The sequence below is a fragment of the Ambystoma mexicanum genome, chromosome 4p (assembly GCF_040938575.1).
Source record: "Ambystoma mexicanum isolate Mex_15411 chromosome 4p, UKY_AmexF1_1, whole genome shotgun sequence".
Taxonomy (NCBI): Eukaryota; Metazoa; Chordata; class Amphibia; order Caudata; family Ambystomatidae; genus Ambystoma; species Ambystoma mexicanum.
In genome coordinates this window covers 149,725,361-149,797,449 of record NC_090927.1, presented here as the reverse complement: position 1 = coordinate 149,797,449, position 72,089 = coordinate 149,725,361, and positions in this window count along the sequence as shown.

Below are 72,089 nucleotides of genomic sequence, written 5' to 3'. Positions count from 1 at the left end.
AGTTAAAAAGTAGTGCAGTGCAATCCAGTTTTGAAATATAAACACCTTGTATGTATCTGCACTAATGAGAAAAAGTGCACCAAAAAGTGTAAAACACCAAATGTGCGCACTCACGTGTCTGGGGCTCAAGCTCAGATTCGTTCCTTCACATTTACAAATTGACGTTACTGTTTCAAAGGTGAAATCAACATATGGAATTAGTGTAGGTGAACCGGCATTAGCATAGTAATCCAGAGGTTGTAAACAAAATACATATTGGCAACAACCAGTCGCTAACTCTACCTTTAAATGGGAGAAGCTGTGCAGTGGTCGCTTGGCGTCTCTCTATAGATGCAGGGCACTAGGATGTTATTTAGGAAGCCTTGCACAATTCAAAAATGTGCCCGGCATGGACTGGAGCCTGAAGGTGCCTGGCCTCTTTTGCACGCCGTAGTCGAACTCAGCAGTGCAGTGTTTTTCTACAGAGACCAGCGTGTATTCACAGCCGTAGTCTCTCTTTGCTGTCTATAGGCAGCATCACAGGGACAGCTCTCGTCTATACCATGTGTATACCTAATCAGACTCAGACTAGGAAGCACAGCGGACAAGCACAGTGGTGGTGTACTGGCCGCGCTGGACGAGCACAGCGGGAGCGTAGTTGCTGCACCAAAGTTAAACCCGTCTGTGCGCACTTCAGGCTGTGGGCCACTTCCCCTGTCCTGCCAATATTTTAAATAAGAAATGGTCCCAGGAGGACTTGTATTTAGCACTACAGCACACTCCGATGCCCCCTCGGACACGTTTCTCCCCAGTAGTAGTGAAGGGAGAAGGCATGTATAAAGTACTACTTGCTAATGCACGGTCACTGGTGTCTCGTGCAGCTTCATGTGATCTTATTGCTGAGCCTGGACCTAGTTTATATCACCGAGACCTGGCTAAGGGATTCATCTGGGCTTTTGCCGCTAGTTCATTATATGAAGCTGGAGGCTCTTCGGGCTCATATTGTCGTATCTCCTACAGTTACCATCCATATTTTAATGGTGCACCACCCGCCTGGAACGGACCCCTTCTTTCTGTAACCAATTTGTTGAGCTTGCTGCTAATTTATGTTTGGAATTTCCAAATCTCTTGATCAGGAAGATTTTAATTTGAAAAATTAAACCCTCTGCTCTCACTAGTAGCAATACACGTTTTTTAATCTATGATTGATTTGGCTTTGAGCAGTTGGTTTGTGGCCCAACTCACTCATTGGGAATACCCTGGATCTGGTGTTCGCGGCCAGACCTTTGGTTATTGTCTTTCCCTCTTTTCCCATTTTATGGTCAGACTACACAGTGGTTCCTTTTTAAGTTCAGACCCATGCCCCTCGCATGGCGTCTGTCGTCCAACAGGTTTTGAAACACAGTTAGCACAGGGTAGCCAAGTAAGATACATCAAATATTCAAAATGAGTGTAACGCTGCCCAATTGGCGGACTTCTCCACTATAACATCACTACAGTCGCAGACTCACTGGCCCATTTAAGTGGCGGAGGGTGACCTTGAAATCATGCCTCAATTGCCCCCTGAGTTTCTCATGCGGTTAATCTGTCCTGTTCTTCTGGTTCTATTCCTCCTGTGAGAAAGCAGTCATGCATTATCCTTCTTTTAAAGGAACCTTCCCTTGCTTTTACTAACTTCCGCCCTATTTCTTTGCACCTTTTCACTATGAAACTTTTGGAATCTTTCGGTTCCCCTCTTCTTGAGCATTCTACATTGCTGGATACTTTCCAATCGCACGGAAAGTGTACTCGTCTCTGTTCTGGATGACCTGACCCGATTGGTAGATCAAGGGTCTGCGGGTGCACTCGTTCTTTTAGATCTTTCAGCCATGTTTGACACAATGCACCATCTTTTGCTGCTGCACTGCCTCTCCCTGGCCGGCCTCTGTGGACAGGTCTTATCCTGGTTTTCATCCTTCCTGATGGACAGTACCCAGATTCTCTCTCAAACTAGCACACTTTCATGTGGTGTTCCCCAGGGCATGCCTTGTCCCCAGCTTTATTTAACATCCCTCACTCTCCCAAAAACCAGAGGCGAGCTGCAGCATCGGGGGCTTGAGAAGTAGATTTCCTAAATGGCACGAGGCCCCAGGGAAATCAGGAGCCTGTCTTGACACCAACTGGCACCAGGCAAGCCCCACTGGGCTTGGGGATTATGCAACGGATGCCAGGATTGCCATGAGGGATACCGTAAATATTTTAATTTGTGCTCTAACGCTGTGCACTGTCCGTGGCACAAATTTCACTGGGCCTACTGCATATTATTGGCCTTTGTAAAAATAGCCACCGTATTCGAAAGCACAGGGCCACCTTCTGCTTTCCTGATTCCGCAGACGTGATTGGTGCAACAATACTGTTAGCCGGCAAGCAAATGCTGTCTCCCGACTCTAAGGGCCATTCAAAGGCCCTGTGTGTGCCTGTCCGGGCCTCGGGGGCTCTGAAGCGCCCCCCAGCCTATGCTCCATCCCCCATTTGCCTTATTGCACTGACAAACACCACATGCCGCCAACCACCCTATGATCTTACGCCTCAGGAGTGTTGCTCTCAAACCCAGAATACGGTGTGTCATGTCCTGCACATTGCTATGCTATTTCACTAACTCCCAACATGGGTGATCATAGGTGTGCCTATGCTATTCTTCCCTTCTATGCCTTATTGTATCCCTTCTCTCTAAAGCATTCCTGTGCTGTTTTGACGATTTCTGTGCTTAGAGTGCCTTGTTAAAAGAAAATAAATATTCAATTTAGATGAGTTTACAGCTCTGGAGCCTTATTCGTTTTTTGAGCTTAGAGTGCCTTCAGAGTATCCTCTATGTGGGTAAGACCATCTATATGCTCACTGCTTATTATTCACTTACCTACAGAGTCCTTACTGTGTGGCAGCCTGATTGATATTGCCCCAAACTCCATGAGGTGTGGCTCTGCCAGTCAGTAATCATACCTATTTGACTCATATTCTGCCTGATGTAGCCCACTGTAACATGAGGTTGAGGCTTTGTCTGTGTACACAGACCATTTTATATCCTGTTGGGTGTTCTGACCCACGTTTGGACTATTATGCTACAACATTTGGTGCTGTGGGCTTAGGAAATCCAAGATGGCCGAAAAAGCCCACATGTGCGCCAGAATCTATGAAAACCGCGCAGTTTGTGTGCACACCAAAATGGTCGCCTGACTTGCCACCCCCCGGTACGGGTGTGCTGGGTCAGAAGAGCCATGAGTGAAATGGGGTGCCACAGAGAAAAACAGCACTGCCTGTTCGCTAGAAAGCACTTTAAAAATCACCCTTTGTTTCTCTGAAGGCAAGCTCAGAATGCCCATTTCAAACATTGCAGAATATCCAACAATCTCACTGAACACAAGCAGACATTTGACAGAATAAAGTCTTGTGGGCATACAAAATCTGGAAAGAGGATGAGCCTAAAATAATGTTCATAGCAAAACTGGCTGAGCTGTGGATTTCAGCAGTTTAAGTAAATTTGGACTGAAAGACACTAAAAATCTAAATGTTTAAAAGAAATGAGTGACCTACTTTTGAGTGTCACATAGGTTTCAATTGTTTAAATGTCATAGTTTTAAACTTAGAATCAGCATTCTAGCTGCATGTGTAAAAATTGTTAGTTTATTTGAATGCAGAAAACTGGGTAACTAGAAGTGACATTAGCTGGGGCCTGGCTTAAGGAACTGAATTCTGCCTGACATCTACCCCCACAGGAGTTAAAACCTGCTCAGCCACTCTTCCCCTTGCCAAAAGGAGTTGTCACCTCTCTGATTAGATTAGGGGTGGAGCAGCTACAGAGAGTTGAACAAAGGCCTGTCCTGGGCCCAGGCAGATGGTTTATTAGGGTAGTCGTAAATGGCTTCCTTTTGAACACTGGGCCTTCCAGGGCCCAGGCAGATGGTTTATTAGGGGGACCATAAAATAGGTTCCTCTTGGCAGAAGCTGGGAGGGGCAGGGTCTCTGAGCTTGGCAGAAACTGGATAAACTGGTTTCTACACCATGTGACCTGGGAAACCACACCCCTTTGGGGCCAGAACATAAATCTAAAAAGATGGATCATTCATAGAGCGGACTTGTGAAAATTTTATAAGTGATATCATTATTCTTGTGATTTTTCTGTGCATATTTGAAGACGTGTTAGGACCCGGTGGTATGTTCAGGGGTTTTTTTAGCGGAAAAGAGGATATTACTCTAAATGTATGTATGTTAAAAATCTGACACTCCACCACCTAATGCCCACATGCTTTGCGAACATTTGTGTAAATGCGGGGACAAATCCAATATTGGTAACCCGACCAAAAAGTGAAATATGTTGCCATTTTTGAACCCAAGCCCCCAGGAAGAGCAGAGTTTGAACAGGGTATACCTCATGTGATATGTGATGGGTGCATGTAATTTCAAATGTCTTTAGGTCAAATATAGACCGCTGTATCCGGACCCACTGACCTGATCAGAACCAGAGACCCAGACCAGCATAGTAGAGCTGACCCAGACTCTGTGCGCAGAAACCGTCCGTGGCGAGTGAAGAAACCTGTTGACCAGATCCGTGGCGAGGCCCATTCCTTTTAAAATTATATTGTGAGTACCTAGCAGAACTGTGCAGAACCAATCTCTTAGTTAAAATAATATAATTCAATCTATTTTAATCTAACCAGAACTGCCTCCTAACTGTCACCTGTCATTTGCAAAGCTGTCACTTGTCAATTTCTAGCTGCAAGCTGTAACCTGTCGCTTTGAACTTTTAAAATTTCAAATCCGAAAAACTACCTTTATTTAATCGTCTGTATCTCTGGAACCGTTTGGGCTGGGAACTTGGTTGAACTTTCCTCTGAAAGCTTAGAATCCCAGCTTTCCAACAAGCTTAGACTTGCTACTCCGTATACTTTTGCCGTAATCACGATTCTGGCACTCGCGAATTTTACCGCGATTTGGTTAAAAATCCAGCCACGTGTAACCATCAGCAGTCATCTCTTTCCTTGCTAAAAATTCGCTTGCCTCTTAAGAACCATCCCTGAATCATTGCTAGATAGAGCCTGGACTAATATTAACTAGATACCACTCACACTGAACCTCCTGAAGGGAATTAAATCAGCATATTTCTCACTACATTGTCACCATATTCAAAGCACTTGGGTCTGTGTTTCAAAACTCCTATTGTTGTATAAGCTGCTGAGGGGGAATTGAACTGAATTCTATTTGATTGCATTCCTAAGAACTGTGTCCCACTCTATTCATCTCCTTACATTGCATTAAGTGGGGGGGGGGGTGAATTGTCCAAGAAAGTGATTACGGTGTCTTTTGCTGAAATCCTATCAAGTTATTTTCTGTACTGCATTTCATTCCACATTGCATCCATTTGAAACCATAAAAGTATTGTTGCTATCGTATCCATCCTATAACCACTCATCATTGATTATAAAGAAGTGTGCTAGTGCCAGACTATCCATTATTGATTACTGCTCAGATTAAGTGTGATATTCAATTATTAATTTATTATAAATTGGGATATATATATATATATATATATATATATATATATATATATATTGTTTAAATTCTCAAATAAACCTTTTAACTTGCAAAACAGAACTACTTCTTGTCTCAGTGGGGTCAGGGGGATTCCAAGAGAGGGGTGCTATATAGGGGTAGTCATCCAGAACTCATGAACTGGACATCAAGATATATCAATAAGGGTTTCCATTCAGTATCCCAGACTAGGCATTGACTTAGCTGTAGTATTGAATTGAATCCTCTTACAGTCCGTAACCATTTGCTTATTCACACACTTCACTAATGTACCATGCACTTTCTGTAACTAGCGCCTAGATGCCTCAGGACTTTGTGCGCTGAAATAAATGCTAATATAAATAAATATATCTGTATTCAGTCTCTTTTGCTGCTCATCCACTCCCACGGCTTCCGCTGCTACTCCTATGCAGATGACACTCAAATCATCGTCTCAGTTTAGGAGTGCCGAGCGGCTGTGGGTAGTTGGATGGGCAGCAACTGGCTTAAGCTGAATGGGGACAGGATGGAGGTTTTGGTGGTGGGCTCCTCTTCTTGCCTTAGCTCTGGTCCTTTACTTGCCTCTTCACTGTGGTCAGCTACTTGGTGGCCTTGGAGCTTGGCCCATGCCCCTCACCCGTGTCTCAGGTGAGGAACTTAGGGTTCATGTTCTTCAAGTCACTGTCGGCTGTATCCCAGGCCAGCTCTATCTGTAAAGCTGGCCATTTTCAGTTAAGGGTTCTCCGGAAGGTTCTTACTTTTCTTCTTGATCGGTTTGCCCTCTTGTGGGTTCTTCTCTTATCTTGAGCCACTTGGATTACTGCAACTTGCTGTTTTTAGCTCACCCTCTATCTTCTTCATCGCCTTCAGCTATTGCAGAATCTTGCGGCTCGTATTGCTACTAACACTCCCTATGGTGTCCAGATCTCGCCTGTTCTGCGCGCCCTTCATTGCCTGCCTGTACAAACGCGGGTAATCCCTTTGCATTGTTCACCGAGCCTATTAGCTTGGGAGCAGTCTTTACAGGAGATGTTGCAGCCCTATGTGCCGGTCCGCTCTCTTCACTCGAGTGACGCTTGTCTTCTTGCAATTCCCAGATTCCGACTTGTTCATATCGGTGGCTGTTCTGTTTCCATTAGAGCAGCCAAAATGTGGAATGCCCTCCCTTAGAAATCTTAGCACTCAGCGATTTTTAAAAACACATTTATTTTCGGCTTGATCCTGTTGTGTCCTTAGCGCCATGATGCCTCTGGCGACCATGCGCTTTATAAAAATCTATAACAACATTTCTATTTACGCAATCTTTTTTTCAGAAAAGTAACAACATTTCGTTTTATTGAACAGAGACTCCAATGGACTGTTCTCAAACATCATTGGCAATAGACACGCTGCAGGAAGCAACCCACAAGTTAAAAGGTTACAACTAAAAGGCCCATTTGGTAACTAAGGCTAGTTTGCTGTTGTATCAAAAATAATACCAGCTAGTTAGGTTGCAACGTATGCTTATAACGTCAGCGCAAGACTTTCTAATACTGCAGAATGGACGACAGTCATCCTCCAGTAAGCCAAATCCCAGAAACCGATAAGGTAGGAATATACCAACCATATAGCTAAGATAGTTCCAGAACCAGGAAAAAGACTCCCAGCAGGGCAAGTTATTTTATTCTGTAATCTCTGCACTATTTTGGATTGCACTTCTGTTTCTGTTCCATTTTGGTTTTGTTTTGCATTGCACGAGTTGATATTGTGTGAAACAGAAAACCCAAGGTTGTAAAGAAATGTAAGAGATATATGTATGTCCACTCACTAGAGTGTGTGTACACACACACACACATCATTTATGTTGTCCCAGGTATTCTATTTGAGCTGTATGGCTGCATTAATCTTCATTGCCACCCTAGGCCTTGTGCCGCCCCTTTGTATACAGCTAGCATTGTGCTACTTCTGACCTTGAGCTAGTTGATCATGTTTAATTGCTACCATAGGCCTAGCACTGCTCTTCCACATCGGTTTGGCATCATAATATTGACATTTTCAGGCCGCGATGATGTCATCACGCAATGGGCACGTAAATAGAAGCCATTTTGTTTGCGGAAATGCTCCTGCAAATTACCTCACAAACATACCCAACATTACATACAGTACTTCTTCCTCATCTCTCACATGACACTTTACCTACCTATCCTGCACCACATTGGCACACCAGCCAAAACAAAACATAGATACATAAGTATATGTCTTGCACCACTCATATCAACGAAGGATTTAGTTCACACAAGGATAACAAATATTACTTTCTCCACTGCGGCACTTCGCAGTATCAATTAACACCCTTTTCCTCACCTTCTCCATGATATCCCACTAACCTATTTAGCACCACACCAGTACGCTAGCCCAAAAAAAATATAGATAAGCATATCATACTTATACATTATAGATATACACACATATGTCCAACATCATTAACAATGATGAAGGATACAGTTTGCACAAGATAAGCACACCATACCGCAGCGTGACTCACAATATTCACCAACAGTATCTCTCCTTTGCTGTCAAGCTACTATCATTGTTGCGCATTACGGCACCACATTCCATTAAGCATTTCCAAGAGAGCTAGACATTGTGTAATACACTTTGGGCATATGAATTCAGTTCTGTGCAGTATCATAATGAAAGCCATCTTCATGAATTTCTTGTTCCAAGTTGGATTTGTAGCAAGTAAACACTGAGATACGGACCATTTGAAGATGGCGGTCAGAAATTGGGTGGATGACGTCATCGCGCCTATGCCATTTTCGTGCACTTTTCTCACTATTTAAAGACAGCCCTTATACACATCTAATATGGCAGACAGACCATCCCTATGGACGAGACGGATTGAGAATAAGGGCCTCATTACACGTTATGCGGTAAACAATGGTGCTATGAGCACCATGGTTGCCGCCGATACCATACTGTACCACCATGGAGAAAAGGGGAATTACCACCCCATTCCAAGGTTGGCGGGGCGGTAATTCCCCCTTTCTCCATAGCCCTTCCCCATTCCCATTTTTGTCCCATAGGGCTCAATGGGAATGGGGAAGGAGCTAATTATGGTACTGCAAATTGCGGTACCGTAATTAGCACCAATGTCCCTTTGCGGGTCCCAACTTTAACGGCTGGTCTACACCAGCCGTTAAGGTCAGGTCCCGCAAAGGGACCTCGTAGTAAGGCGGTAAGGGTTTACCGGTACCGGTGCCGTTACCGGTACCGGTACACCCTTACCGCCTACCGTGTAATGAGGCCCTAAGCATAGACCATCCATTGGTAAGCCCATATTCAACTCCATACTAGCTCTTTTTTTTTTAAAATTGCTCTTTCCTTAGCTCTCATTTAAACCAGCCAACACCAGGCGGTTGTCTCACGTTTACCGTGGTTCATTTAATATACATCCTCTCCTATATCTTGACCAACCTCAAAATGTTCCTTAAAATCATACCAAGATGACACAGTTGACCACAAACTTGTTCTCAAATTTTAAATTTTTTTTTCCAATTGTTATTTTTAGGCAAGAATTGAAGACAATATATTAGATAAATAATTGATGTTTTACCAACATTGTCATTATCTTATACCTTTGGATTACAAAGAGACACAAGACACAATAGTCCTGTAAGTACATCAAGGGCCTCATTACACGGTAGGCGGTAAACCAAAGTGCTATTAGCACCATGGCTGCCGCCGGTCCCATTCCGGTACCACCATGGAGGAAATGGGAATTACCACCCCATTCCAAGGTTGGCAGGGCGGTAATTCCCCCTTCCTCCATGGCCCTTCCCCATTCCCATTTTTGCCCCATAGGGCTCAATGGGAATGGGGAAGGAGCTAATTACGGAAACTATCGAATGGGTGTTATTCATAAGCTATCTGGGTTACCAGTTATCCAACACTGGGTCTAACAAAACATGGACATGAGCACTAAAGGGGATGTTAGCTTTGCTATCATCTCATAAGACGTGCATTTTCTGGAAATTATGCAGGTTCTCTCTCATGCCTGTTCTTAAATACTACTTGGGCAAGATAGAGCCGGTACTGCGCTATGGGCTAGACATGGCATCCGTAGAGCTTGGCGCCTGTGTGAAAGTTATGCAAGGGACCATTTGGGAAAAGGTGTTTGGGCTAGCCCCATCAGTGCCGAATGGTATCATCCGGCATGAACTCAGCCTAATCTCATTGCGGGCTAGATTCCAATGGAGGCAGTTATTGTCCTAGCTCTCAAATTTCTGTGCCCTCCGAGTAACTCACTGTATATTGACTTGACTCAGATCATGCTGCAAGGTTCTGTTCAGTCTGTGAAAGCCTATCGGGGCAATATAGACAAAGTACTGGAAAAAATAGGCCTGAATGTGCTGGAGCTCAAATGCAATCCTGATGCAGTTAAGGTCAAGCTATTCAGAGATTATTGTAGAATTACGATGTAATCAATGAATAAGTACTCCACGTACTGGGAATGTGCTAGGTTCCCACTACCGGAGACACTGGGTTCTAGACTGTTCGATCAGAACAAAGTGCTTTGAGAAGGAACTGTAGTGCTTTGCCACAGAATTTCCAAAGAATGACTGTTGTCACGCCATATGTGGGGTAATAACGTATCCCTTATTAATTTACTTGTTCGATTCCTAAATGAAATTGAATTGATGTGTCAAGAAACGAAGGTTTCAGGCATATAATGATTCAAATGAATGAATGAATCCAATGAAAGTGTTTGTACTATAATGTTAATGTATTGTGAGTTATATTTTTAACTCTAAATTAGGTTTCTTCTTTTGTACTTTGTGTAAGGTTTTCTTTAGGTAAACCAAATCACAAATACAAAAATAAAAAATGCAGCAGCTGTTCAAGAAGCCAGGGGATCAATGATTTCTCATCTCCGAAATGGAAGAATCTATAAGTATGAAACACTTGGAGGGCTGTTTGATGATGAAAACTGAAGGAAGGTTATTCCTTTGCTAGAAATGCATGGACCTTAACGTAATGTAAGTTTAATGAACCTTTATTAACTATTTGATCATTAAATGTGCCTGGTAATTAGACTTCTTGGGGTGACCAAACTGTATTTACAGTCTATTTCAATTTCACATGCACCATTTATTCCATCTATTGTTCCATGTGTCATTTTTCTTTTACTTTATATGCCATTAGTAGTGGCTTGAAGCAAAGTGGATACATCCAATCTGGACTGTGAACACAATGTCCTTAGACGTTCCATGATCATTCCTCAATTAATGCTTTAATTATTGTATGTCTCCATTTCAGACCAGTGCAACATTCTGGCACAATAATGCACACAGGAAATCTTGAATATGAAGACAGCAAGGACCTTGACAATTTGTATGTACAGTAAGTTATCACATGTGGTAGGCATCCACGTTTTCTTACTTTCTGTCCGATTCATGCATACTAACCAAATAGTGTGTCATTATTAAATTCAACAGACCAAGTAGGCAGAAATGGCGGAGAACCATTCAGAAAAGGGTTGCAGAAGCTGGGATTTATAACACATCCATTGGACTGTGATCTTATTGGATTCCGGATATACTTCAAAGAGGATCTGGGTGTCAACAATTGTAAGCAAGAGGTAATGCAACATTTTATTATACATTTTATTGAACTTTCACAATTAGAATAAAATCCCCACAGAAGCAGAACAATGTATAAATCAATTTTAAAAGAAAATACGAATACACATGGCAAAACATTTTGTAAATTCTTACAGTTAGGTGATATCACCTCTCAAAGACCTGCCAGTCAAATGATATACGGAAGGGCAGACTAATCACAAAAGAATAGGTGGAAGTGTTATTTGTCCAGCTTTGTCACAGCATAGTGTAAGACATCTTATGGAGGGGTTAGTTATAAACATTCATGAACCCTCCCCAGATAATCCAAATAACTATCTTTTGCTAAGCATTTCCTATCAATCTGAATACCTCCATAAACGTAGCACAGGCTTTCCAGAAAATCTAATCATGATACTAACAACAATCAAATACAAATGATATTACTAGTAACACTTGTTTCCTTTCTAATGGTGGAAAATGTTTCCAGATTCTTATTTTTTATGATCCTTCTGAAGCAACATTTAATATTGTGATGAACACTCCTCGTGCCTTTGCAACCTGCTCAGAGATACAGAGCCCCAAACGACATGATAAATATCAATCTGTTTGTGCATTACCACATCGTGGCTACAGATTTGAAGGAAAGAGACGTGCATGGTTTCAATTCAGCGCAATAGGAAGTCAGTAAAGGCGTTTCAAATGAAGTCACTCAAAGGAGGTAAGAAGGCAGAAATAATGTGAAAGCAGCATATCAGAAAAAGAGTTTCAAAATATAAAAGTTTATTCCTGAAAAGATGACCTGTTGTAACCTTGAAATCCTTAAATATTCACATGTTTGTTAGCAAAGTTGATGCTTATTCTATGTTCAGATTAATGTTTCTTTGAACAAATTGACTGTTTCATAACATTTTTAAATATTTGTTAGGTATAACGAATTTAAAGAGGAGAAGATGACATCCCCGGTGATTTCATCGCTATTTAGGATAAAATAAAGGACGACTTACTGGGTCTGATGGAAAAGATCTCCAACAACGTGGGCTGGACTTATCAGGAAAGGTTCTTGGTATTGTAGAGACCAGCTGTTGTAAAGAACCGCTCGGTAAATGTGTATGTTGTATATGTTTAAAAGAAGTGATGCAAGAGGATCAAAAAGTCAGTAAGTTTGAAAATGTAATGTCTTACTCTCATCTGGACTCGCAAGTAGAGAACATACATGTGTCTCAAAGAACAAGGTGCACACAGTAATGAAACAATGCATGTACACTTTATACATATCTGACTTTTACAGGCAAAAGAATCGATGGAACGAAGAGCTCATCACGATGAAGATGGCACATAGTTTGCAATTGTTGCTGTGAAGGAGCACAAAACGGCAACACAACAGATGGCATAATTTTGTTTAAGTTCAGAAAAAGAGCATGTATGTATAAACTAACGTGTGTTTGCACATCCACCATAAACACAGCATAAGCTCTTACAGCTTTAAAGAGCTGGTCACCAGGCAGTTCAAGGGCCTCTGAACATTGTTAGAAATTGTTGATGGCAATTGAAAAGGAAATAAAAAGCTTTCATCATTTCCTCTTTTTTCAGTGGTTTCAGGAATATTTCCTAAAAGTAAGACCAAGCATGATGAAGAGAAAAAAAGCAGCATTAGATTGTGTCTCAAGAGAGACGTTTTTCATTTCGTCAACGGGTGAAGCAGTCTACAATCCATCAAATGATCTCTGCGGGTTTCATGAGTGGTAATTACCAATATCAGGATCTCTTATATCTGAATACCACCAGTTCAGGCATGTGAGCTCTGTCTATGTAAAATGTATATATGTATGTATGTATGTATGTATGTAAGTGGTCAATATGTGGCAGATAGACAAGCATCGTCCAATATATATCAGAATGTTTGTATCTGACATTTTGCTTGGAGTGACAAGCAAACATAAGTTCTTGGTTGACTTCTGAAAACGGTTGCATGAGGAAGGAGTCGAACCCATATATTGTGGTCGCCACCAAGCCTCCACATGTCACCTTGATCTCTGGTTAAAATGGGGTGTGCTCACATCCCGTTTCCATCAGGATCTCTAACACTTTATGTGTGCCCCTGTTTGGCTGTCTACTGTATCTTTAAGTTTGGCAATAAAGGAATGATTCAAATATGATATTACAGCATGATTTATTAGTCAAAGTATGAGAAAGTAATTTAAGTGTGATAACAATTCTTGTAAGCACAATTTACCATGTGTAAACAGCCAACATTACAGGAAAGTGTATGAAACGGCAACAAAAAATAGTGTTGTTGCCAACTACCTCACACACTCCACTTCAACTGCAGATAAACATTATTGAATGCTAAAAAAGGTGAATATATGTGCTGCAGCAAATATCTTGGCTAAGATATCAAGAGCTGAGCCAAGTTAAGAAACATTGTTGGTTTTTGCAACAATAATTGCTAAACAATAAGCAACAATTAACATTTATTTTATGTAAACACTAACGTTGTTATTTATTTGTAGCATTGACAATCAAGTCCTTCATAGTAAGGGAAAAAACATCTGATGCTGGACATAAATGGCATGTTATTTAGTTAATGCTGCATTATCAATGGTTTCAAATTCCCTTGTTCTAAGCAACATTTCTGACTCTAGAAAATGCAAAAACTCCAATGTATTACTAAACAGCTCATAATTAGCATTTGTATTTTTCATGACCTGCCAATCGGTCAATGATTACATGCCCTAAAACTGACTATTTGTTTTTTACAGGGCATCTGATCAGCAATCAACGCCCAGCGATTGCTTACTTGAACATTTTTAATAGGCATTCCCAGTGACCGCCAGAGGGAACCCGCCAAACAAGAAGCAGAGTGGCGCACTGGCTGGGCAGCATGACCGTCATTTTTTAGATTCATGGAGGGTCAAGCAGCAACTCTTGAGAAAGGAGATAACATTGAGTAAGCATAGGAACTGGAAGCCCACGACAACCCAAGCAATGGACCCAGTGGATGCCAACATGATATCACTGGTACAACGTCATCAATATCATGGTATTTTCCACACAGTTTTTTACACATGCTTTCAGTTAAATGGGTCTGGAATGTTGCACATTGACATGACATTTTGTTCTCGTCTTTTCTTTTTTCTCCTGCTCTACATCATGTTGTGACATTTGGTATGTATCTGCACAATTTACAATGTACTCCATGATTTCAAAACCATGCTTCTCAATTCATGTAATTCGGTGCAATTTACTGTATTTGTTCTATTTAATATTCTGTAGGGTTCTGCCCTGAAGGAGGAGTCCTTACTCCGAACTGCATTCGCATTAGAGCTCTACTCTAGATGAGCCAACAGCTGGCCTCCCTCACTGCTGGACATGACATTCCTAATGTATTTAACTAAAGAATTCTCAGGATCTTCTGTCTGGAACAACTTTAATTTAAGCACGTATTCTTGAGAATTATACAGAGAGGACATTAATGATCTTATAACCTATGAGTAACTCCGCTGGGAGTACATCTTGAGAGCGACTGGCTAGCTGTGTGGTAGCTTTTTCAGTTTGGATCTTCTTAACCAGTCTGCTCCTGGAAATCATTATTAACTTGCATTTGAGATACAAATATACCTATTACTTCAGTCAACTAGTAGTGCCCGCCTCACTTTTGCATGAGAACCAACTTAAAAACACATACAGAGTTTCTATAAAAGAATGGACTGGACCATAAATGTTCCCGATGTGTCCAATATTAGGAACTGGAAGCCCATGACAACCCAAGCAATAGACCCAGCTGATGCAAACATGATATCGCTGGTACAACTTCAAACATGGAAAGGGCTTGGTTTTGTTGATGACGAGAAGCGAGGGAGGAAAGTGTTTACGAAATGTACCTTCCAGAAAATTGAGGTGGCATCCGATTTCCACAGGGTGCTAATGTCCGTAAAAGAAAGACTAAGCAAGGTTGATCATCTTAAATCCAAAGAGTTGAATTGTTTGATTTTCCAGGATTCCTCTGGAACCCGGTGGTGCATCAATGCCCCACATTTGCCATGCACATGCCACGATGGAAACACCTGGTTGAACACTACAATGTACAACCAGTTGTACAGACGCTGAACACCTCCCAAGGCTCAGAGTCTTTACCATTGGATAGTACAGACAACCTGCATGAGTGGTCCTCTGGAGATCCATGCCATGAGGCCCAGCATCCTCCAGAGAGGCACCATCTCTCCAATGTCAATTGTTTGTGTATTTATTTGTGTGGCGCACCCAACCCGGAGATAACTGGTTACAGGTATACTTTCAGCTTAGTTACAGCTTAGTTACAAATATAGAACAGATACAGTGAATTATACAAGGTACACACATATACAATGGTTACAGTGAATAATACAAGATAAGGTGAGAGGATATATACAAATGTGACGGGTATCGTAAAGAATAGATGGGTGGTCAGGGAGAGATTGCTGGACAGAGTCGATAGGACGGAACTTCTGCTCTGTCTCGGACTAGAACTATCCAGATGTGTCATTAGTAACCAGCCATCTTATAGCAGTACGCCTGAACATGAAGAAGGGTTGGTTGGCTCTCAATAAGTGAGGTAAGGTGTTCCATGCGTGTGCTACCCTAACAGGGAAGCTACTTCCTCCTGCTTTTTTACGTCTACATCTAGGCACGACCAGACAAGATGAGTTGATTGTTCTTGTAGGTCATGATGAAGATTTTTTATTGAGTCTTTCAGCGAGGTAGATGGGGACTGCTAGAATAATACATTTATGTGTCAGTGATAACGTTTTAATTTGATCTGTCTCCTCAAATGTGAGATGTGTTCTGTCCTAGGTATGCCCTGAGCATCTCAGAGCGTTTTGCAAAATTTGGATTTTGTTAGTGATGTGTTTGCTCGCCCCCAAGTACAGAGCGTTGCAATAATCCATCCTGGAGAGGATAAGAGCTCTAGCGAGGATTGTGCAACTTTATTTGGACAAGAATGGTTTGCAGCCTCTGATCAACTTACAAGTGTAGGCTGTGGAGGACACCAAGGTGTTGACTTGTTTGTTAAAAGTAAAGGCAGAGTCGAGGTAAAAACCTGACGTTTTTACTTCTTTTACCACTTTGATGGTGTTACCATCGATATTGAAGGCAGAATAGTTTGAGCTCAGTTTGTAAGGTTTGTCTGTGGTTCCAAGTATTAAGAGCTCAGTCACATCCATCCATCCAGGCTAGGATGATAAGGTAGATTTTATTCACCAAAGCCAAGTCTGTGTCTTACTCTCCTGTGAGAGATATGAGGATCTGGGCGTCATCTATATAGTTAGTGTAGGTGACATCCAGATAGTCTCGGTTGTCGAACAATGGCTTAGTGAATATATTATACATTGTGGGAGATGCGCAAGAACCTTGTGGCACACCACACCACAGGTTATTGCTATCAGATCCGCATCTGCTAGTGGAGAGAAGACTCATAGTCCTGTTATCTAGAAAGTATCTTGTGAGAAATGCACCACTGTGGCAAGGTGTTTGCAAAGTACTTGGTGATCCGCGAGGTCGAAGGCAGCCGAGAGATCAAGAAGTTGTAGCAATACCGTTTTTCCCTTAGCCTTAAGTGTGTCAATCTGTGTTTTTAGATCTATGAGAGCTGTCTTGGTGCTGTGGCGTGGTCTAAAGCTGGATTGGCAGGCACCAAGGAGGTGGTTGTTCTCTAGGTACTCCTGTATTTGGATGTAGGCTACTTTGTCAAAGATCTTGAGTAAGAATGGTACGATATTAATCGGCCTATAGTTGGTAAGGATTGAGGGGTCCAGTGATTGTTTTTTCAAGAGGGGTAAGACCCAAGACTCCTTTAATAATGCCAGAAGTGAATGAGGAGTTAATTAATTTAGTTATGAATGGCGCTAGGTCTTTGGCGGCATCTTTGGTTATCTGGGCCGGGCAGCTGTCTCCTTGACACCTTGATGGTTTAAGGGATGATTTTTTCAACCTCATAGGTGGAGACTTGAGAGAAGCTGAAGTGATGTGGGGGTTTGCTGGAAGAAGCTGTGGCTGTGTTATGTTTGCCTATGTTAGGTAGGTTCGCTTTTTTATTTGCAATCTTCCTTTGGAGGAGAGAAATGTTGTTCACTAGGGTATTCTGGATATTCATGCACCAGAGTTGGTCTTTCAGACACTCGTCTGTCTGGGGAATGGGTGATTCTATTTCCCTTAGAATGGTGAACAATTCCTTGGTGCTTGATCTGGCTTTATTAATCCTCTCATTATAGGATTCTTGTTTGGTGCATATTGTTTCCTTTTTGTAGCTGGTGGCTAGATTGATCAGATTGGTTTGGTTTTCAGAGAGAGTTTCCATATGGTTTCTAGTTTTCTTTTTTGAATTCTCATAGATTTTAAGTGGGGCGTGAACCATGTGTTCAGATGAGCTTTAGGTTTACTTTTCTGCATCTTGAGTGGTGCAATAGTGTCTAGTGCTTTGGTCAAGGTGGCATTATAAGCATTTATTAGGTTATCTGGACTGGTTGAGTCCGGCAATCAATTAAGAGTGGGCATGATAAGTGGTATAAGCTTATCTGCGGTGATGTTCCTTTTATTCCTCGTAGGGAGGGAGGGGACGCTATGTATCGATTCTCAAGAGAGGACCCAGTCCCTTCTGCAAAAAATGAAATGCTAAGACACATCCACCTGAGGTGGCTGCACCTTCCGATTGCAGTGTGTTGTGAGTCCCAGGAGGTATCAAGTTGGCTTCAAGCAACATGGCACTACAATTTAGAGCTCCCCAAATGCAAAAAAAGAGACCCAGGGAAAAGCGTAGGTGGGAAACCCCTGGATTCTAATACTGTATAAACAAAAAACCCACTTGTGTGTGACATACCACAAAGTTAGTAAGTACATCTTCATTATTAAACATACAAAGTAATACATATTCAACTCTGAAACATCTCCTCTCACTACTCACAAATCACATTTCACACAAATTGTCTAGTGCTCACAATTTGAAATGAACTCTTTGGTATAATATGTACCAAGTAGCAATGCTATACTGTGACTATACTTAAAACTTACTTTGTTAGAAATATAGGGACTCAAATGTGCTCCAGTGATGTGCCAAATCTGCAAATTGTGACACCTCCTCCCAGGTATGACTCACCTGCCAGGGATTAAGAATCTGCATAATTAACAGCTACCCCCCCCTCTGGCCGAGCCAAAACTGCACATACTAACACCTCACCCCAGTATGCCTGAACTGGCCAGCTAACCCTTTAGACACCAGGTGCACAGCAGAGTTTGCACCTGGCTGTAGGGAGTTTCAATTATTTCATAATAGTTGAATATATATTTATTTAGGCCCGATTTCTACATTAATGTAAACAATGTCCTGGGAATGATGTCCACTGTGAGCTGTTTAATGTTAGTGGTACGTACTTGCCACTCTTTCCTATCCACACTCCGATCCTACCACTAACGCATGACACTGAACATGAGTGAGGCCTCTGCTAGTACACCAAGCCATGCCTCCAGCCCTCCACTTCCTGGTGACGCTCATTATTCCACCCAGAATGTGCCTCGCAGGTAAGCACAGTTTCCCGCAGGTGGCACCTAGCATGCTCACCTCTCATAACTCTGCATACCTGACCAGATTGAAGCTTTAGGGACACCCACTACAGCCCTACAACTGTCTTTGCCAGTCTGGGATGATGTAGTATCCATAGCACCAACTACTAACTTACTCACCGGCGTATGCTAACAATGTATACAAATCTTCACTTTTGCTTCTTGCCAGCTGGTGGCTAGCCCCGATCCCTGTATTCCCATCAGTGCATCGACATACTTGAGTACTCTGGAAACTCTGCGCTTACTAACTCTAAGAGCTCACAGTTGCATTTCCAGTTTAGCCCCTTATGCCAGGAGGGGAGGTTTTTACTGGAATGTGCACCCACATACATTTTGTCTTTCATGCTTATTGGCAAACCTGCCGTTGTCCCCCGCTGCATGAGGTGAGGCATTACCACAATATACCCTTATGATGTAACTTGTTTGCATGGTACCGCACTTTATGGACAGTGCTGTTCCCAATTGTAACTAGTGACTACATGTCTCAGGACTTTGTGTGCTGCTATAAATGTAAAAATAAATACATGTATAACGCTGTGAACTAATATTATTCAATGTTATTATTTTGTGCACAGTACTAGTAATAGGAAATACAAGAAAAACATAGCACACACCACTTAATGAAAGGGAGTGCGTCAGGAGTGTCAGGGCAGTTGGGCAGTGCACTCTGTCCCTATGAACAGTGCATCCTTATTGATAAGGAAACTGTATGATGAGACGTTTACCTGTACCTGCACAAAAGCAGACGCATTCATATCCAAAGTGCTGGCCCCTTTAGCTATGGAGGATCCCAGGCATGATTTGGGTAACGTTACCCGTCTATTAGTTTCAGTTGATTCTTCGAACAGAAAAGAGGTGAAGCTCATCCCAATTTTATTCTGATATTTCCAGGATCTTGAGGAGGTGAAAGTTAAGAATTTAGAGTTCCTCAGTCCCTGGGGAAACCTCCTTAATATTATTTGGGGAACTGCTTCAGGCTCTGGAGAAAAATAATATAAGGGAAAAGGTCATTGCCTTTTGTGCAGATAACACAAACACAAACTTTGTTTTTCCCAGCTCTTGCTTTCCCACCAATGTTTATTGTAAGTTGAAGGAGGCAATCTCGGAAAATAAACTAATTGGTGTGGGGTGTGCAGCACACATTGTGAATAATGCAGTGCAAACACATGGATTGGACATAGAATCCTTCATATTAAAAATGTGTAAATACTTCCACATCTATACTGCTAGAACAGAATTGAAGGAATTTGGGGAATTTGTGGAGATAGAATAGCAGATGCTCCTTCGTACCAGTAAAACACGCTGGATGTTCCTATTGCCAGCTCTTGAGAGGATGCTCCATCTGTATCCGGCACTACTGAAGTCTTGCTTCTTCTCACAAGAAAAAGCCCCTACAGCAATTATCAAGTTTTTGGAGAACCCTATTGGTGAGGCGTGGCTCTGTTTTCTGCAGAATTTTGTCATTTTTAATTATACGATTAAGGTTTTAGAAAAGCAAAATTCAAATGCTATTGATTTTGGCCAAAGGTTGATGAGACTGAAAGAAAACATGAAAGGGCGGCGTGATGCATGTTTTTGGGCAGCACGATGCATGTTTTTTATCAATGAAGTGAAAGGACAACTAATGGAAGCCCAGTCCAATGAATATGTGTGTTCATTTTATGACTGCTGTGTGAATTACCTTGAAGAATGGGGGACACATTTCTCAGAACGGAACACTTTCCTGGGTTCTCCTAAACAGTGTCCCTGTTTGGGGAGATGTGGATGGCTCCCTACAATCTGTGCAGTCTGCACCGGGAAGATTCAAACTGGATGATCAGCTTTTTGATGAGCCGAGTACAGAATTACACAGCTTGCAGACTGGCCCAGTAGAATGAGCAGAAAAGGCTGCAGATTAACAGTGGGTGGAGGTTTTCACCTATTTTTCAAAGCACAACATTAAAATAAAAAACTTGAGCATAATGGTTCATTTTTCCTGACACAACTGCACCAGTGGAAATCATCTTTCCATAGTGAACAATACATGGACAGATGAAAGAAACCGAATGAACATTGAAACCCCTGTTGGTTAGTAAGGTCATTTTCAGCCTGGGCTGCTCTGTGTTTCATAGTAGACTACAGAAGGACAAAATGGTGCTACACAGAATTCATTCATCTGCAAAGTACTCCGAGTAGAAATAAAACATGTACAGCAATTATCTCTTGCATTTAATCTTCACTGGTTTTTTTCTTTGCAATAAATGCATAGTTCTTTTGATCACTAAAAGCCTTGTCGGGAGAAATAATTCCACACAATAAAGGTTGCCATACCCTGTGGGGTGCATTACTTTTGTGCCATTCAATGATGCAAGGGGGTCAGCAGTTCTTAATAAAGTGTGTACAGCTGTATTCAGTGTGAAAAGGCTTGCTTTAATTTCACATTGAAATATTGTTGGGTTGACAATAACCCCAGTCCACTGTAGTGCTCTCCCGTAATATAGACATGCCCTGTACAGGTGGATCCCCAAGAATTCACTCGAAAAACACAAAACAGTGCCACATAGTGGTTTCACAGGCATCTGTACATTAATCCAGCATTTGATAGGAATTATCTGCTGCAGCTGCCCCCAAACTCATTCATGTTGGTCACTGCTGTCATAAGTCATGTGTGTAGTCCCTCTTTTGTGTTTATAGCTACTGATTTGTATTCCTACTTTTGTGTCTCTGACCACAGTCTCATTGTAGTCCTACTTCTATGTCGGTGGCCTGTCCCGTTTTTTTATTTAGAAACTCTGGTCACCCTACCCTTGTGGGATTAGCGGTTGTGAGACCAGCGGATGTATCTACATGACATCTACTCCCGAAGAATATGCGCAAGCAGGAGAAAGCCTGCAGGAAATATATAGGGCATGGATGCCAATAAAGGGAACTGCACCATGTGATGCTGCAGTGAGGAGAGCAAATGAACGCAAGTATGTGGAGAAATTCATTACTGTAGAAGTAATGATAGGGGATAATGTTGGGCAGGAAATGAACATTTCCCATCCCCTTAGGCACTTTAGAGTGAGGCGAGTCCCATAGATAGACGTGCAATGTGCCGGGGGGAAGAGGGCCGTGCTAAGAAACCCTGCACAAACCCAATATTGTATGAAATACAGATGTATAGACTTAGTGCGCACATATAAGCAGGCACCAGTTTTTGTAGTTATGATAGATACATTCAGTCCTGCATGGCCGCACGGTTAACACAGGCCCTATGGAGAAACATGAACAGGCCTCGCCCTGCTGGTAGGAAGACCCAAGCTACTAATTGCCATAGAAACCTCTTTGTTCCCCAACTGTTGCGAATACTGGTTATCCCAAAAATTAATGCGCCCTGCAAAGGCCTCAAGACAGCACCAGGCGCCCCACTGAGCACATTCATCACAGCCAGGCCAAAAGAAGACCTCCAACCCCCACCCAGCCCACCAAGAGTTATGACACCCATTACTGACCCAGTCCAAGACCCCTGAATTCCACATTAGTAGGTGACCTCAGACCACCTACCATAAAGTCAGTGGTAACAAAAGATCTGAAAAAACACTACCATTTCACTTTATTTCATAATGACACACTTTGTAATACGAGGTACATTAAATTCCAAAACAAGGGTGGAAACCTTGGGTGCAGACAGTGCAACAGGAAACGAGTGAAAATGTGTGGGTCAGCATGAGCTTAAGCCTCCCTCTGTGCCAGTTCCTGAGTTTTCCATGTGCACAACATAATGATAGAGTAGCATTGTCTTAAAATAGTAACTAATGAGGAACGCAACCTTCAGTCCATGGAGAGATGAGACCAGCTGACCCCGCGTGATGGAAGATGGACAGAGGGGGCTGGGGCCAATCGCAGCCTGGCATCCCCTATGGAGCAGACATATGTATAGGGTCTCACCAACCAGCCACGCAGGTCTTTACTGTTTGTATGACATAGTTATGACGATGTGTTGCCTTATAACGTTCTGCTTGCACCATTCGTTCTCACACAGCAGAGTTCTTTGCTGGCATCCTTATTTGTGTGCTATTAGAACGTGTTATCCTTGCAACAAATCTCTTGGGCTTTTTTCCCCTAGCAGGTTGCATTTTTCTGGCGTGAGGGTTCAGGGGCCTGCCTTCAAAAGCAATTAGAACCAGAAATCTATACTGCAGTTGTGGCCTTGGCACAGGCCTTCGATAGTGACAGCAGGGAGAGGTTTGTGGAACAAGATGCACACTTGGGGATGCCCACCAGGTCTGCTGGAAGCAATCAAGGCCCTTTATACAGACACTTCCACCAAGGTGAGGCTGTCAAAAAGGTGGGACATTTAATCAGCACCTTTAGGGGGCTTAAGCAAGGCTGCCCACTATTCAACATCTATTTGTCAGACATGGGTGACGCCAAACCACAGTTAGAACATTCCCTCCCAAAATTAGTGGAATTGAACTACCATGGGTCCTATATGCGGATGATCCTGCTATCCTGGATCAGACAGCAGTAGGACTACAGTGGAAAACCAATTAGCTTATTACATATATGGAAACCCATGAATTGAGAGTAAACATCAAGAATAAAACAATAATGGTGCTAATGAATGACCATTATAAAAGCAAACCACGTGAGAGATGGCGTATTGGTATTGAAAATCTGGAGAAAGTCCAGTCCATCATTTATTTGGGAGTACCCATTAGTTGTAATATCAATGGAAGTAAATGGATGTCTGTATTAAAATGCAAGAGCTCTTCATCAGAAGCATTGTTGATGAAGAAGATATACTGTAAATTTACCATGTCACTTTTTTTTAGAAACAGAAAGTCATCCCCGTTTTTACTTACTAATCTATTGTGGCAATGCTGGGACACCTTAGAGGGTTCCTTTTGGAAAGAGTTCTCAACCTTCTTAAAAGTGTCCCGATTGCAATGGTGAGATATGACTGGGTCTTGCAATCTCTTCAATCCATTATATTATGGAAATGTTCAGCATTATATCAAATTTATTATGCAGGATGATCTTCCTCCATTCAAACTCTTACAAACCAATCCACAGGAGGGAACTTAATGGCTACTTGATACATGGAAAGTCACTTGCTGAAATTGGGTAGTTTCACTAGACCTAATGGAAGAGATGCTTATCACAAATCCAGAGAAGTTGAAAGCTACCATACATGTACATGATTGAATAAAGACCCAAGATAGAAGATCCACATATAGACTTTCACTCTTGATGAACCAGGAACGATGATCGGGTGGAAAACTTCCTTTGTTATTTGACCACATTTCCCAGCCCAAAGTTGAGAGATTCCTTTATGCGATCACTACCAACAAGACAAGTGAAGAGCATGCAGGGAAAACTCCCCAAGTCTCAAGCACACTGTCGATTTTTGTCAAAATCAAGAGATTGTTGTATCAGTGAAACATTTACCTTTGGAATGTAAAGCCCTAACCCAGACGAGGACTACCTTCTTGGCCGAACAATAAGAACCTAGAAACCGTATCAGCGGATGAGTGGTGGTCGTTATTCCTAACTGGAGAAAAGTTCCCAATGATAATGGCAGGAATGGCATTTTTGAAAGCTCTTTTTAAATCATGCAAATACTCAAATGACTGAGAAGTCGTTATTTTTGAATGGGGAGCATTTTTCATATTACTAGTGAACATGGCTTTTTTTTAAAGCCATTTTTAATTCATGAAAAGATCCAAAAGGCTAAGAAGCCATATCATGTGGAATTAGAACAATATTTCATGGATATTTTGCAGATTTCACTTATAGAAGTATTATGAAAAGTGTGTTATAAACTAAATCCTAAAATATACATGTTTTTAAATTGTTATTTGAAATTATTACAACAGTAGATCTGCCCATTTTTCTTGGATGGTCGACCTGTCAGTACTAACATATTTTCTAAGTTTAGTATTCATATGCTAATAAATGTTCATTAGATTCACACAACTTAATCTACATGCAAGCCTGACAAGCACTCCCCTGAACAGAGTTAAGTGTTCCAATTCCTAAGGTGTATACCCTGAATGACCTTCAAGGCACCAAACCATTAAGAAGCCTCTCCCAGAGAAAAATAGAATGAACTTCTGTTAGGTGAACACCTGCTGCTAAAACGCAATCCTTCCCCAAATACTTTAACACACTTTGAGTTTGATAAACTATTGTTGAGGAATCATACATTTATAATTCAACTCATAATGCTTCTGGTACCTTTTTAAGCTTTCAAGATGAGCAAAATTTTCAATTCATTCCCATCATGCCTTCACTTTTGTTTGTAAATTATTTCAGTTTGCAAAAATCTAGTGTTAAAATAGGGGACCAATTAATGCATTAAATAATAAGGATAATTTCAACCAATGCTGATGAATTGTTTCCCAATTCAGTTTGCATCTGCTGACCCAAAATGACGAGCAGCGGACATTGTGGGTTCTTACATGCCTTTAGTAAGAGCAATCCTATTCTCTTGTACATTTCAGACCTTAACAGAGACAGTCCCAATTCTAGTTGGATATGCTCAATAGGTGCAGAGCTGGGAAGGCCAAGAAGAGTAGACCAGAATCTCATTTCCATCTTATTAACCCACTGCAAATCATGCATTAGAATCGCCTCAAGACCATACGGGCAAATACGTTGTTTATAGAGCTTCAATATTCCGGCATAGCTGTACCCAGCAGTGTTCGATGCTAATCACTTTATGAGGTGGGTTTGGATCCCGGTTTTATGTTTTTTCCCCCTCCCTTATTGCCTATTTGCCAATGTCCATTTTAAGTCCTAGATATTTATAAATCAGGACTTGTTTGATAGTTCCCCCTGTTATTGTTAAAAACTGAATCGCTCCACACTTGCCATACCTCATCAACTTGGTCTTCTCATACGTTCTTTTCTAGATATGCAGCCAAGGCGATGGCCGCCCTACGGAGATCAACCAAAGTATGAACAAATATTATATTATTGTATGCGTAGGCCAGCCAATCAACATGGGTATTCCCAAACTTTGGCGGATATCAATGGATCCCTGACAAGGTACCAGGCAGGTCAGATAAATAACGATTGACCAGGTGTGGGGTGAGAATGCAACCTTGTTTGACCCCACATCTAGTGGGGATAGGTAGCGTGCTGACACCTCTGCCAGCTAGCTGTACTGACACATAGTTTTGGTTGTGTAACTGTCTTCTGCGTGACAGAAGCCACGCAAAAATACCCAATAAGTGAAGCTTCTTCCATAACCTTGCTCAATCAACTGTATCGAATGCCACCCATAGATCTACAAATACTCTCTTCTGGCCAGATTATCAAACATCAACCAATTATGAGCCATTGAAGAGCCGGCCCTAAAACCAGTTTGAAATGTTCCTAAAATAGTCTGTGCCCCCACCCATTCCTGCAATGATTTTAATAGTAGTATTGGGAAAGTCTTTCCAGTGGCATCTAACATAAATAACAAGCGATAGGTAACAGGATTAGTATGACAACTGTTCTTCTATATTGGAATTAATATTGAATGACACCAAGATATTGGAATCTGCCTAGATGAACAAACCTTGTCGAACAATATCTTAAGCAAAGATGCCCACTGTGCAGGGTTTTCTTTTAAAACAATGTGGATGAGGCCGCTAGGACCTGCAGCTTGTGAGCGTTTAAGTTTGGCTATGCAATTTGTAAAGTCTTCCTCATCATAGATCATCCTAAAAATAATAGGGTGCATTTCCTGAGTTGAAGCCTGATCTACCTTGCCTTTAAAAGGTCTTTTCAATATAGGTGGTCCAGTCAGTGGCAGAGATAGGATTTACAGCATGTCTTTTATTATTTCCTTAAGTGCACCTAGGGCTTCCCAAATCATCTTTATATTCCCTTGTGGCAGAGTTTTAAAGGTATGTTGCCATTGAGCGTTTTTTCAAAGAAAATTGATGCCTTCTAAGCCAATGGGTGTGTCTGTTTTTAGCTTATCTAATTAAGGTGCATCGTACCTTAGGTACAAATGCCATTTGGCGAAAGATGCTAATATTTAGTCTCAAAGACAGTTTGGCATTCTTGATGCTTATGTCAAAAAGCTGGTCAAAATAGGCATTCTTGATTTGAAATGCCACAGCTAAATTTACACTAGCAAACCTAGATGTTAGTTGTGCAATCCCCATTTCGATCTCATCAGGGTTTTTACAACTCAAGCCGCTTAGTTCTATGGCACCAATTTTCCCGATATATTCATGCATAAGCCACGTGTTTTTTTCCGACCAACTGATTATTTTTAGAATTATTAACTTGCGCCCCTCCCACTGTTACTCACTCTAACCAAATCAAGTGAGAGCTTAATTACACAGTGATCACTGTTAACATTTGAAGAGAGGAATAAACCTCTTTCAGCATGGATTCATTCCTGTGAACAATACAGAATCAGTGGTCGCTCTCTTGGATCCGGAGTGCCAGGTATAACAGCCCGGCAAGTCCCCAAGAGTACGACCATATTTTTACCCCCTGGGTGGTCATACATGTTTATAGCAAGAATTCTACGGTCCCTGTTTAAGGCACTCAAACATATTTCAACTGCTAAAACATTGTTCTTAATCGTAGTGCACTTGTGCAAATATTATTTCTAATGCCAATGATGAGAACTCCAGATGGCCTCCCCAAAAGACCTTTCTGTGCCTTGTTTTGGAAAATAGAAACCTCTTTGACTACCAGATTTCCGGTCGTCCAGGTTTCTTGTAATAGGAAGATTGTTGAAGATTGCAACAGGGTCAATGAATCAGTATGGGCCATTAAATGAGTGAATCCAAGATTATAATTCGATTCACTTTTGCTTCATTAAGGCTCTCGGAAGAAATTTGTTAAGCAACTTCCAACCCTGGACATCGTTCCCAACCTCCACCTTTTCACTCAGTTGAACCTTTTCATTTTGGTTGAATTGAGAACCAGTTGCCACCCTATTAGGCTGTTTACATGTCTGAGCCTTCAACTCAACATCCATTACTAGGAAGCCCAATTTCAGAAAAGGACTTTGTGGTCTCTAAACAAATCAGCCACACCCTTTTACAATGAACATGTGCTGAACATTTTTCAAAATCTCAACAAACTCAAAATCCGTTGAACCAATGACTCAGAAGGAATGTGTTACAGTATATTTAGGAGGACCGACCTGTTGATCATATTCTCACTTTTGGTCAAATATACATACGCTAGTTAGAGATATTGGGCCTCATTACATGTTGTGCGTTAAGGGTTTACCGATACTGGTAAGGGTACCGGTACACCCTTACCGCCTTACTACGAGGTCCCTTTGCGGTTCCTCACTTAACGCCTGGTTTTTCCAGGCGTTAAGGACGGGACCTGCAAAGGGACCTCGGAGTTAATTACGGTACCGCAATTTGCGGTACCGTAATTAGCGCCTTCCCCATTCCCATTATGCCCTATGGGGGCAAAAATGGGAATGGGGAAGGGCCTTGGTGAATGGGGAATTACCGCCCCCGCTCACCTTGGAGTAGGGTGGTAATTCCACCATCCACCAAGGCGGACTCGGTACGGTACCGTCGGCAACCATGGCACTAATAGCGCCATGGTTACCGCCTACCATGTAATGAGGCCCATTATCATATATTCAACGGAAGACAACTGGGCGATTTCAGTTTTGTGCACCATCATATTCTTCAAGCACTTATTCTTCTGCCTTTCATGCAGCTTTGCCAACAGTTCTTGTGTACAGCATCTTTCAATCACTGAGTCAGTGGAAATATCCAACTCTAAGGTCAGTATCGGAGGCCTCCATTACCTTTATGCTCAAAGAGTTAGTGTGCTCTTGATCGTGCACCAACCATCCAGTGATTGAATCACGTTTATTTGCCTCCTCCCTCCTCTTATGATTGCTCTTTTTCCTAGCTCTGCGACTCCCACCACGCGGTGTGCAAGACTGAATACTTAATAGTTGGATTTTCAGTATTGATTTTACTTTCTATTCTGACTTTCTGCTTTCTGGGCTTTTTATGAACGACAATGTTTGCGTGATGGAGATTTATCAGAGTTATTAATGTCCATGATGTTAGATTGTGCTTTGCTTTCTTGCTGAATTTCCATAAGCTTGGTAATTGGAAACCACCGGATCAGCTGCCCCCAATAGTTTAGCTTCAGTGGCAGCATAATCACCGGATTGGAGATTTAAGCTTGGTTGTGACAATTTGGATTCAATTTTTGCTTATGTGGCGCCTATCAGGGTCATTTCTTCATTGGGATTTTCAATGCAAATTGCATCGTAGAAATTGTCCACATCATTGCCAGGGAAGACCTGTAAGCTCTATTTACACTCACGTTTTTCTCTTCAACAGACTCTGGATAAAGTACTGGTGACACACTTAATCTAGGCACTGTAGCCTCTTCCACAACAGTTAAGGCTTTGTTTGATAATGATGTCCGTCATATGGGGCACAGATACTTGAGCAGCAATTTCAGTCTGAAGCGAATAGCACAGATTAAGCAACAAGTTATTGTTTATGTCCAATGAATGTGCTGCATCTTGAGCATTTGGCCTTTCTGTATTGCTATGTTTTTCATGTGCACGCTTGTTGTTCGCACCTTTAGCCACTGAGAAATAAGACGCGATTTTCCCTTCACCTTTAGTCACATTCACACTTTCAGGCTTGCTATGCGTGCACAAAGTTCACTCTGCTAGCTTTTCGATGCTGGCAGCACCTGCTCCATTTAGCTGAATGCATAGGTTCCCGTTCATGCATAGGTTGTATTTTGCTTTCCTAGACTTCGATCTGGTCACCATTATTGGCCGATCCAAAAGTCTGAATTAAAAATATTCTGCGTTAAACCACTGCTTACTTAGCACACCACATAGTCATCAAATATCACAGACTTCTATAAGACACTGCACACTGTCTCACCAAACCACTGTACACTTCCAAAGCACTTCTCACGAGTGACCTTATTGGAGTCCAGAGATATTTAAAGGAAGATCTGGGTGTCAAATTTGTAGGCAAGAGGTAATGCAACTTTGTATTATTCATTTTACTGAACTTGAACAATTACAATAAAATCCCTGCAGAAGCAGAAACATGTATACAGCATCAATGTAAAAAAAAAAAAAACACACTGGCCAAACTTTTTTGTAAGTTCTTGCAATTAGTGATATTCCCTCTCATACACCTGGCAGTCACATGATTCATGGAAGGGCAGAAAAGTCACAAATGAATGGGTGGAGGTGTTATTTGTCCAGCTTTACATCTTAGAGAGGGGTTAATTATAAACATTCATGACCCCTCCCCCCCAGATAATTATCTTTTGCAAAGCATTCCCCATCGACCTGAATACCTACATAAATATAGCACAGGCTTTCCAGAACATCTAATCATGATAATATTAACAATAATTCAATAAAAATGATATTACTAGTAACAATGGTTTCTTTCTAAAGGTTGGAAAATGTTTCCAGATTTAATTTTGTGAGGAACGCACCTCATGCCTTTTTCAATCTGCTCAGAGATACGGGTTAGCACAACAGACCATCATAAACTACAAGAAAAATATAAAGCGGTTTGTGCATTACCACATCGTGGCGACAGATTTGAAGGAAATAGACATATGTTCAATTCAGCGCAACATTTCCAATGCGTGATACAAGACATGCAAAAGAAAGTCATTAAAGGAGTTTCAAAAGAAGTCACTCAAAAGGAGGTAAGAGGGCAGAAATAACGGGCAAGAAGCTTATCTGAAAAATAATGTTAACAATATAAAGAGTGTAGGCCCAAGAGGATGACCTGTTGTAATCTTGAAATCCTCAAATCTTCAAATGCTTCATGACAAAGTTGATGCTGATGCAATGTTTATATTATTTTTCCTCTGGTGAATCTATCGCCATTTTGGATAAGCAAATGATGATTTACTGGGTGTGATGGAAAAGATCAACAACGTGGGCTTGACCGATCAGGAGCAGCTCTTGGTATTATGTTACTTAGAGGCAATGTTGCTTCTAAAGCATTCACAGAGACCAGGTGTTGTGAAGAACGTCTCGGTAAATGTGTATGTTTAAAGAAGTTATGCAACGAGAAGGCACAGGATCAAGTTTGGAAATGTAATGCCTTACACTCACCTGGACTCTGAGTGGAGAACCTACAGAAACATGTCTCAAAGAACAAGGTGCACACAGTAATGAAACAATGCATGTAAAGTATATACATATCTGACTTTTCCAGGCTGAAGAATGGAGTGATGAGCTCATCAAGATGAAGATGGCACCTAGTTTGCTATTTTTGCTGTGAAGGAGCACAAAATGGCAACACAACAGATGGCATAATTTTGTCTAAATTCAGAAGAGCATGTACGTATAAACTAACGTGTATTTGCAAAAGCCACCATAAACACAGCATCAGCTCTAATAGATTTAGGGAGCTGTGCACCAGGCAGTTCAAGATGAAGATTAAAAAAAGCAGAATTAGAGTGTTTCGAGAGAGACATTTTAATTTCCTCAACGGGTGAAGCAGTTCACAATCCATCAAATCATCTCTGCAGGATTCATGAGTGTTAAGTACCAATATCAGGATCTCTTGTACTGGAGTACCCCCAGTTCAGGCATGTGAGATCTGTCTGTATGTTGTGAAGGCATCATGAATTAAGAGACAACAGACTTAACATTCAAACAAAAGGTATTTATTAACTTAAATGTCAGGATGGTAGAAGGTCTAACTTGCCCTATGCTAAATTGGGATTACCATACCTGAACGAAACTAAGTTTCTGAGTTCATCTTAAAATTATGTCTGTGTCCAAAACATATCCTTACCCTCACAACTAAAGCTAAATAATGTGTAGGGATGTCAATAAAGAAATAAATAGTGATTAACAAAGTTCTGAGCTTCTTCCAGCTCTTACTTTCTTCTTCAGCACCCCTGCCCCAAGCTCCAAGCAACAAAGTTCAAAAGCAAAATGGTTTTGAGGGTGCATTCAAGACAAGACTCACAATTCCTTGAGTTTCAGGGTGCCCTTCCCCAAGACTTTAGATTACACAAAGTCTTTGGTTCTCACAGTTCCAGGCTCACTTGTCTAGGCACAGTTTCAGACCATGCTGTCCACCCATCGCAGGTCATGCAACCAGGATCCCTACGGCCCTCAGTCCACACAGGTCTGTTCAGGCTTGTCCGGTTTTACAGAGTCACATTCTTTAAGTCTCTCTCTGTTGGCCTCTAGACTTATGTGCAGTATTTACACTTCTCTGGATTCTACTGGTTAGCCTCTTGGCTATACCACAAAATGCCACACACCTCTTGCCAGTTGTTGGCCTCGCCATACTGCAGTGATTTGTATGGTGGTCTTTCTGATGCCCCACCTTCCAGTAACACTCGTTTACACTTGCGCTCTCTCCTGTGCGCTGTTTTCACATGGGCACTTTCAATATGCACTCAGTCTGTTTTAAATTCAAGTTGTTCTTCAGTACAGTATAAGTATTCATTGTGCTTACTTTCAACTGTCTGTGCAAATTAGTAATTAACAGGCATTCATTACCTACTCGCAGCTCACAAGGGCCTGCCTCTTACATGCGGTAGCTCCACTGCCCCAGTGGGGATGCAGACAGTATCCTTCTTCCTTGCACGACACAGGCTCCTCTCTGGGCTGCTGGCCACTGTCCTGGCTCCACCACAGGTCCCACCATGGCTGCCTCCTCCTGGAAAGGGTGCCTTGCTGGTCTCTCCCCCCATATGCCACCCTGTTTCTACTCCCTGTACCATTATCTGGCTCATTTTATACAGCTGCAACCACCCAACAGGTTGCAGGTGTAGACCCCCTCATTAGATTTGCTGGACTATGATTAAGAGGACCTGCCTGACTCCTCATACTTTGCAGGCATTTTCCTCGTCCCAGCACCAGAGAGATAAAATGGAGGTTTAGTGTTCATTACTCTTAGTCTCCTCTTCCTCATCGCAGTACTTTGAAAGGTTAACTGTGGGGAATGAAGGGAGAAATCTTGCAATAGCACATAAAAGGTTGGAGCGTTATGCTGGTCATCAATAGGAAAAGGTGATTACCATGACTCGCCTGCTCCTCTTAGCATCTCTTCCCTTCCAGCCCCCCTACCTTCCTGCCTGGTCTTCTGCTCCTCTTACCCTCTTTTCCAGTCACCCTTCCTTCCTGCCTGCTTTTCTGCTTCTCATACCCTCTCCACCAGTAACTCTTCCTCCCTACCTGTTTTTCTGCTCCTCTTAGCCTCTCTTCTTCCAGTCACTCTTCCTTCCTGCCTGCCTGCTTTTCTGCATCTCATACCCTCTCCACCAGTCACCCTTCCTTCCTGCCTATTATTCTGCTCCTCTGAGCCTCTCTTCCAGTCACCCTTACTTCCTGGCTGCTTTCCTGCTCATCTTACCCTATCCCCCAGTCACCCTTTCTTCCTGCCTGCTCTTCTGCTCCTCTTAGCCTCTAATCCAGTCACCTTTCCATCCTGGCTGCTTTTCTGCTCCTCTTACCCTCTCCACCAATCACCCTTCCTCCCTGCCTGTTTTTCTGCTCCGCTTAGCCTCTCTTCCCTTCCAGTCCCCCTTCCTTCCTTCATTCCTGCCTGCATTTCTGCTCCTCTTACCCTCTCTTCTTCCAGACACCCTTTCTTCCTGCCTGTTTTTCTGCTCCTCTAAGCCTCTCTTCCAGTCACCCTTCCTAACTGGCTGCTTTCCTGCTCATTTTATCCTATCCCCCAGTCACCCTTCCTGCCTGCCTGTTTTTCTGCTCCTCTTACCCTCTCTTCCAGTGACCCTTCCTGCCTGCCTGTTTTTCTACTCCTCTTACCCTCTCTTCTTCCAGTGACCCTTCCTTCCTGGCTGCTTTTTGGCTCCTCTTACCCGATCCCCAGTCACCCCTTCTTCCTGCTTGCCTGCTTTTCATACCTTCTCCACCAGTCACCCTTCCTTCCTGCCTGTTTTTCTGCTCCTCTTAGCCTCTCTTCCCTTCCAGTCCCCCCTTCCGTCCTGCCTCCATTTCTGCTCCTCTTACCGTCTCTTCCAGTCACCTTTCCTTCCTGCCCGTTTTTCTGCTTCTCATACCCTCTCCACCAGTCACCCTTCCTTCCTGCCTGTTTTTCTGCTCTTCTTAGCCTCTTACAGTCACCCTTCCCTCCTAGCTGCTTTTCTGCTCCTCTTACCCTATACTCCAGTCACCTTTTCTTCCTGCCTGATTTTCTGTTCCTCTTAGACTCTCTTCTAGTCAGCCTTCCTGCCTGCATTTCTGCTTCCCACACCCTCTCCACCAGTCACTGTTCCTCCCTGCCTTTTCTGCTTGTCTTAGCCTCTTTTCCCCTCCAGTCCCCCCTTTCCTTCCTGTCTTCATTTCTGCTCCTCTTACCCTCTCTTCGTCACCCTTCCTTCCAGCTTGTCTGCTTCTCATACCCTCTCCACCATTCACCCTTCCTTCCTGCCTCTTTTTCTGCTCCTCTTAGCCTCCTTTTCCTTCCAGTCCCCCTTCCTTCCTTCCTGCAATCTATTTTGCAGCACAATATGTGGGAAGAAACATACACCAGGAATGGCAGCTGCAGTTTACCGTAGTCAACTCATGGATGATGCTACAGCATTTCAAACCCTCACAAAAGAGTTTCCTGTTACAATCAGTGGAAACCCACCCACTGAAACGGACAGAGTTCAGAGTTGCCCTTGTTGGGGAGCATTCGATGCATTGTTATCGGAAATGGAGACGAACACAAAGACACATGAGAAAGGAAGAACTACTGAGTAAGTGTTAATGGTCAAGTAAAATATATATATGTATGAACAGTTAGTACATGTACTGTTGAATTGTTAACATGAATAATATCAAGTTGTATCAAGTTGTCTTTCAATTATAGAACATGTTGCAAGTAGAAAACCAAATAAGCACCAAGTCATGCACTATTTTTAAAAAATGGATTGGAGCACAAACATTCAAGATGTTGAAGATACATTAAAGAGCTGGACACCAATGACAGAAAGAAAATGGAACATATCTGATGAAGAGATTGCATCATTAGTGGAACAACACAACTGGCATGGGTTTCATGTTGCCAGTGATGCCATAAAAGCGAAGAGGGTGATTGCAAACAGAAGATTTCAGAAAGGAGAAATTATGTGTGATTACCATGGGATGGTAATACCAGCTGAGCAGGGAAAACAATTAATGAAAGACATGGAAAATGATGAAATGGGGTATTTATTTTTCTTTCAGGATTCCTCTGGCAAGAAATGGTGTGTTGATGCAAAGACCTTACCTTAATCATTCAAAGAAGGTTCCAAACATCAAACCAAATCAGGTCACGCTGAAGATATTTGGGACTTCGCAGCTTGTGATCATGTTCACAGCATTGAGGAACATTGATGTTGAGGAAAAGATCTTGTTTGATTGTGGAGTGTCCTACAAAATCATTTGGTGAAGAGGGTGCAGAAATCCAGTGGTTAAACACTTGAAAAAATATGTCCACATTTTTAGTGAATATAGTGAAAATGTTGAACTGTTGAATTGAAATGAACTGGACAATGGGCCTCATTACGACTCAGGCGGTAAGGGTTTTACGGCGGCGTAAACAGCGCCGACCCTTACCGCCTGAGTACGAGGTCCCTTAGCGCCATGGCGGACTTAACACCTGCCTTTAGCAGGTGTTAAAATCCATGGCGCTAAGGGACCATGGAGTTAATTACGCCACCGTAATTTACGGTGGCGTAATTAACGCCTTCCCCACTCCCATTATGCCCTATGGGGCAAAAATGGGAATGGGGAAGGGTAAATGGGGATTGGGGACTTACCGCCCCGCCAAGGTCGGAATGGGGCGGTAAGTCCGCCAACCACCATGGCGTAAACGTAGTTTACGCCATGGTGGTAAAGTCACGGCCCAGGCGGTAACTTACCGCCTGGGTCGTAATGAGGCCCAATGTTGTGATTTCTATGTAACTGATGTATTCAAAAAGGTAATGTGTGAAGTTGTATTGACAGAATAAATATTTACATTTTTATTTCCTTTGAAAACTTGAAATTTCCAGTCTGCGGCCTTATTGCTCGGTTCACTGTTGGAGACTGATTCTGACACCAACATCTGTTGACACCAGTACACCTTAACTTTGCATATCTGCAGCTTAACCGAGCATGCTAGCCAATATATTTATCACTTGGGATCTTGTGAAGAAGATTCGACAGGCAAGGCAGTTTATTTTTAAAAAGTGACATTGTCGGCCTTCCAGCCTCAAAATGTTATTTCATGGTAAGTGAATTTAAACTAGACGGCTGCAATGGCATGGTAATAGTGAGCTTACAGCTGGATTTTCAGCATTCTAAGTGTTTCCTTCGCCAAGAAAAACACATTTTAATTTCTGTGTCAGCAGTGACAAAAAGTGTGAAAATGTTCAAAATTGTTATGAGAAACACAAAAAAAAGACTGTATTCAGGGGTATTAGAGCAAGCTGCATTGAATGTATATCTACACATGTTAAAAATGTGCAGAGCAAAAAAAGATCAACTTTGTGTCGAAGGGCTTTTTCTGTCCAATGCCATGGAACTCTGTGTCGGCTAAAATTTTGGGTTTGCCCCCCTTGGAGCATCAACATTTTATTTCATGGTAAGTGAAATTTAAATTAGACGGTTGCAGTGCCATGGTAATAGTGAGCTCACAGGTGAATTTTCAGCACTCTTAATGTTTCCTTTGCCAAGAAAAACACGCAAGGCAGCTTTTTGAAACTGAATGACCTTTTGGCAAAAGCGCCATATACAGCACTTTTGCCAAAAGGTAACTCACTTTCATGTCAAGGCAAAAATACAGTTTGTGTTTCTGATGGCGTCAGTACAACTCAGAACTCACCACTGGTGTTGGAGTGTCCCGCATATGTATCCAATATATTTGTATAACTTTTTTTTGTGGAAAACTTGAAATTTCCAGTCTGAGGCCTTATTGCTCGGTTCACTGTTGGAGACTGATCCTGACACCGACATCTATTGACACCAGTACACCTTAATTTTGCTTATCTCCAGCTTAACCGAGCATGCTAGGCAATATATTTTTCACTTGGGATCTTGTGAATAAGATTTGACAGGCAAGGCAACTTTTTGAAATTGAATGACCTTTTGGCAAAACTTTTGCCAAAATGTAACTCACTTTCATGTCAAGGCAAAAATACAGTTTTTGTGTTTCTGACGGCGTTAGTACAACTCAGAACTCACCACTGGTGATGGTGTCCCGCATATGTATGTAACCTATTTTTACAACTTTTTTTTTGTTGAAAACTTGAAATTTCCAGTCAGAGGCCTTATTGCTCGGTTCAATGTTGGAGACGGATCCTGACACTGACATCTATTGACACCAGTACACCTTAACTTTGCATATCTGCAGCTTAACCGAGCATGCTAGGCAATATATTTATGACTTCGGAGCTTGTGAAGAAGATTTGACAGATTTAACCGAGCATTCACTTCATCTGTAAATCTCAGGACATCCTGTCCTCTGTCTCCTTATCCCCTCCCAACCCCCACTCTTCATCTGGCCTTTCTGCAGCGTCCTCTCCTCCCTTTCCCATGTTCTCCACTGACGAGGTTTCTAGACAAGTCCGACCTATGAAAGTCTCATCAAAACAGGTTCACCCCTGTTCCTCCAAAACCGTAAAGGACCACATTGACTCCCTGGCATCTGCCTGATTTCCGCAAACACTGCTTCACCACTGGAGTCTTCCCATCTGCCCTGAAGCACTTCCTTATGCACCCCTTCTTAAGAAACCCTCTGCCGACCCCTCCTGCCTATTGCCCTATCTCCATCACTCCCTTCCTGGGCAAGCTCCTGGAGAAACTGCCTGCCTATTGCCCCATCTCTCCCTTCCTGGGAAAGCTCCTGGAGAAGATGGCATGACTATCAGTCTGGCTTCAGAGCTGTCAGAAGCACGGAAACTGCTCTCCTGAATATCTGTGAAAACCTGCTCTCCAACCTTGACTCTAACACCCCTTGCATCCTCATCCTGCTAGATCTCTCTTCATATTTTCAGGCTACCTTGGGCTACCTCTTCTCCGTCTCTCATCTCTGATTGTCATCCAGGAGTGGTGTGCCGGCAACGACCTCCGCCTTAATACCAGTAAGACTGAGATTCTCCTCGTCGGAACACCACCTCCCTGCTCCCACCTGTCATCTATTACACTACACTCTCCTCAGATCTCTGATGTCTGTAAGAAGTCACACTACCAGCTGCACCTCCTCAGAGGTATTCTTCCTTTCCTCTCCTTCCCCCAGAAGCTCAATGTATCCAGAGCTCTGGTCCTCTCCAGGCTTGAGGATTAAGTTCAAAACCCTCTGCATCGTCCACAAGGCCTTTTGGGGTTGGGGCCTCAATACCTTCAACTCTCTCTTCCTAAATACCTTCCTTCTCGAGCGCTTCGCTCATCTGCCTCCAATTCCCTCAGGGTCAGTCGCTTCGTCAAGCAACGAGTTGGTGGTAGATCTCTTTCTTCGGCTGGGGCCTCCTTCTGGAACAGCCTCCCTGTAACTTGAGAATCAGGTTTGGTTCTGGAAGCACCTCAAAACGTCTCTCTTTGCATCTGATTTTTCTCCTCCTCCTCTCCCTTGCCGATTTCCTGGCTGACACTTAAACTGCACTTTTTACCTGGCCACCCTCTGATCTCGGGCTCAGGTCCACTCCGCCGTCAGTCACACTTGCTTCATCACAACCCACGCACTAGGTGACTGTTTTCTGTATCCCTACAGTCCCACTTGCGCTATTTGAATGACACCTGGCCTAGTAGGATAGTTGCCTGCCTTCCCTCTATTCCCCCTCCCGTGCCTCATTGTGCCTTTAAACACTTGTGTATAGGCGTGTTATAATTGTCATATCATATCATGCTAGCCAATATATTTATCACTTGGGATTTTGTTAAGGAGATGAGCTCACAGATGAATTTTCAGCACCCTGAGTGTTTCCTTTGCGAAGAAAAACACATTTTTTTCTCTTTGTCGCAGGTTTTTTTTGGTCTGATGCCATGGAACTCTGTGTTGGGTAACATTTTGAGATCGCCCCCTTGGAGCCTCAAATCCTTCTTTCATGTTTGCTGAATTTAAATTAGATGGCTGCAATGGCATGTTACTAGTGAGCTCACAGATTAATTTTCAGCACTCCAAGGGCTTCCGTCACAGAAAGAAACACCATTTTCTCTGTGTGTTAACAGTGATGCAAAGTGCGAAAATTTTCAAAATATTTGTGAGAAATGCACTAAATGCAAAATGCCCCACGTCCCGGGTCGTACAAAGTACGGCGCGATGGAGGACCTGGGGAGTTAGGCGCGGGGTGGGGGCGAGATGGAGTGAAAGTACAAGGGGAGGAGCAGCTGGGTGGCGCCCCTGCCCCAGCATTGCCAGGGCAGCAGCCAACACCAGGAAAAGGTGTGAGGGGAACCAGCAGGGGGGGCTGGGGAGGGCCAACCCCCCACGGAAATAACAATGGGCTAGGGAGTATAAGTAAAGCCCTGCAACAAGGGGAAAGCACAAACCAGGTAAGAAGCTCACCTCGCTCGGGTAAGTTTCTAGGACCTGGAAACTCTCCACTCGAAACGGCCAAACTTGCGTTAGCCATGGGAAGGAGGAGAGGAAACTCTACCGTTGCTTCACTGCATCAGGAGCTGGAGCCGGGACCATGAGCCTTGAAAAACTCATCTGGAGGACCGCCGCAGAGGACTGCAGCATCGGGAGCAGGTCGCTGGGGTCAGGAGCACGAAGAGCCCAGCAGGAGACTCGCCGCGATGGAGGCTGCCGAGGAAGTAAAGAGAATGCAGCGGACTTCCAGGGCGAGGAACAGGACACAGAGGGGCCCAGGACGTGCCCGCACAAAGCAAGGCGAGCGGCGGACAACAGAAGCCAGAAGGAGGGGCTATTCCAGACCATTTGGAGGGCCCCCGCGCACCATCAAAAGAAGGGACGGAGTCGACAAGGCGGGCCAGAGCAGAGAGGAAGTCAAGAGATTTCTTAAAGGGGCAGAAGCACGATGCGCATCAGACCCGGCTGAAGAAGAACTAGCCGAGGGTTTCTTTAAGGGGCAACAGCACTTGGTGCAGCAGGCCCGGCGTAAGAAGAGATAGCTGGAAGGAGGCTATTTAAAAGGGCAGAAGCTTGCAGGGGAACGGTGCCAGAAAATAAGGAGTTTTTTTGGACCTTCTAAAAGAGGTTTGCGCCATTATCAGTGGCACAGTCGTAAGGGTCGTGACCGGTACATTGCTAAAAGAAGACTCACGTGACAGCAAAAGAGGGCCAGAGACCACAAGCATATTGAGGAAATGGGAAATAACGAAAAAGAGGCACAATACAGCAGGGAAGAAGCATTCAGACAAGAAGCATGGCAGAGGAAAGGGCAAAAGGACAAAAGAATTCAGCGAATGTGCCAGAAAAGCAGAAAAAGAGTTTGGAGCCCAATGGGTACTTGACACCATGCAAAAAGAGGAACGGGCAAAGGAAATGTCGCCTTTGCTAATCGAGGAATCCAGCGGCAGCGAATCAGAGGAGGCCATACCGCAAGGGCAGAAGAGGGGGAGAGAAGAGCCAATGAGAACGCAAGACCAGACGGAGACACCCAAGAAGAAGAAAAGAAAAAAACCCAAAAAGGTACTGTAAAAAGTGGGGAAAAAATTGGAAGGCAAATTGTGAATATGTTCCGCACCTGCATCTCTGGTATGGGTAAGTCACCCAGAACCAGTGACAGGGGGGCAGGAAGCATAAAAGGTACAGGGGGGAGCAGGGGGACTCCACCACGGAAGTAGAAAGCAGTGATGATGAGGAGAGGGACCACCTGAAGGCATGGGTCAAATGGAAAGGGGTGGTGAGCAAGGAAAAGCAGAAGGGCTCTGGGTTGGAGGGTGCAGGTAAAGGTGCAGGGGGGCGGGGCCAGTACCGCTAGGTGCCCGGGGATCCTGCCCCCAGCCATTTGGAGGCACCAACAGTACCCAGTCCCCAGTGGGCACCGCCGGGACCTAGTCCTCAAGGGGCCCCCACCCAGCACACCCGTGGAACCCACGGGATCTACACCGACGCCACAGACAGGGAACAACCCTCAGGGGGGGATCCACCAAGGGCAAGTCCGGCAGCCACAGGAAACAAGGAAGGAGGGCCAGCCATGACAAAATATGGCACACCTACAATGGGGAAGGATGCACAGGGAATGTCTATGAAAGCGATGGCATGGTACATTAATGATAAAGTTAGACAATTTGGAGAAAAGAGTTCATAGACATTTTTTCCCTGCTAGAATGCCAAAAGAGAGGGCTGAATGTGTCAGTAGAGGACATGAAAGAGGATGAAAAAAGTATACTAAGGAGGGTGACCGTGGTCAAGAGCTTCGAGAACTGGGTAGCAGCTTTCCAAATAATGTCCACTATTATATTACATAAATACCCAGAGGACGGAGTGGCATTGGTTACATAGCAACAAAGGGTTTTGAAAGTGTACAAGGCATTTGGGGTGGATCCATGGAAGGAATACGACCATGAGTTTAGGAAGGAAATGGACTGCTTTCCCGAGATAGGGTGGGATGAGGAAAACCATAATCTGTACATATTTAATGTACAGGGAAAACAGTTCAGGGGGGCAACAGAGAAAACCATACTGTCAAAATGACTATAGAAGCGTGTACAGGTATAATAACAGGAGATATGACAACAGCTATGGGAGGTCAAGGGAACAGAATTTTCAGAATAGGCAATTTAGCTCACAGCGAAGTTGGCAGAGTAGCATGCCGCCAACTGCCCAAGGGGGTGGCGGGGGAAACAATTGGAAACCACGAGCACAGTCAGCACAGTGCCGGAATTTCGAAAGTGGGGCACATTGCAGCTGGGGGAGAAATTGCAAATTCAGCCACAAGTGTGAGAAATGTAGAGGGGATCATAGCAGCGCAAAGTGCACCAGGGCATCAACAGCCAGCAATAGAAACACTGAGAAACGTAACTAGAAGCTGGGGTGAGAAGGGGGCCTCTCCTGTGAAGATTGAAGTGATGGAAAAGTGGCTTCAGGCATTCCCAGACCAAGAGGCCGCCACTATGATTAGAACTGGTTTTCAGGAAGGTTTCAACATTCCGTTTACAGGACAAGGATCACTGAACACTCCAAAAAATTTGAAATCAGCATTGGAAAACAGAAGGGCAGTAAGCGAAAAAATCAGGAAGGAGGTAGAACTAGGGAGGATAGGGGGTCCTTACACACTTGTGCCATTCAGCGACTACATATGCTCACCCCTGGAGCTAGTCCCAAAGAAAGAGAAAGGGGAATTCAGGCTAATTCACCATCTTTCATTCCCCACAGGGGCATCTGTAAATGACGGCATCCCACAAATGTAAGCAACAGTAACTTACTCAGATTTCCAAGAGGCGGTGGAGGTAGTCAGAAAGGCAGGAAGAGGGGGGCATGGATGGCAAAGGAAGACATAAAATCAGCTTTTCGACTATTGCCTGTAAACAAGGATTCACAGGAATGGCTGTGCATGCAATGGGAGGGAAAATATTTCATTGACAAATGCCTCACCATGGGATGTGCCATCTCATGTGCATACTTCGAAAAAGTGAGTTCATTCCTACAGTGGGCACTCACCAAAGAGATGTAGGAGGCCAGGGTGGTCCATTACCTGGATGATTTTTTATTCGTAGGACCGCAAGGGTCAGGATTATGTGACACGACCCGAAACAAATTTATAGAGCCGACGGGTGAATGGGGCTTCCCGCTGGCAGAGGCAAAAACAATGGGTCCAACACAGACAATAGTTTTTGGGGATAGAAATGGACTCAAGGGAGGGTGTATGTCGGATCCCGGAAGAAAAAGTGGCAGACCTCTTGAAAACTATAAATGATCTAAAGGAGAGGAACAAGGCCACAGTGAAAGAATTGCAGTCACTAGCGGGAAAGCTAAACTTTGCAGGAAGGGTCATACCGCAAGGTAGAATTTTTCAAAAAAGCATTGAGGTGAGAACGAGAGGGGCCAAGATGGGTAATTACAGAGTCAGGATGGGGGGGGTGAGGGAATCAAGAAGGACATGGAAGTTTGGTGAGAATTTCTGAGGTTGTTTAATCGATCGGTTAACTGGCGCACACCTATCAACCAGGAGGGAAGGAGAGTGTTGTTCACGGACGCGGCCGGAGGTTTCGGTTTTGGGGCAATACTAGGAAGATAGTGGTGGACAGAGAAATGGCCAAGGGCATGGCAGGAGGCAGCTTGGCCAAAGAATATCACACTGCTGGAGCTCTTTCCAATTTGGGTAGCATTATGTGCGTGGGAAGTAGAGCTGAATAGCAAGGAAATGGCAGTTTGGTCAGATAACATGGCAGTGGTGCAAGTATTGAATAAAGGGAGTGCATCATGCCCACTGGTTCTGGAGCTAATGAGAGCCATCACACTCAAATGTCTAAAAACCAATGTATGCATAAGAGCAAGGCTCGTATCTGGTGAAGCAAATGTGGTGGCTGACGTCTTGTCTCGTTTTCAGTGGGACAGGTTCAGGGAGTTGAGGCCGGACACCAAAAAGGAAAAAACGCCCACACCAAAAAAGGTATGGGTTCCACTGAAAGCGCTGGAGGAGAAGTTGGAGAAGGAAAAGTTAGCCATGAGGTTAACGGGGAAAATACAGGAAAAACCGCAGCAACCCGTACGGGTCATAGAAAAGCTGGCCAAGAACGCCCTAACTTACAAAATGGGTAAGCAATATGGAAAACATGTGCAGAATGGATTGGATGAAGCAGGAGTACAAGATGTGGTGAAGATTACAACATCAAAAATGTGTGAATTCTTGGAAGGGGCTTTTTCTAAAGGGAAAAGGAAAAGTTGGGCGGCAGCAAATTTAGCCGCAGTTGCATACACTGCAAAAATAGCAGGGGTAACAGACCCAACCAACAGCCCGTTCATAAAGTATGCAATGAAGGGTTGGGCAAGGTTGGAGGGGAAAACACCAGATAGTAGGAGACCTCTGAATTCTGGGAAACTGGTGGTACTGCTAAAAACGCTGCAGGACACGTGTTGCAGCGAGTACAAAACAACTCTCTTTAGGGTGGCATTTGCACTAGCATATTACGGGGCCTTCAGAATAGGGGAGCTGGTAGCCCGGAATACAGTAGCAGGGGATGGCCTGGCAAGAGGTGATGTTAGTATGGGATCCAAAGGCATGTCCTTATTCCTGAAGAAATCTAAGACCGACCAGGCGGGTAAGGGGAGAGCGATAGACCTCAACTGTATCAGAGAAAAGGACCACTGTCCCAGGTGCATCACTCAAGCATTTCTCGACATCCGACCGGACGTCCGAGGAGAACTACTAATACACAGGGACAGCTGCGCACTTAGCAGGTACCAATTCCATACAGTCTTGAAGAAAACAGTTGCCAAGGCAGGGTGGGATCCGGCAGAATTTGGGACCCACTCATTTAGAATAGGTGCAGCCACGTCAGCATGGGTGGGGGGGCCTGGGAGCAAAGGGTGTAAAAAAGATTGGGGGTTGGAGGTCACAGTGTTTTTAAAGATATGTAAGGGAGGAACTGATATGAACCTCTATAACCCCACTCCTACAGATACGGGCCACTACAAATCGGCGTGGATTGTGGGACATTCGTTCGTGACCCGGGCAGGCAGGTGGATTTAGGAGGTCGAGCAGGGACTCCACTTCAAGAAGACAATCACATCCTGGTGGGGCCTCCCGGGCATGTACTGGGAAGACATTCATGACAGGTTGTCAGACTTGATCGGTTTCAGAGACCCCCCCTGAATACCTGGTCATACACCTCGGGGGCAACGATCTAGTCAGCACAAACAGGGGAAAATTGCGAAGAGACATTTGAGTCGCTGCATGACTTAGCGCACTGCTGGTGGAAAACTGAAATTTTCATGTCAGAAATGATACCACGTATTGATATTGATATTTTATTTCTATTGTGCTCATACACAAGTGTTTCAGAGAGCGACAAGGCAACAAACAATGGGAGTGCAGCCAGCAAGTGGCAAGTGCTGGGTTTATGGCAGCAGGCCATGTAGGTCTGAAAGTGCAGGAAGAAAAGGGGAGGGCTGTATGGGTACAGATACAGACCCCAGTGCAGAGGGTGGCCCGGAGGCAGTGCGTGAGAGTGGCAAGATGAGCAGGTACCTGGGCCCAGAGGACAGAGGGTGGCCAGATGCATGGTGCCAAGGGAGAGTAGAATCAACAGGGGAGATGAGAGAAGGTAGAAGCAAAGAGGAAGGTGTTGAGGTGCTTCCGGAACCGGAGATAGTTCTCCTCAAGTTTTAGAGTGGCAGGGAGGCTGTTCCAGAGGGAGGCCCCAGCCGAAGACAGAGATCTACCCCCAGCTCGTTTCTTTGAGAAACGACTGACCCTCAGGGAGTTAGAGGTAGAGGAGCGGAGTGCTCGAGATGGGAGGTTATTGCAGAGGGATAGCTGAAGGTATGTTGGACCCAGGCCCCAGAAAGTCTTGTGGACAATGAACAGGGTTTTGAATTTAATCCTTGCATCCACTGGGAGCCAATGGAGAGATTTCAGAGCTGGAGAGATACGATCCCAGGGCTTGAGGCCAAGGACAAGTCTCGCAGTCCTGTTCTGGATAAGTTGTAAAGGGCGGAGAGTAGAGGCAGGTATATTAAGAAAGAGGCTGTTGCAATAGTCCAACTTAGAGAGAACCAGAGATTGGGATACAGTGACCTTCTGGGGGAATGAGAGGAAAGGAAGAATACCTCTGAGGAGGTGCAGTAGGTTGTTTGACTTTTTGGATACATCAGCGATGTGGGCGGAGAAGACGAGTGTGCAATCAAAGGTGACACCAAGGTTCTTGGCCTCGGAGGTGGGGATAGGAGGAGGGCCAAGGGAGGCCGGCCAGAGAGTGCGGTGAAAGGAAGGTGATGGTGTGCCAATGAGTAGGATCTCTGTCTTGCTAGCATTAAGACAAAGACCGTTGGCGGCACACCAATCTTGAATGGCAGTTAGGCAATCAGTGATGAGAGAGGTGGAGGTGGTGGCCGAGGGCAGCCTGAAAATGAGTTGAGCGTTGTCTGCGTAGCACTGGAAGTTTGAGCAGAAAATGGCAATACAGCGGGCAAGAGTTTCCAGGTATTGGTTGAAAAGCCAGGGCAAGAGGTTAGACCCCTGGTGAACTCCACAGGTGGAGAGGAAAATAGATGATAGGAAGAACCGAAGTTAAACCTGGGAGGGTGGATCAGAGAGGAAAGAGGTCAGCCAGGCCAGAGCCTGATCGGTGATGCCCAAGTTATCCCGGAGACGGTTGAGCAGATGGTATGGTTGACCATGTCGAAGGCAGTGGAGAGATCAAGTAGGATGAGAACAGAGGGAATACCAGAGTCAAGGTTGGAAAGCAGATCTTCACGGATGTTCAGGAGAGCAGTTTCCGTGCTTCTGCCAGATCTGAAGCCAGACTGATGGTCATGGAGACAGCCAACAGAATCAGAATGAAGGTTTAGCTGAGAGATGGCCAGCTTTTCACAGAGTTTGCCTAAGAAGGGGGTAATAGAAATTGGGTGATAGTTGGCCGGACAAGAGGGATCCGCTGTGGGATTCTTGAGGAGAGGATGTACAAGGGAGTGCTTAAAAGGGGAGGGGAAGGGAAGGATCCTGAGGCAAAGAAGTGGTTACAAAAGTCGGCAAGGGCTGGAGCAAGGGTATCAATGTGGTCCTTGAGAGTTTTAGAGGAACAGGGATGAACCTGTTTTGGCGAGGCTTTCATAGATCTGACTTGTCTAGCGACCTCATCAGGGGAGAAGAGGAAAGGAAGAGAAGAAGGGTGGTGGGGTGGCCGGAGGAGGGTCAGTGAGTACCGAAGGAGAGGGGAGAGGAGAGGGAGTGGAGTGCACAGGATGTCCTGGGTTTTTGAGATAAAGTGTGAGGCCAGGGCATTGCAAAGAGCCTGAGAGGCAAGGGGAGGGGTAGAGACTGCAGCCAGGTTGGCAAGCTCCTTACAAATTTTAAAAAGTTCGGCCGAGCTGTTAGATGGCGCAGAGACACGGGCTTGAATGTGGACTCTCTTCTTGGTACGGACAGAGAGACGGTATTGCCTTTGGAGTAGGCAACAGGCCAGTTTGTCAGAGGATGAGCAGGAATCCCTCCATTTTCTCTGAGCCACCCTACACCTACGTTTAAGTGTAGCTGGGTTGGGGTCATACCAGGATTTGCGCTTGGCTTTGGACTTCAGGCGGATCCTCATGACAGGGGCAAGAACATCAAGAGTATCAGAAATAGAAGAATAGAGAGAAGACAGGGCTGTGTCAGGGTGTGAGTCAGCCAGAGGAAGAGGGGGTGGGGAGAAGGTGGAAGCAAAAGCCTCGACTGACACACGCTTCATGGTCCGGATGTCCAGGAAGGTAGGTGGCAGTGTTGGGTAGGCTTGGTTTGGGGGGAAGAGAGAGAGAGAGATGAGAGGAGAGGAGGTATTGGTCACTCCAGGAGAGGGGAGTGGAGAGAGGGATAGATAGGGGGAGGCAAGAGGAGATCAAGACCTCAAGTGTGTGCCCTGCAGAGTGCGTTGGGCCAGAGGGGAGGATAGAGAGGGAGAGGGAATCACAGAGGTCGCGAAATAGCAAAGTTGAGGGACAGGGACAATCGAGGTGAATGTGGAGGTCACCAAGGAGGAGGAGTTGAGTGGTTGAGGCCAGGAGAGAGGAGGAGAGGTCAGCCCACTCAGAGAGAAAATAGGTTATTTGACCAGGGGGCCGGTAGAGAGTGGCAACAGTAAGAGAGTGGCTAGGAGAGATTGAGAGCCTGCAGACGAGGCATTCGAAAGAGGAGTAGATCTGAGTGGGAATTATAGTGGCAGGAATCCACTCAGGAAAGATCAAGGCTACACCCCCTCCAGGGCGAGTGGATCTGGGTGCGGAGAGGATCTTGTAGCCATCAGGGAGGAGAGTGTCAAAGCTCGTGACAGAGCTGGCCGTGAACCATGTCTCTGTAAGACCACGGACGTCGAGGTCAAGTTCTTCAAGGAGGTGGCAGATGTCAGAGAAGTGTTTGACAGCAGACCGAGAGTTGAGAGTGGCAAGATGAAGAAGGTTTCCGGCCTTAAAGACCTTCCGGGGAGGGGTACAAATCAGAGGTACGCCCTGCAGAGTTGTGGAGGTAGCCAGAAGATGGGCAGAGGAGGGAAGAGTGGGCAAGGTAGTGTGTGGGAGCGATGGGCCATCAGGCCGCTCGCTTCCTCTACTTCTCAGAACAAGACTCGGACCAAGTGCTTCCAGTAGTGGGTTCGCCCCTTGCCCTTATGCGATGTTAACCTTGGTTGACTTTTGCGTAGATGTGACCACTGAGCAGGACACGGGGCAACCATTTTTGTACCCCCTTTCGATTCCATCTTGGTGACTAGGCCTCACTGCTATAGTACAAAAACGCTTCTCTTTCCTTTACTCGCAATAGCCCGGCTAGGCGCGCAGGGCACAGGGCCCCCACCCTCGTTCTCACTCTGACTGAAAAACTCTGCGGGTCCATTCTCACGCTGAAGCCGAAGATACTTGCAACACAATAATAAATGTAACACATCGCTCTTCCTCTTAGATCACTGTCCTGCATGTGAACCAGCATGAGCTAAGCACATAGCTCGTCCATCTCCACAAATGTGTTGTTGCCCCTCCCGCACCTGCGCCAGCGAAAACATACTGCCATTGTGACCCTGTGTCCCTGCAAGATATTCCCCTCATGTGCCAGACCACTGACCATGCCATGATGCCCACCCAGCAGATCCCCAACTAACATTAGACCCCTGCTACAATATATCGTTGCCTACCACTAACAAATGCCACATACCAGAGATTCTTATGTGCACGGACCCTAACTTCAACCAGTGTATTATAACGGTCAAAACCCTTAACCTAAGACTTGTATGATCCTATGTTATTGATAGTATAGATATATATGTGACTTTTATAGAGACATGATAAACTACTGAAGGTCTTTTGAACAATTATTATTTAGTGCATGCATTTGAGAATACATTATGTTAGCTTAGATAGCGACCATCCTACCTCCCAGCGACCTGACCTTCACCCATGCTGAGCACAGATGACTGACGTCAATCCTCCCGCCAACCAAGCCAAGCCACCCCACCCGAGACATCGAGTGAACTCACCAATCCGGGACCAACTTAGTATCCTATGTTAGTTGCGTCATTTACCCTATAAAACGTAATGTAATGATAACTTGTGTAGAGCACTCTCAGATATCTCTTGAATACTATTCACCAGAGATAAAGCCTTTCCTTGAACTCTCGCAGCCTGCTCTCTTTGCCTTATTCCCCGTCAGGAGTGTGTTGTTTTATTCTTTTGCACGTCAAAGACGTCGAGGGCACAAACAGTAGCCAAGGAATGAGAGGAGGGGACCACGACAGTGCCATTTAGGTAGACGTTAATGATGACTCTGGAGGAGTCAAAAGAAGCCACAAGGACTTCCCAGCGAGTGCCACCATTTATGGGAGAGGAGGAGACAGGACAGAGCACAGAGATCATATGGGGGGTCCATATATCCGGCGAAGGAACAGAGGATGTCGGTGAGGGTCTGTCTGGAAGAAGCTCTGGTATAGGTAACAGCAATAGGGAGACCAGGGTTGGAGGCCAAGATATCCTGTTTTAACTTCTTCTTTCCAGACTTAGTGAGAAGGGAAGGATAGTTGATAGAGAAGCAGTTGGAATAGATGGGAGAAACCGACAGTGCCATGAGAATGAAGAGAGGAGGCAGGGGGAGGAGTAAGTGAGGCAAGCGGTATGGAACAGTCACTGGGCTAGCAGGTTTACCGTATGGAACAGTCACTGGGCTAGCAGGTTTACAATCAATGGGCAAAGTTAAATGCAAAATTACACCCAAGTTTGACTTTCAAGTTAAATGCAAAATTACACCCAAGTTTGACTTTCAGGATAGATGAAGGTCCTGTAGTTAAGGAGTCAAGTGGGAGTCAGATGGTAAGGGTGAGTACAGACACAAATATTATTTGAGAACATAACAAAGAGAGCTGAAGGAGTACCAGCAGAGAAGGTAGTACAAAGGAAGTCAGAAAGGAGGCACTAAACACGGCAGAATGTGTTGTAAGAGTCATGGTAGTCCAATAGTCCAGGGGTAGCAGCCTAAGGGAGGATTTGGCTGCGGCAGAAATAACATATTGCAGCCTGTAAAGCAGACAGGGAAGCTGACAGGAGCCTTTGTGTGGACCTTGGTGTACTGGGCCGGCTCCCGCCTCCGGGTTGCTGCTATTGGTCTATGGCGACCTAGGCAAACCAATGGGAGGGGGAGACCAGTACAGGCCCAGTGGAGCTTAGGCAAAGGGAAAATGAGCAGCCGTAGAAACGTAGAATCTACTACTTGGCACACCGGAGGCAGGCCGTGGAAACGGCAAGGAGGAAACTGAACAAAGCAGTGGAAAAATACTGCAGGAGCACAGGCCTCCATTTTAGAAGGCACGGTTTTTCCCAGAAACAACCCCGAGATGTTCCATCAGGACGGGGTGCACCTGTCCAACAAAGGGATGGGGTATTTTCAGACAATATTTTCAGGGCATTAGAGAAGCGGGGTTGTAGATAGGGGCACTTTTGGGGGGAACCTGAGCGGCCGGGGCAACGCCCACTCAGGTGTGGCGGCACGTGTCCAGGAACAGATGCCCGAGGGTAACAGACTTGCCAAGGAGAAGGATGTCATCTCCAATCCTGGACACGGTGTGCCCAAAAGCACACATGCTGTTATATAATTTTGGTTGTGTATTTTCTGTAGAAAATAAATGCCTAGGGCCAATAATTTGTCCACAACAAAACTGTCTGTAATTAATTCCAGAGTATAGGAAGTAGGAACCTAGAGCAAGGGGAAGCCCACACTACACAGCCTACAAGACTGTTCAGTGGCTTTAGAACAAGCTGCATTGAAAGTATATCTCCAAATGTTTATAAATGCACAGAACTAATCATTTCGTTTTTTGTTGCATACGTGCATCAGCTAATTTCGGGAAAGCGTCACATATGCAACATCGATGTCATATATGCAACCCAAACTACACATATGTAGCAAAGGTCAACCGAATAACTTGAACTTGGACTCCAGCCCAGAAAAATAAGTAGTGTTTAATGTTTTAGGACAACCCCGTTCATTTCAACCTCACTTTGCTTGTAAATAAAATATTTAGGGTGTATTTTTTCCAGAGAGCATCATATGTGATGCTTGACCTCCCCCAAAGGATTTTTTTGATGATAGATCTAAAACCATATACACATACTGGCACAAAGCCTAACATGATTTTGAGCAGAAACACCTTAGTCTGGTGAAAAAAACATGTAAAATCACTTTTTTACACAAAACTCATATTTGTTTCACTTTTTTCAGTGAAAATAAAAGTTTGCAGTAAATTGATAGTTTGTCGATTTTTACAAAAAAGGTCTCTTTTAAAAGCACTAGACCTGAGGCTAGAGAAACAATGATGCAAGCGAGCTCACACATGAATTTTCAGCACTCTGTTTCCTTTGCCAAGAAAAACACTTTTTTATCTCTTTGTCTAAGGTTTTTTTTGGTCCAATGCCATGGAACTCTGCGTCAGATAACATTTTGAGTTCGTCCCCCATGTTTGCCGAATTTAAATTAGATGGCTGCAATGGCATGTTACTAGTGAGCTCACAGATGAATTTTTAGCACTCCAAGGGCTTCCCTCACAGAAAGAAACACACATTTCTCTGTGTGTAAGCAGTGATGCAAAAATGTTCAAAATATTTTGCCCCGGGCCACATGAAATGCGGGACGATAGAGGGTCTGCGAGTTTAGACGCGGGTGGGGGAAACGGCGCAAAAGCGTAGGGAGGGGCATCCGAACGGCGCCACAAGAAACAAAAGCCCAGAAAACGGCAGGAAGCAACTGGGAAGGTGCGAAATATAACAGCAAGGCACCAAGGGGGTAACCCAGCCGCCCCCAAGAAGGAAAAAAAGGCCGGGGGTGTATAAGTAAGCCAGGAAAAGGAGAGGCGACACAAACCAGGTAAGAGCTCACCTCTCTCGGGTAGGCTCTTAGTGCTTGGATAAGGGGAAGGAAAATCGTTTGCTCTTGCGGGCTCACACATTTCCACCTCCTTTTAATTCAATCTAAACGCAGTGGCTACGAGTTCGCCCAGCTATGCTGGAGCAGGAACGACTCAGAAGTACCAGCTGCGAACGAACAGAGCATCTTCGCCGTGAACAAGCGAGACGGGCGCACAGTGCGAAGGAGCCGGAAAGCGTGGCTGACAGAATTCAGACGAGAAGGATGGCGGAAGGAAGAGAAAAAAGGGCTCAAGAATTCTCAGAATGGGCGAGAAAGGCGGAGAAAGAATATGGGGCGCAATGGGTGCTGGAGATAATGCAGAAGGAAGAAAGGGCGAAGGCAATGTCACCTTTTCTGTTCATAGAGCCCAGCAGCAGCGAAGGAGAAGACGAGGTACCGCAAGGACAGAAGAGGGGGAGAGTGGAGTCGAAGAGATCGTAGGAACAGACAGAGGCACCTACCAAGAGGAAGAAAAAAGATAAAAATGAAGGTACTGTGAATAATAATGTGGGGAACAAAATCGTAAAAATGTTAAAAATTGCGTCACAGTTTCAGGTAATTTGCCCAGAACCAATGGCAAGAAGAGCAGACGTGAGAAGGGATCCAGGGAGGAGCGGCAGGGGAGTTCCTCAACTGAAACAAGCAGTGATGATGAAGAAAGGGACCATTTAAGGGCTTGGGTAAAATGGAGAGGAGTGGTGAGCAGGGAGAAACAGAGGGGCAGGGGGGGCAGGGGCAGAACCCAGGGAAACCCCGGTCCCAGCGCCACAAGGGGCACCAGTAGGGCCAAACACAGGGGGAGCACCGCAAGGACCCAACCCACAACCGGGGGTCCCAACGGGGGCACCAGGGGCAACAGTGTCAGGGGACCCACCGACGGTGGCAGCGGCAGAAATTGGGGGGCCACTCATGACGAAATATGGCAGGCCAACCATGGGTAAAGATGCACAGGGCAGGTCAATGAAGGCAATGGCTTGGTATATAAATGACAAAGTAAAGGAGAAAATATGGAGGAAGGAATTGATCGATATTTTCACATTGTTAGATTGTCAAAAGAGGGGGATGAATGTAGCCCTAGAGGACATTAAGGAGGACGAGAAAAGTTTATAAAAAAAGGGGCAAGTGGTAAGGAATTTTGACAACTGGATGGCGGCCTTCACCATAATGTCTACAATTATATTACAAAAATTCCCAGAAGACGGGGTAGCATTAGTGGCGTATCAGCAGAGGGTGCTGAAGGTACACGCGGTGTTTGGGGGTGACGCATGGCTGGAGTATGATCACGAGTTCAGAAAGGAGATGGACTGCTTTCCGGATATGGGTTGGGATGAAGAAAATTTTAATCTCTACATATTTAATGTGCTGAAGGAGAAATGGGATTCCAAGGAGCGAAGCGCAGGGGGGGCAGCAGAGAAGGCAATGTTGGCAGAATGATTACAAAGCGGATTATAGAAACAATAACAGAAGGTACGAATCCAGCTATGACAGAAATAGAGACCAGAAATTATGGGTCACAGAAAGGGTGGCAGAGCAGCCTGCCCCCAACAACGCAGGGGGGGGGGGCAGCGGGAGCACAGGAACAGCACGAGCAGAACCAGGACAATGTCAGAATTTCAAGAAGGGGGTACCCTGTAGCTGGGGATAGAAGTGCAAGTTCAGCCACAAGTGCGAGAGATGTAAGGGTGACAACAGCAGCTCCAAGTGCACAAGGGCCGCAGCTCCAAGCGGCAGAAGCGATGAGACGCGGAAATAAGAACTGGGGCGGGAAGGGGGCCACGCTAGTAAAAATTGAGAGGATGCAAGAGTGGCTCCAGAAATATCCAGACCAAGAAACGCAGATCAGATCAGACAAGGCTTTAGAGAAGGTTTTAACATCCCGTTTACTGGGCAGGGAGCGCAAGACATTCCTAGAAACCTGAAGTCGGCAACCGAGAACAGAGATATAGTGACCAATAAGATCCGGAAAGAGGTAGAACTGGGGAGGGTGGAGGGCCCTTTACAGCCTTACCATTCTAAGAATTTATTTATTTATTTTTTTTAAATATATTTTATTTTAAATGAAAACAGTACAAAACAAACTTGAGGTATTATGTACAATAGGATAATTGACAATTAAGAAAACACAACACTGCACTGCCCCCCCTCCTCCCCATGAGCTTATCAACAGGGTAGTTCTGTATCGACCTGGAGCGGTCGGGTGTCTTCCTCCTCCGAGGCAGTAGGTTCCCCCTGCACCCCAAACAGACCAGTAACTAACAGCCTCCAGGCTACTAGGTTGCCCACATCCTCCTCCCCGCATTTACTACATGCTTCTTGCCAGACCATGGTTTCAGCTTCCGCCCATTTTTGCAGATCCCTCCACCACATCTCTATCTTGGGTTTGTAACCTTGCTTCCAGTTCATGGCTATCCTCCTCTTAGCGAGTATATACGCTAGGTCTCTCAGTTTCCCCAGATATCTGGTGTTCTTCGGTCTGGGGAATCTCCCTAGGAGGCAAGCCCAGGCCGTGTCAATGCTTAACAGGACCCCTTTGTCAGCTAACTTCTGTGACACTTCTCCCCAGAAGACTTCGATTACTGGGCAGGACCAGAACATATGCGTCATGTCCGCGTCCTCCTCGTTACATTTCGGACATGCTTGTCTGCCTGCGTTCGCAAACTTAGCTATCCTTTTGGGGGTCATGTACGCTCTGTGCGTGATATATAGTTGGATTTGTTGTAATCTAGCATTTCTGGACACTTTTTTATGATATCCCATAGCCCGTTCCCACATCCCATCAGTCATCTGTGTCCCCACCTCCGTTTCCCATTCTAGTCTCAAATCCAATAGGTCCTTTCCCACCCGGGACATCACCACATCATACAATCTGGAAATCTCGTGTCCGCCCTCAGATATATCATATATCGTGTCGATCAGGGCGTCTGGATCCTCCGCTAACACCGTCTCAGGCCAAGATTTTCGGATAATCCGTACCAATCTGAGGTATGTAACGTATTGGCCCCCATGTAACCCAGTCTCTTCTTTTAGGTCTGCAAAATCCTTGATGGCCCCATCTTGCCATATATCTCCTAACGTGGCCAACCCAACCGATTCCCAGTATATTCTGATCATTTTCCTAAGTTGGCTATCCCCCGCAGTCAAGGCGACCAGTGGCACCTGCGGCGAACACGGGTCCGGGCTTTCCAGCAGCCGACATGCTCTACGCCACATTCTCCACCCAAGTAATAACATGCCAGGGCGAACATTTAAGTCCTGTCTAGGGACCCAGATGATCTCCTTCAAATAAAACGGGGCGCAATCTGTCCCAACCAACCTAGACTCGGGAGATTCCTCATCAGAGAGCCACTGTGTAACATATTGCAATTGGCTCGCTACATAATAGGCCTCAAAATGCGGTAATTTGATCCCTCCTTTATCGTGAAAGTTTTGCAGCTTCCACAGTGCCACTAAGGTTGCGAGTGCCGTGCCATAGGAAGTCCCTGCACATACTGTCGAGTTTGGTAAAGAACCTCCTAGGTATTAAGTATGGTATGTTGTTGAAGAAATGCAACAGTCTAGGCAGGACAACCATTTTGAGCAAGGCCCCCTCCCCATCATCGCCAGCGGCAGCTTCTCCCAAAATCGCATGGATGCACGGATGTTATCCACAGCAACTGCAGTATTGTGCAGATGTTCGTTTACCACAGTATGATATATGTCTATTCCGAGGTATCGGAAGGACTCGGTCGCCCAGGGCACGGGTAATACCGGTAAACGTTCCGTGGGGACCCTCGCATAATACCCTAGGGGGAACATGCTCGACTTGCCGGGATTAACCGCTATGCCGGACAATTCGGCATACTTCTGCATGACCTCCAAAACATACTGGAGGTTCTCCTCCGGATATTTTAGGTACAGCAGCAAGTCATCGGCATATAGGGATATCAAGTGGCTCTCTCCTCCCACCTCGATGCCCACCAGGTCATATTGCTGTCTAAGATATACCGCTAAGGGTTCCAGGGCCAATATGTATAACATCGGGGACCAAGGACATCCCTGCCTAGTACCCCTACCAAGGCGCCACTTATCGGATATCACCGATCCTGTGCGCACCCTAGCCGTTGGCTGGCTATACAGCAGCCTCGCCCATCTGATATAGCCTGGCCCGAACCCGTATTCCCCCAGGACTGCGAACAGCCACGGCCACCTCACCGAGTCAAATGCCTTGACTGCGTCTAAGGAAATCACTGCCATTTCCTCATCCCTTCTGTTCCCTTCTTCGATCACCCTGTGGAGCCGCCTATGATTATGGGTTATATTCCTGCCAGGAACATAACCTGTCTGATCCGAGTGTATTAGTCTGCCGATGACCTTGCGTAGCCTGTCCGCCAGGACCGCTGTGAGGATCTTACTGTCTTGGTTCAACATCGACAGCGGTCTATACGACCCACAGTGTTGTCTCGGCTTATTAGGCTTGGGAAGCGGCACTATCAGCGCCTCTCTGAGCGTGTCCGGCAATCGGCCTCCCTCAAATGATTCATTATACATCTCCAGCATAGGGGGGGAGTATCTCTGCGCTATATGTTTTATAAAACTCACTGGGGAGTCCATCAGTGCCCGGGGTCTTGTAAGTAGGCAGCCGTTTCACCACCTCTTCCAGTTCATCTAGCGTAATGGGACCATCTAACTCCTCCTTTTCCTCTGCACTAATTCTAGGCAATTCCATATCTTCCAGTGTGTCCCTGATCTTATCCAGATTGTCTTCCCCTTTGTCCTCATACAGCGCTTTATAATAATCTAAGAAAACAGCGTTAACCTCTTCCTGAGTGTGAGCCTCCTCCCCATTTTCCCTTTCTATCATCATGATCGGGGCCCTAGGGGTTTCCCTCTTATAAAGCCATTCCAGTAGGCGACCAGTTTTGTCAACGCCAACATGCTGCCTCTCCACGTATTTCCTGTAGTTGAGGTCACAAAGCCGCCCCCAAAGCTCCGAGCATCGTTGCTGTAATTCAAGTACTAAATCTGTGTCCCCCCCCGCTCTGGTACATTCACGCTCCAATTCTTTCTCCACTTTCTCTGGCTCAGCTAGAATCCCCCCCCCTGCAGGCCCTTTGATTTGGAAATAGCGTCGCCCCTCAATACCACCTTAAAGGCCTCCCAAAGTGTACTGGCCGAATCTACACTGCCCGTGTTCTCCTCAAAGTACCATATAATCGCCTCTCTAATATCCTCTCTGAAGACCGGGTCTCTAAGCGCCTCCGCCGGAAGGCGCCATGTTGGTATCCGCCCTCTGGGGCGGCCATATTGCCAGGCCATCACCAAGGGCGAATGGTCCGACAGGACCTTCGCTCTGTATTCAATCTAAGTAGTTGCTATCGCCACTTCTGGCGTGGCAAAGAATTAGTCTAGTCTCGTATGCAACTGTTGGGGGGCCGAATAATGAGAGTACTGCAAGGCAGTGGGTGGTTTCAATCTCCAGACATCTTCTAGTCCAAAATCGTCTAATAGTGCCCGTAAAGCCCTAGCCGCCGGGGTGGGCTTGTCCACTTTACTGTCGGACCTATCTATCTTGGGGTCAAGAACACAGTTGAAGTCCCCCCCCAGATAATCGGTTCCTCTGCGCACGGGCCCAGGCGTGTACATAAAGTCCTGAAGTATATAGCAGTATTCTGGTTGGGGGCATATGTATTAATAATACTCAATCCTCTGTTCTCAATCAGTGCCCTTAGTATTACCAGCCTACCCTCCGTGTCTACCTCCTCTCGTAGAATTCTAAGTGGAACATGCGGGGCCACCCAAATCAGCACACCCCTGGCATAGGCCGAGTACGGGGAGCCCACCACCGTGCCACCCCATTTTTTCTTTACAAGGTCTAGTTTATGTTGGGTCAGGTGCGTTTCTTGTATCAGGGCAATGTCGATCTTCTGTCGTTTAAGATACAACATGACTTTATTTCTTTTCAGGTAATTATTGAGTCCGCGGACGTTCCAGGTGGCAATCTTAAGGTCTCCCATGGCAATTATGTGTCTTCCCCCCCCATTTGCAGGAACCTCTAACAGTTCGCATGACACAGAAGGCGTCCCACTGCAGCCACTCCGCGAATTAGCTCATTCCCCAACTAACTACACACACAACCAAGCCCCAACTCCCTGTCCCCTCCCTCACCCGCCCTCCCCCCAACATCACACACCCCAACTGTTGCCCAGCTTCAACAACAGAGCTCAGGCACCCCCACATCTAGTTCCGCAATCACCGATCGGTGCATGGAGCCCAGTAGGGTGAGGTCGCCCTAATGGCCACCTAACCTAAGCTATTGTGGGGAAAGAGTATCGCTCCATGGGGCTCCCGTTCAATAATAATCCCAGTGTTTGCGATAAACAGTACAACCAACTGACCTTCCATACCGAAGGTTCCGAACCGACTATAATCAAGTCTCATAGTCCATGAGTCGCGCCATCTTGCGACGCCATTTTACGCCTTCCGCAGCTCCTCCGAGTCCTTCTTGAGCCGGTCCGCCGATTCCTGGGGGCACCCCTGTGTGTCGAGCCACTCCATGGCGTCCTCTGGGGTCTCGAAAAATAAAGTTTTATGCGCCTGTATAACCTTCAGTTTTGCAGGATAAAGCAACATATATTCATAGCCTGCCTCCCTCAGCCTCCGTTTCACAGTCCCAAAGTTCATGCGGCTCCGCTGCACCGCTAGAGTGTAATCCGGATACGCCGTGATGTTTGCTGCTCCTCGCTTGATCGTGCCTCCTTTTCGAAAATGTTCCAATATTCTTTCCCCGATCGCGGTAGTTAAGAATTTTGGCAATGATGGGTCTAGGCGGGTTTCCGGGAGGCGGCCTCCTCGTTAAGGCTCTATGCGCTCGTTCCACTGCGAAGCCTTGGGATAAGGCCCCTCCGGGTATCTCCTGCAGTAACATGGTCTCAACAAAGTCAGTAGGGTCACGGCCCTCTGTCCCCTCCGGTAGGCCCACAATGCGGATATTGTTGCGACGGGGTCGTCCTTCCGCCTCCTCCGCTCTACTCTCCAAGTTGCCCACCCTTTGAATTAGGGCGTGCAGTTTTGCCTTGTGGGTGGCGCAGTCCGCCGTATTCGGGCCAACTTCTTTTTCCAGGGACTCTGTGCGCTCTGCCAGAACCCTAACGTCCTGTCTCAGCAAATTGACGTTCTCCTGGACCTCCCCAACTTTGAGGTCCAATGCCGTTTTTAATTCGGAGACAGCCAGTTCTAATTTCGATTCCCAAGCTGCTCTCAGGCCCGCAATCGCAGCCAGGATTTCTTGATTAGAGCTCAAAGGCGTCGCGCCACCCACGGCCGATGCATCTTTATTCTTGGCGGCGTCCGGGGACGTCCTGGTGAAATCATCCAGCGTGGGCTGTTTCGCTTTGGGTCGCGCTGCCCTACTTGACATGATTCCAGGGATGTGCAGGTCTTTCGAATGATGAGTGGGCGCACCGCTCGCTGGTCTCATTAGGTCTTCCCGCTACTCTTTTCTATTCCGTCTCCGGCCTATGTCGGCCATTTTGAGTCGCCCTTTGTCCTCAACGTCTCTCGGCTTTTCTTCTCCAATCTTCGCCGTCGTAGCTGCTCTGTCCTCCAAAAGTTCACAGTGCATAGGTAGCACTTTCACACACTGGCATACGTGTCGTCGATGTTCAATAAGCAGTCACACCGCACTAATTTGCCCGGATCTGTTCAGGATCTCGGGAGCTCCGTTGGAACGCGTCCTCCTACATGGCTCTCGTAGCCACACCCCCCAACCATTCTAAGAATTTATATGCTCACCACTGGGGCTGGTGCCGACAAAAGACGAAGGGGAATACAGGCTGATACACCACCTATCATACCCCCCGGGGGCCTCGGTGAACGGCAGCATCGCCCGGAGCGACGCAACTGTATCATATTCAGACTTCGAGGAGGCAGTAGAACTGGTCAGGAAAGCAGGAAAAGGGGCATGAATGGTGAAAGCAGACATTAAATCTGCATTCCGCCTGTTGCCAGTCAATAGCAGATCTCAAAGATGGTTATGTATGCAGTGGGAGGGGGAATACTTCATCAACAAATGCCTCCCGATGGGGTGCGCCATCTCATGCGCATATTTTGAGAGGGTAAGTTCATTTTTGCAATGGGCGGTAACAGAAGAGATAAGGGAGTCCATGATGGTACATTACCTGGACGATGTTTTATTTGTTGGGCCCAAAGGTTCAGAGCTATGCAGGGCAACCTTGGATAAATTTGTGGAAATAACAAGCGAGTGGGGTTTTCCACTGGCGGAGGAAAAAACGATGGGCCCAACACAGATTATCCAATTCCTAGGAATAGAAATTGACTCAAGCAAAGGAAGGTGCTGGATCCCGGATGACAAGGTGACAGATCTGCTAAAGACAATAAAGGAACTACAAGGAATAAACAAAGTGACAGTGAGAGAATTGCAAGCGCTGGCAGGAAAGCTGAATTTCGCAGATAGAGTCATACCACAGGGGAGAGTGTTCCAGAGAAGTATTGAGCTGAAAACGAGAGGTGCTACAAAGGGGCACCACAGAGTCAGTCTAAGGGGAGGAATCAAGAGAGATCTGGAAGTATGGGCGGAATTTCTGAAATACCTCAATGGGTCGGTGATATGGCGCTCACCGGTAAATGAGGAAGGTAAAAGGGTGTTGTTCACCGATGCAGCAGGTGGCCTTGGTTTTGGCGTGATACTGGGGAAACAATGGTGTGCAGGCAAGTGTCCAAAAACATGGCAGGTGGCAGAATGGACGAAAAACATATTGCTGCTGGAGCTCTTCCCGATATGGGTCACGTTATGCGCATGGGGGGAAGAGCTACGAAACAAAGAATTGGCAGTATGGTCAGATAACATGGCGGTGGTGCACGTGTTAAATAAAGGAAGTACGTCATGCATAATAGTGTTGGAATTAATGAGGGCAATCACGCTGGAAAGCCTAAAAATGAATACATGCATAAAGGCGAGGCATATCGCTGGGGAAGCAAATGTGGTGGCTGATGCAATCTCTCGCTTTCAGTGGGAAAAATTCAGGGAGCTGAGACTGGATGCCGACAAGGAAAGAACGCCCATGCCGCGGAAGGCATGGGTCCCGTTGGAGGCACTGGAAAGGAAAGCATGGTTGGCCACAAGGTCGACTCAAAAGAAGTGGGAGAAGAACGGAGAAAGGAAAGGGTTATTGGCAAACTGACCAGGAACGCCCTAATGTACAAAACGGGTAAGCAGTACGAAAACCATGTAAAAGATGTGTTGGTGGAAACAGGTGTAAAAGAGGTGGAAAAAATTTCAACGGAAAAAATGTGTGAATTTCTCGAAGGGGCATTTGCCAAAGGGAAAAAGAAAAGCTGGGCAGCAGCTCACCTAGTGGCAGTGGCATGTACCACAAAAGTGGCGGGCATACCGGACCCAACCGACAGCGCTAGAATAAAATACGCTATGAGAGGATGGGCGAAATTAGAGAGGAAGAAACCAGATAACAGAAGGCCGATAAATTTTGCGAAGTTGATAATTCTACCGCGCTGTTCAGGGCAGCATTTGCGCTGGCATACTATGGGGCTTTCAGGGTAGGGGAACTGGTGGCCAGTAATACAGTGGCAGGAGACAGCCTGGCAATGAAAGACATTAGTATGGGAAACAAGGGGATGTCTATAATGCTAAAGAAATCTAAAACAGACCAAACGGGGAGGGGGAAAGCAATAGACCTCAATTGCATCAGAGAGAAGGACCACTGTCCCAGATGCATCACCCAAGAATTCCTAGATCTTCGACCAGAGGTCGCCGGGCAGCTATTAATACATAGGGACGGCAGCGCACTCAGCAGGTACCAGTTTCAGGTGGTATTGAAACAGGCGGTGGCAAAAGCAGGATGGGATCCAGCCGAATTTGGAACACACTCTTCAGGATAGGAGCAGCAACCTCTGCATGGGCAGGGGGCCTGGGAGCGAAGGGTTTGAAAAGAATTGGGGGATGGAAGTCGCAATGTTTTAAAAAATACATAAGTGAGGAACTGATATAAACACTTATCTTCCCCGTTTCCCCGAGGCTGGACCCTACAAATCGGCATGGATAGTGGGGCACTCTTTCGTGACCCGGGCAGGCAGGTGGCTGGAAGAAGTGAAGCAAGGACTACATTTCAAAAACACAATTACATCCCCCCCTCCAGCCCCACCCCCCCGAGTACCTAGTTATACATCTCGGAGGGAACGACCTGGTGAGCACAAACAGGGGTAAATTACAAAGGAACTTTGCGAGTCGCTGCATAGCATAGCCCGCAGCTAGTAGAAAACCGAGATTTTTATGTCAGAAATAATAGAGCGAGAGAGAGAGAGCGAGAGAGAGCAAGAGAGAGAGCAAGAGAGAGCGAGAGAGAGCGAGAGAGAGCGAGAGATTGGGCTCTCAGACGAGGCTAAAGTTTCCAGAAGGGGACTCAGGCCAGATGGCCCAAGACATACTGAATCCTGCACCTGAATTACTAATTGGAGAGGGTGCTGACTTTGAGCTGATCAGGATGGATTTCTTTCATTATGGTTAGAAATTGAAATGAGCTTGAGGTGCTTTTTCAGACTGAACCATTGTTACAGTCGCCCAAAGGGACTTGGAAGAGGGCTGCAGTACAACTGTTTTAGTATTCAAGAATACATTTTGAACATTTTTCTCTATACCGCAGGCTCTCCATGGATCTGAGTGGTGGGACAGCCTAAAAAACAACCCCTAGATCGTCTGTTTTTGAGGGCAAGAAGGATGATATCTTTTTAGTCAAAGGCAATGTTGCGCCTACATCATAGTGGTGCAAGTGTAGTGTGTGAAGTCACTGGTAGAATGCTGTGAGAGTGGGTGGAATGTGTACCCTTGAAGGAGGTTTCAGTCCAGGCAGTTGAGAAATGTGAGCCTGGGTGGTGGGAGCCTGCAGAGACCCACTGGGCCCCACCACCCAGGGTCACATTTGGGGGCAGTGCTGTTACAAACACACGCATGTATGGAGAGAGTTACTGCCTTTGCATCAAGGATATTAAAATGTGCTGAAACTAGGGTCTCGAAAAGAAAGAAAGCTTTGTGCATCGTATGGGTAGTCAAAAAGTTCAAGGCATCTTTTTGAAGCAGATCCTTCAAACTTTACACTGATCTCAAACCTTTGGTGAGCATTTTTAATTCAAAGGGATTAGATGGTGCATCACGTAGGATTCTGAGATGGGTCACTTCTCTACAGGCACACCAGTTTGTGGTGGAACACATTCTCGGTAAGGAGAACACATTGGTAGATATTTTATCCAGAGCCCATAATGGTTGTGTGGAAGAAGAGCTAGAAGATGAGGAAGAGTTAGCTTGAGAAATTATCTTTACGTGTGGATCTTCTATAGAGGAGAGTGAGTGAAAAGAAGCGGAAAAGAAGGATGAGGGTCTCAACAAAGTGAAGGCATTAGTGATGAGTGATTGGGCAAACTGGACGAGTGATGATAGATTAGGAGCCTTTCACAGGGTGAAGGATGAATTGAGTATCGAGGGTGGTCATCTCCTGAGAGTGGGCGCATTGTTCGTCCGCAAGGTATTAGAAGTAAACTGCTTTAGATTGGGCATGAATGTCATCTAGGTATGACAGAAAATTGCACAATGTGTAATGATTCTGACAAAAATGTCAGGTTTTATGTTCAGCCTTTGTAGCTACTTGAGTAACCAGAGCTACCCTGGGAGCATGTTGCCATGGATATCTTGGGTCCAGTTGTGGGTACACGCGGAGAAGTATATGATTGTGTTGATGGACTTGCATTCCAAGTAGAAAGAAATGAAAGTTGTCCAGGAAGCTGATTCCAAGGCAGTAGTAACATTTCTGGATCAGCTGCTCCAGAGAGAAGGGGTCCCAAACAAAATACTTAGCAACAATGGGGTGCAAGTTAACTCACATATTATGAAATAGTTTGTCAAATATTGGTGTAACTCATCAGAGGCCTTTGTTGTTTCATCCCGAGACCAATGGTGTGGTCGAGAGATTTAATGGCGATCTCATGCAGGGCATACGCATACGAATTAGGGAAGGTAAAATATGGGAGGAGGAGGTAGAAAAAAGGGTGCATGCTTATATAGACTTGCACCATGCGCCACAACAGGATTGATACCTTTTGAGGTCCTCAGGAGAAGAAAACCCTGCACTGCGGTGTGTCCAGTTTGGTTAGGGAGGTCAAGATTGTCAGATCCAGGGTGCTGCACAGGGTGGGGGGGCAGTGTTTTTCTGGTTGGAGCTGGTAATTCTTTGGTTACTCATTCACTGGTTGGTTAGGCCTTAACTGGTTTATTGAAAGACAGGAATGTTTCCCAAGCCAAGATGGAGGTGAGCCTGCTGAGTGTTGATTGGCTGAAGGTTTGGCTGAAGATTTGGCTGAAGGTTTGGTGTCAGCGAGGACATTGTAGGAATGATGCTGCCTATCTATTTTGGAAAGCACTTATAAATGACTCAGTTGCTTGAAGAGAGTTGTTTTCCAAAGACACTTACTTTCACTTTGTAAATACTTAGTGTGAGGTTTAGTTCCAAAAAGACTCACCATATATTTCGGAGCGGCACAGAGCTACTGGTGCATTAACTTTCTACTGCGCAGGAGCCAGAAGAAAGCGTTGCTGCCGAAGAAGTTGCACGGTGTTATGATACTTGACATTAACAAACTCCCAAATGCGCATGTACCAGAGAGAAAGTGTCTCCACTCACCTCCCTGAGTTAAACTGCTATGAGTTAGATTTGTAGTTCAGAAGGGAGCAGAGTCTCTGTTGTGATGAAGTGTGGTGTGTGTCAGGTTATGAAAGGGAGATGTTGTAATGTAGTCTTGTCATGTGATGTCACTGGCCTGGAGTGCTTGCTGTCAGAATGTTGATGCATGAATGCAGATCAGGAGAATGTTGGGTGTATCTGTGAGTGAATGTTCTGAATGTGTCAATTGGGGAGCTGAGCTGGGATGGTAGGATGGCCGGTGGGTTTATCTCCTATGTATGTAAGTCCAATACCCCTGTCCTGTACTTCATGCCAATGTATATGGCACAAGAGTAACTGGATGGTGTATACATTCTGTGCAATAAAGCTTCCTGGAATAACATATGACTCCACAGCAGGTCTGTGTGTGAGTGCCAGCATGAATGACCACCAAACAGACTTTATAACAATTGGCGACAATGCTCAAAGAACCCTGTGAGTGAAGAAATAAAGGAAAGAAAAAGGACAGAGAAGGAAGGAGGAGCTTCTGCAATTTCAAAGACAGTAAGTAGAGCTGTAGGGGGTGTGGCGCTGCCCCGTGAAGGGACGCGCACGCGGCGGCGTGACGTTGCATGCCGCCACGTACAGCATAAATAAACGTGGTGTTCCCGGCCGCGTCAGAGTGACCTGGAAGCCCGAACCATAAGGACGTGTGTCGTGTGGTCCTTATGAGTGGCGGGGCTTCCGAGCATCGCAGGGGGGTCGGGACAAACCCCCAACAGTGGCGACGAGTGGGGGATGATGCCTGGGCCCGGTGGTGACGAAATCCTTCAATTCTTTTTCCCTGAAACGCAATCTTGACAGCGTTTCGTTTCATGCCGTAGGCCCTGCATCACACACGCGGCTGGCAGCCATTTTGTATTTCGAGCCGTGGACTTCACCGAGCTCCGGTTTGGGCGGTGAGTGGCATCCAGGCCTAATTTTTGGACACATTAACAGCAGGCAGTTATACCTGCATGCCCATGCCCAATTTTTGAATTTTTATTGAATCTTGGGCCTACTACGTTGAGTGTAAGCGAGATGTGCTACACTGGCTGGGCCTACGCAGCCCTGATTCTCTTTTCACTCAATTTTTGGAACTCCTGCGCCTACAAGGTGCTGCAGCAGCTGAGGAGTAATTTCTTCATCATCCTCTTCATCATCATCAAAGTGAGTCCTTTATTCTTCTTTTTCATCATCAGGAGGGACTGCTGCAGCTGAGGATATTCCTTCTTCATTCTGTTCATCATCACATCCAGCTGCTGTGGCTGTGCATGAAGCTGCTTGTGGAGGGGGACACTTATCGTCTTCCTCGCTTCCAGGTTGGACGCTTCATTTGCCTGGGCGTGTGTGTTTGGACTGTGCTGTGGTGGTGTGTGTTGAGTTGCGCCCCCCAAACCTCACGCTGGGGGTGCCTGTGCGCTCACGCCCATGAGTGTGACTAGTGATGAGGACGGTGAATTGCCATCAGTGCGCCAGCAGCCACCTCAGGACGGTGGGCTAGCAGCTGCCCAACAGCAACCTCTCCAGGCCAGTGGAAAACCGGCAGCTCCGCAGCAGCCGCCTCAGGACAGCGGATGAGCAGCAGCCGTACAACAACCTCCTCAGGTTCAAGTAGGAGGTCAGGCGCCACCAGTGGTGCAACCAGTTGCTCAGCCAGGACATCTCATCATGGCACAGGCGCGTGCTCATGCGGCCCTGCAGCCCATCCCAGAATTTGACATCTCGGGCCCGCCATCCAGCTTAGGGCCCAGGTGGAGGAGGTGGGTTGACCGCCTCGACATGTACTTTAGGGCTGCACAGGTGACTGATGACAGCATGCTGGTAACCATGTGATACTCGGCGGGACCTTTGGTTCAGGAGACATTTGAGTCACTTCCACCAGGGGATGGATCCTATGCAGCAGCAAAGGCAGCACTCCAGGCTCACTTTCTGCCACTTGCTAACTCAGAATACTAACGTTTCGTCATGCTGTCCACAAAACAAAAAGAAGATGAGACTTAGGACACCTTCTATGGACGCCAAAAGCGCCTGTCGCTCGCCTGTGCATGGGGTGATGCAGATGACATGATAAGAACTATGCTCATCCAGGCGTGCTCCTCGGGCAAGCTCAGAAGACAGGTCCTGAGAGAACCCAGCCTCACGTTACCACGCATCCTGGAGCTGGGGCCGTGCCATGAGGAGTCTGAGGCTCGGGCAGCGAGGATGGAGGCTGGATCGCGCTCCATCAATACGAAAGAGGTGTGTGCCACGTGGCAGGGTGGCAGAGGATTCCAGAGACCTGGTGCGGGGCCCCATGACAGAGCTGGACGAGCAGGTGAGTCCTGCCAAAAGTGCAGGTACGACCTTCCCCACCCAACGGAATGCCCAGCTGCCGGAAGGACATGTGGAAGGTGTGGGTTGCCCGATCATTTCTCCCGGGTGTGCAAGGCAGCCCTACCCGTGATGGTGCCGAGGGGCCCGGCCCGTTCCGGGTTTCGCCAGAGTCACCCTCCGAATGTTGCCCAGGTGGACCAGAGTGAAGAGGATGCCCAGGAGGAGGTGGCAGACGAAGAGGAGGAAGAAAACATCTTCTTTGTCTCCAGTGTAGGAGCCTTGAAAGGGAAGAACAGAAGGCAGCCAAGGTGTGTGGTGGAGGTCAACAGGTCGCCAGTCCCGGTCCTTGTCGACACGGGAGCCTCAGTCAACGTGATGGCCCGTGGGCATTACAACGCCATGGACGCGCCTCCCAGGCTGGTCACCCCGAATGCTCGTAGTTTTGCTTTCGGGGGTCTGGAACCCATCCCACTGGACGGTGCCTTCGTGGCGAAGGTGTAACACGACGGCGCGCAGATCACAGCACGCTTTTCTGTGACGCCGGTAAGCACTAACACCCTGCTGAGCTGTGCGGCGGCTGAGGCCCTCAGCATCGTCAGTTTTGCATATTCAGTATATCTGGAGGACATTAATGACCTGCTTGATAAGTATGCAGCCCTATTCACTGGGATCGGACGGATGGCTGGTGACCCAGTGAGGTTGCATATAGATGAATCAGTGCAACCCATCACCCTAAAACATTGCAGGGTACCTTTTCACCTTCGTGAACATGTGGACAAGGAGCTGGACAATCTCGTGAACCTCGACATAATTGAGAAGGTGGAGGGTCCGACTCCCTGGGTGTCTCCGATCGTCGTAGCAAGGAAACCCAAACAACCAGAGGCCGTCCGGATCTGTGTTGATATGAGGCTGCCGAACAAGGCCATTAAGAGGGAGAGGCACCTCACTCCAACAATTGATGACATTATTGCCAAAGTACAGGGTGCTCGCTTCTTCTCCAAGCTGCATCTCCGTGCAGGCTACCACCAGGTGGTCCTACACCCTGAATCAAGGTACATCACCACGTTTACAACACACCGGGGACTGTACCGCTATAAAAGACTGAGCTTTGGCGTGTCCTCAGCAGCAGAGGTTTTTCAGAATATCATCCGGGGGGCCCTCGCAGACCTACAGGGCGTCCTGAACATCAGTGATGATATCCTGGTGTTTCCGAGAACAGAGATGGACCGCGAGCAGAGTCTGACGAGGACTTTTGAGAGGCTGCAGTCGTTGGGCCTCTCCCTTCACAAAGAAAAATGTGAATTCCTGTGCCCGTCCATCGAGTTCTTTGGCTTTGTGTTTAAGAGGGGGGGTGTCACCAGATCCCAAGAAGTTCCAGGACATTAAAAATGCGCAACCACCTGAGTCGGTATCTGACGTGAGGAGTTTCCTCGGCATGGTCACGTACTATGGACGGTTTATTCAAAACCTTACCTCCCGATCGGAACCCCTCAGGTCAGGACTCTGACGAAGAAAGACTCCACCTGGAACTGGGGCCCTCTTGAACAAGCGGCGTTTGATGACATCAAGGGTGCGCTGGTGGCTGAGGACACCATGGCGTTCTTTGACCCTGCACTACAGTCGGAAGTCATTGTCGATGCCAGCCCCTTCGGCCTGGGCGCCGTGCTCACTCAGATTCGTCGCAATGGGGATGTCCGTCCGGTGGCCTACACCAGCAAGGCGCGGTCAGAGACGGAGCAGAGATATTCGCAAATCGAGCGTGAGGCACTGGCGGTGCTCTGGGGCTGTAGACATTTCAGGTTATATGTCTTGGGGCGCCCGGTGACAGTTGTGACAGACCACAAGCTTCTGCTTCCCATCCTGGCTGGGTCATCGTCCAAGTCACCGGCAAGGATCGTGCAGTGGATGCTCGCTCTGCTGGAGTATGGGGTCACCCTGGTGTACCGGGCCGGGGCAAACAATGCCACCGATTATCTTTCTCGACAACCGGGTGCACAGGGGGGAAAAGAGCAGGACACCTGTGCTGAAGAGGCGGATGACCACGTCCGCATGGTGGTGGAGGCGGCCACACTGAATGCGATGCCCCTGAGCGAGCTACAGGCGGCAGCAGCGGGAGATGAATGCTTTCAAATCCTGAGACAGTCCATGCAGCAGGGCTCCTGGAAGTCGGTGCTGGAGTCCCTGGTCGGGTGCACTCAGGAAACCAAAACTGGTCTGGAGCAGCTGTGGAAGGTCAGGGAGGAACTGTCATTCTCAACGTCTGGCCTGCTGCTCAGGGGTGACCGTATTGTCGTGCCTCAGTCCAAGGTGAAGGACGTGATCACCCTTGCTCACCATGGACACCAGGGCGCTGCAAAGACGAAGGCCAGATTAAGACTGAAAGTATGGTTCCCGGAACTTGAGCGGAAGGTGGACGATTTTGTGGCGGCCTGCGTCTGGTGTCAGGCAGCGTCTCCTTTGAAACGAGAGCCCGTCATAGAGGCGATGCCTCAAGGAATGCGACCCTGGGAGGTGGTCCATGCGGATTTTGGGTCTACGGCGATGGGCGCACACACTTCTTGGTGATCATCGATTAGTACTCCAGGTACCCTGAAGTGGAGTTTGTGGAGTCGGTGGCCTTCGAGCATGTGGTGGTGGCCGTGGAGAAGGTGTTTGCAGCCCATGGTTTCCCCCACACCTTGTGCTCTGACAACGGAGCGCCGTTCCGGAGTGAGCGTTTCTCGGAACTGATGGAGAGCTGCGGGGTACAGCACAGGAAAGTCACCCCTCTGTGGCCAAGGGCAAATGGCAAAGCCGAACGGCTGATGAGAACACTGAACAAGACCTTCAGGATTGCCCAAGGCCAGGGTTAGTCTCTCCAGAGAGCCCTCTATCAGTTCCTATGGGTGTACCGCACCACCCCGCATGCATCTACAGGAGTGGCCCCGGCCGAGGCTCTCTTCAAGCGGTACCCTCAGGGTTTGCTGCCCGAGGTGGGGGAGAAGGAACTGGGGGTCATCGATGACCGACAGGCGAGTGCGGGCTGAGCAGGAAAATGTGCGGCAGGGGCTTCGCCCGCAGCGGCTAGTGCCGGGTGATGAAGTCCTCATCCAAAACAGACACCCTCATGGAAAGCTCTCCCTCCCCTACGAGCCGGAGCCGTTGGATGTTGTAGCGGTCAAGGGGTCCATGGTGACGGCCTCCGATGGAAGATCAGCTGTCACCCGCAATGTGAGCTTCTTTAAGAAGTTAGGGGATCCGAGAACTGACCCTCCCCCTGACCCGGACCTGATGGAGACCCCTGAGGACAGGGGAGAGACCTTGCGTCTACCTGAGTCCCCTGCTTGGGGAATGCCTGTGGACAGACTACCCATGCCGGAGGTGAGCGGGAGGTACCCCCAGAGGGCTGGGCGGGGGAAACATGCTCGCCTCAGCGATTACGTGCTGGGACACTTATCTGATCAGCCTAATGCTGTAGACTGCTAAGTAAGGGGACCCGGGTGGATGCTAATAAAGGGGCGTGTGGGGAAGCTGTTATTGCGTGTTTGCATTAGTAGTGCTATTTGGTTTGCAGTGTGTATTATTAAAGTAATTGTTGTTCTCCTGAAAAAGGAGGAGTGTGGCGTTGCCCCGTGAAGGGACACGCACACGCGGCGGCGTGATGTTGCGTGCAGCATAAATAAACGGGGCGTTCCTGGCAGCATCAGAGCGACCGGGAAGCCCGAACCATAAGGACGTGTGTCGTGTGGTCCTTATGAGTGGCGGGGCTTACGAGCATCGCACGGGGGTCAGGACAAACCCCCAACCGGGGGGAACAGCCATGACGGAGAAACCCACCGTTCCCCCCCCATGTCCATAATAAAACCATCATAAAACGAACTCCAGCACAACCAGCACCTCTCAATGGTTAAGCGCTCCATTTCTGGTGTGTTTTGCACCTGATGCGGCGCGCTCAGCATTTGGTTAAATGTTAAAGGTATTTGAGCGTCTCCCAGTAAGCGTTGTTTAGATCCTCGCGAGTTTCCTGATACGACTTTCGATTACCTGCTGCGTCCCTCCAGAACTTGCCCCTTCGGTGTTCCCAACGACAACATCTTGCATTAAACTACTGTTTCAGACAACGGTGTACAGTGACACAGGTGCACAGTGTTAGGAAAGATTTCGTAATTGTAGGTAATTTTCCTTCCATGTGGCAACCCCTAAACTTTTTGCTGTTTTTCACCTTGTTCTTGACTTTGCCAGAGAAGTGCAGCCTTCTGCTGCACTCCTCTGGGCTTTCGCTCCTTTTCTTATGGGGAAACTGACATGCCCTTAAGACAGTCAGTACCGGGGAACGCTGTTTCCCGTAGTTTCTTTTATCATGTTGCGGCTTTAGTGCAACATGACACAAGAGGGCACTGTAAGCTAAGTTACAGCTCTCTTGGGTCTCTAGCCTTCTACAGGCCCTAGATACTCGTTTAGGATGGTATTTGATCGGTACAAGTCATTCAGGGATTGGAATGGTGGCAGCAATCGTTTTGTGTATTTTGAGCTCCTTTTGGCGTTCTGAGCGCGTTTTTCGCGCTGAACCCAAAATGGTGGCCTGGCTCCCAAAATGGCCAGACCACGAGGCTCCTTTGTCCTGTCCACTGACCGTCTTGCTCCCTTCACCTTCCCCAGGTCGAGCCGACCCGGGGCCTTCCTTATTTGGGCATGTACTTTCCCGCGAAACACGGATGCTTTCGCGGGCTTCTACATGTCTTTTGTGTGCCTCCAGGGTGTGGGCTGGGATGTCTGGTCCCAATACACATCCTGGGTGCCAGAGAGTCTAGGGTAGTGTGAATGCCTGGGACCACCGTGGTCCGTGATTGGTCCACGAATGGTGTGTGTGTTGATGAGCGGATCTCCCATTGGCTCCCCTCCGTTTTGGCGCGAAGGGAACCGTGGATAAGAGGGGGCTGGAAACACCACTACCATGTCGATCTCCTGAGTTCTCACGAACGAAGGAATACAGGAGCCAAGTATCCTGCAACCAAGAGGCTGGACCGAGGAATCGCTGGTGACCCGCTGAAGGACTCCTCCTTTGCACTGCTGTCGTCCTGTGAAACCCTTTCCTCCTTTGATCGAACCAGAAGGCCTGTACTGGTGCTTCGACCTTCGGAATAGCAGGAACAGCTATTCTCGGCGACTTCATCATCTCCTGCCAGTAAGCCTTCGGAAGCGTCTCTGGGCCATCCAGTTGACTGACCAGCTTACACGGGAGTCCTGCTCTGTAACCGCCGCCAGGTTGTGTTGTATTTCGAGTCCTGGTCACTCTCACACGCTTCGTACACTTGGCGTTCACAAGTCTGAAGTGAGTAGTGTACATTTGGCTCAGATACACACGGCCGCTCCGTTGCCCTGCTGTGGTGACAAAACTGTGCAGGTTTCTTCGATTGGGACGTCTTTTTACTCAACA